The sequence below is a fragment of the Coregonus clupeaformis genome, chromosome 15, assembly GCF_020615455.1.
Source record: "Coregonus clupeaformis isolate EN_2021a chromosome 15, ASM2061545v1, whole genome shotgun sequence".
Taxonomy (NCBI): Eukaryota; Metazoa; Chordata; class Actinopteri; order Salmoniformes; family Salmonidae; genus Coregonus; species Coregonus clupeaformis.
In genome coordinates this window covers 47,465,991-47,538,079 of record NC_059206.1, presented here as the reverse complement: position 1 = coordinate 47,538,079, position 72,089 = coordinate 47,465,991, and the positions used below count along the sequence as shown (strand labels likewise).

Here is a 72,089-nt window from a genome sequence, read left to right as displayed (position 1 = left end):
TGTGTTAGAATACCTCATGATAAGCTGGAGACCATACTATTTACCAAGAGTTTTTTTTTTTTTTTTTCATAGCTGTCTATTTACCACCACAAACCAAGGCTGGCACTAAGACCGCACTCAACGAGCTGCATAGGGCCATAAGCAACCAAGAAAATGCACATACAGAGGCGGTGCTCCTAGTGGCCAGTGATTTTAATGCAGGAAAACTGAAATCCGTTTTACCTCAGTTTTACTCCACACACAGAAACGCATACAAAGCTCTCCCTCGCCCTTCATTTGACAAATCTGACCATAACTCTATCCTCCTGATTCCTGCTTATAAGCAAAACTCAAACAGGAAGTACCAGTGACGCACTCAATACAGAAGTGGTCCGATGAAGCGAATGCTAAGTTACAGGACTGTTTTGCTAGCACAGACTGGAATATGTTCTGTGATTCATCCGATTACATTGAGGAGTTTACCACATCAGTCACCGGCTTCATTAACAAGTGCATCGACGACGTCATCCCCACAGTGACAGTATGTACATATCCCAACCAGAAGCCATGGATTACAGGCAACATCCTCACTGTGCTAAAAGCCAGAGCTGCCGCTTTTTAGGAACAGGACACTAATCCAGACGCTTATAGGAAATCCCGCTACGACCTCAGACGAGCCATCATACAGTCAAAACGTCAATACAGGACTAATATCGAATCCTACTACGCCGGCTCTGACGCTCGTCAGTTGTTGCATGGCTTGCAAACTATCACAGATTACAAAAGTCGCGAGCTGCCCAGTGACAAAAGCCTACCAGGTGAGCTAAATGCTTTCTATGCTCGCTTCGAGGCAAGCAACACTGAACCATGCATGAGAAAACCAGATGTTCCGGACGACTGTGATATCGCTCTCCGTAGCCAATATGAGTAAGACCTTTAAACAGGTTAACATTCACAAGGCCGCGGGGGCATACTCAGAGCATGCGCTGACCAGCTGGCAAGTGTCTTCATTGATATTTTCAACCTCTCCCTGACCCAGTCTGTAACACCTACATGTTTCCAGCAGACCACCATAGTCCCTGTGCCCAAGAAAACCTGTCTAAATGACTATCGCCCCGTAACACTCACATCTGTAGCCAAAATGCTTTGAAAGGCTGGTCATGGCTCACATCAACACCATCATCCCAGAAACCCTGGACCCACTCCAATTCGTATATCGCCCCAACAGATCTACAGATGACACAATCTCTATTGCACCCCACACTGCCCTCTACCACCTGGACAAAAGGAACACCTATGTGAGAATGCTGTTCATTGACAATAGATTAGCTTTCAACACAATAGTGCCCTCCAAGCTCATCACTAAGCTCAGGACCCTGGGACTGAACACCTCCTTCTGCAACTGGACCCTGGACTTCCTGACGGGCCGCCCCCAGGTGGTGAGGGTAGGCAACAACACATCCCTCACGCTGACCCGCAACACAGGGGCCCCTCAGGGGTGTGTGCTTAGTCCCCTCCTGTAGTCCCTGCTCACCCACGACTGCGTGGCCGTGCATGACTCCAACACCATAATTATGTTCACTGACAACACAACGGTGGTTGGCCTGATCACCGACAACGATGAGACAGCCTATTGGGAGGCAGTCTCATTTCCAAAATTCCCCCCAAGAAATATATACAAAAAATATATCTATTATAATATCGTCTTTGTATCTCAAAATCATTGTAATGTGGTTAACCTTAAAAATCTAAATAATAATTATTAAAATCTATTAGATAAACTTCAACGAGAGAGCGACCATAGATCATGGAAAAGGGCCACACTTGACCGTTGCATTTTAATCATTTCCATGGTGAATGGCTAGGCCTGCTACACTATGAAACCATACACTATTACAAAGACTTTGATATTACCGGCCGCAATTGATATGGTGAAACAATGTGTGGGGAGGCAGAGGTACAGCACCTCACATCAATACCTTTGACAGATAACACTGTTAAACAAAGAATTTATGCTCTGACTGACCGACTCAGCTTATGCTCTTCAAATGGACTTTAGCTGTGAAAGCCAAGATGCCCATACATTGACTTTTGTTCGCTATACATGTCGGGGGATGCTATTCACGAGGACATATTTTTCTGTCTCACGATTCCTGAGCATGAAACGGCATAGGGGATGTTAAGTGTGCTGCGTGGCTATATTGACCAAAAACGGATTCCATGGGATTGAATGGTGCACAGATGGGGCTCCATCTATGGTGGGACGGTGGGCAGGCCTCTGCACTCTAGTTATGAATGTGTCTCCCTCTGCCATATGGACGCATTGTATGATACACCGAGAGCAACTGGCGGCAAAAGAGCTGAGCACAGAACTCTGAGATATAGGCTACTGCAGCAGGTGACTTCGATTGTAAACTACATCAAACCATATCCACTGTGCACACGCCTTTTCGCAAACTATGTGGAGATATGGGATCAGAGCATGACAATGTTTTATTTCAAACTGAGGCTTGGTGGTTATCGAGGGGGAGTGTTGGAAAGATTTTTCGCATTGAGAGAGGAACTGGTGTCATTCAAAATGGATGTAAAAATAACTTGGTTGACTTTCTGTGTAATGATAACAGAAAACAGCATCAGTAAGTGTCCCACACGAGTGATGACTGCTCACATCCAACGCTTGGAAGAGCACTTTGGGACCTACTTCCCAATCCGTTTGACTGTGATCCTGGCTCAGTTGACATGCTGGTAAGTGAAATCGAACAGCTGATCGAGCTGTCATGTGACCGAATGCTGCAGACAACGCGTTCACAGGTCACTATGGAGGAGTTTTGGTTTCTGACTCAAAGGGAATACCCTGCTGTCTCCCTCTGAGTATTAATGTCGGGTTCAAAACAACTGGGAACCTGGAACTGGGAACTCGTAAATCTCTGACTTCCAACTTCAGTGAGTTCAAGACAAATGGGAACTCGGAAATAAATTAGCTCCGACTGGGAAAAATACATTTGAACAATCATCCAACTCGGAATTCCAACTTGAGAACTGGGGCCTCTTTCTAGAGCTCCGACTTTCTGACCTAAAGATCACTGACGTCATGATTTGACCTCGTATTTTTCAGAGTTCCTAGTTGTCTTGAAAGCACCATAAAACTCATGGTAGGCTACCCTTCGCCAGCTCATATCTGTGTAAATCTGGATTCAGTACTCTCATCTGCATTAAAACCAAATATCGATCCAGGTTGGATGTGAGCAGAGATTAGGTGCGCACTATCGACCACACCCCCTGACTTTGAGAAGCTCTGACTCGACATGCATCAAGCCACACCCATCTCATTAGTGGTGGTGAGATAAGAGACGTTATGTCAGACTAATTTGCCATTGACTGTCATAGCCCCACATTAAAAGTATGTAATGGTGAGTTGAGAAGACAATCAGAAATAATGTTGTAATGTTTTTCAATTGACTGCCATAGTCCCAAATAAAAAAGTTAACATTGGCTGTTAATTACATACTTTTTTTCACATGGTTGGGGTTGTAGGAATTTTCAGATATCAAAATGGGGTATTGGGCCAAAAAAGTTTGGAAACCCCTGTTTTGCACTATGATTTGACGATTAGATGTTCAATATTTATTTAGAATAATTAAAAAGGAATATTTTCACTATATTAAAATGAGAGTTCAGTTCACATAACAGGGTTGACCTTAAAATGTTGTTTTTTACCTTAAAATGAATCACTAATCACATAAAATAAATAATAATCTTCAGAAAATACTTTGTCAAAGCAACAAAATAACTAGCGCTTTACAATGATGGTGAAAACTTTGAGAAATGTTGGGTTTAAGTGGGTCTTCCTGGTTGTCACAGAGCGTGCATAAAGGGACATGTCAAAATACTAAATGTTGGCTCTTTAGCAAGTCTTTATTCATATAAAATAAATCTGATTTATTGAATTATCCATGTGGTCTATATAAAAGGGCACTTTATTGAACATCTCTCTCTCTCTCTCTCTCTCTCTCTCTCTCTTGTGTGTGTTTCAGTGTTTAGGTGTGATAGTGTGCGTGTGTGTGAGTGTATGTGTGCTCAGACACAAATTCCATCTATACAACTCCGGAAACTGCTGTATTCTCATTCAAACTCCCTGTTTTGAATAGTCAAATTTGTCAAGCAGATGGGAGCAGATGGGTTCAGGTCAGGCCACTGACAAGAAGTTACTCAATGATATTACTGGATAAAGCTCTTGGATAAAACACAAACCTATTCATTCTTCAGTGATCTGACACCATGGGAAATTGAAATGTTCACAGAGTGGACTGCAGAACCTCGTACTTTAACCAACAAACCGATACAGGGGACATTTTAATGATACATTATAATAGACGTACTGTGTGAATGTCCTTTGGTTGACTACAATCCCTTAACATAAACAGTGCTGTGTAATTCAGTCTTAAGTGGATTCCAAGCATCTTTTCAAGACAGCCAAAGCCTGTGTCCAACTTGTGTCTGTCTGTCTTTCTCCCCACAGCCAAAGCCTATGTCCAGCCTCTGTCCATAGATTTCTCCCCACAGCCAAAGCTCCTGTCTAGGGTGAGGCTCTCTCCCCTCCATCCTTCCATCCCCAGGATGTCCAGATCCAGGATGTCTGCTCTGCTGTGCTATGGAGGGGATGAACAGGGATTATCCCCGGCCAGCCCACCAGGCCAGCCAAAGTGGGAGGCATGGGGAGAAGCCGTGCTAAAGAGTGTCTGTGGTAAGTGGCATGCGAGCGGTGCGGACACTCAGGGATAAGGGAGCAGAAAAATACTAATATTAAACAATGTGAGAGCTAAACGCCCAGGATCCAGGAAGCTGTGGAGAGGTCCAGCACACGTGGACTCCTCTGCCCCACACTGCTGCTGCTCAGGTTTCTCTATACGCCTCTTGACTCACTCCTAAATAGAGTAGGGCTAGGCTATACAGTGCCTTTAGAAAGTATTTACACCCCTTGACTTTTTCCACATTTTATATCTTGACTAGATAAGTATTCAACCCCCTGAGTCAATACATGTTAGAGTCACCTTTGGCAGCGATAACAGCTGTGAGTCTTTCTGGACAAGTCTCTAAGAGCTTTGGACACCTGGATTGTACAATATTTGCCCATTATTCTTAAAAAAGACTTCAAGCTCTGTCAAGTTGGTTGTTCATCATTGTTAGACAGATATTTTCAAGTCTTGCCATAGATTTTCAAGCCGATTTAAGTTAAAGCTGTAACTAGGCCACTCGGAAACATTCAATGTCATCTTGGTAAGCAACTCCAGTGTATATTTGGCCTTGTGTTTTAGGTTATTGTCCTGCTGAAAGGTGAATTTGTCTCCCAGTGTCTGTTGGAAAGCAGACTGAACCAAGTTTTCCTCCATGATTTTGCCTGTGCTTAGCTCTATTCAGTTTATTTTTATCCCAAAAAACTCCCTTGTCCTTGCCGATGACGAGTATATCCATAACATGATGCAGCCACCACCATGCTTGAAAATATGAAGAGTGGTACTAAGTGATGTGTTGTGTTGTGTTTGCCCCAAACATAACGCTTTGTATTCAGGACAAAAAGTTCATTTCTTTGCCACAATTTTTGCCGTATTACTTCAGTGCCTTGTTGCAAACAGGATGCATGTTTTGGAATACTTGTATTCTGTACAGGCTTCCTTCTTTTCACTCATTGATATTAGTATTGTGGGGTAACTACAGTGTTGTTGATCCATCCCCAGTTATCTCCTATCACAGCCATTAAAATCTCTGTAACTGTTTTAAAATCACTATTGGCCTCATGGTGAAATCCCTGAGTTAGGAAGGGCGCCTGTATCTTTGTAGTGACTGGGTGTATTGATACACCATCCAAAGCATAATTAATAACTGCACCATGCTCAAAGGGATATTCAATGTCAGCTTTTTTTTTTTACCCTTCTTTGCGAACCATTAGAAAACCTGCCTGGTCTTTGTGGTTGAATCTGTACTTGAAATTCACTGTTCGACTGAGGGACCATACAGATAATTGGATATGTGGGGTACAACACTATTATTGCACACAGAGTGAGTCCATGCAACTTATTATGTGACTTGTTAAGCACATTTCTATTCCTGAACTTATTTAGGCTTGCCATAACAAAAGGGTTGAATACTTATTGACTCAAGACATTTCAGCTTTTCATTTGTAATTAATTTGTAAACATTTCAAAAAAAAAAAAAAATCCACTTTGATATTATGTGTAGATCAGTGACACAAAATCTCAATGTAATCCATTTTAAATTCAGGCTGTAACACAACTAAATGTGGAAAAAGTCAAGGGGTGTGAATACTTTCTGAAGGCACTGTATCTCTCTCTCTCTTCACTCTTATCGTATACCCCACCCCCTGGGCATAAAGAATGGCTGGATCAACATGGTAATTTGAACTTGTTACAACTATAATCATGCCCGGTTGGTTGCATTTGCAAAAAGTCGTCAGTGTACAGGTTTTGTCTTATGGCTCTCTCAACAACAACAACAAAATGTAATGGTTACCCTGCAATTGCGTTTACATGCATAGGCTACTAATGTATTGCAGATTTTAAGATACCTCTTTGATATTCAATTAGACAAAATTATGCAGATGTACTTTGAAGCAGGGATAATGTGAGTGTGTGACTATGTGTGCTTGCGTGCATGTATTTCTCTCTCCATATTTTCAGACTCATGTAGGCTATTTTACATCACCAAACAGTAATTTACGTTGATTTGTTTTGATGAGAAAGACTTGTGGGTTGATCTTTATACTGTGAGAGATGGGATACTTCTAACAAGTATACACACAGTAAGCATAATAGTATTTTCAAACCTTCCTACTTCCTCCTGGAAGTATAGTACACATAGTATTTCCTGGAAGCTCTCAAGGGTGCTTAACAACAATATTTTATTCATACCGATATTTCTTTTCATGGCCAAGGTATCTTGACTAGCAGGAAAGCAGGAAACTGACATTAATCGCAAATGACACCAGCAGGAAGTGGCTCAGTACTCTGAGCTTGTTACCCCCCTCCCCCCTCTCTCTGTGGATAAGGTTACAGCACTCCTTTCAGCCACCCTACAACCATTTTTTCCATAATAAGCAGGATATTGGAAATGATGAAGTTTGATTTGTTGCTAAGCAACTGGAGATCTATGCACCAGGCTCGCCTATCTCTTATGGTAAGTCTCTTCAGAAAGAAGAGAGAGTGGTGAGTAGGGAGTGTCGAAGTTGCAAAATGGCTTCAGCATCTCTTTGTCAATAATGAATCATATACACTGATGAATACTGATTCTGCTACAATACAATCTTTGTACGTGTCAAAAGATGTCCTTCCAAATACAGGAATATGTGTGTGTTTAGGACCCAAAGCCTTGTAAACTTAGGTGGTTATAGGTGGCATTATAAAATTATGAATTGAGATAAAAATGAAATCTACACCCTTTAATGCTCTGGCTTGGATGTGTACTACCCACACACAGAACCAGCACCCAGAGAGATGTGTCATGAATCATATACATTTTACATTTACATTTTACATTTTAGTCATTTAGCAGACGCTCTTATCCAGAGCGACTTACAGTTAGTGAGTGCATACATTTCCCATACTTATACTTATACATTATACTGCCCAGCCATTTACTAACATTAACGTCCTTGCCTTCACTGTGATCATGGACAGGATGCTATACTGCTTCTGGGAGGGGTTATGACGTCACAGCACCTGTCATGTTTTCTCTCTTTGAGTTTGAGACAGACTAAGAAATAGCTAGGAACACAGTAACCAAGGCGACGCAGCCTGTCTGATGATGACACATCCACTCCTACTGAAAATATGGGCCTCGTTTTCACTGGTTTTCTCTGCATTTGTTAGTAAACAACTGCCAGATATGATAGTGTTTGCCATGCTGACATTTATTTCAGTGCTAGGATAAATTTCTTCAACACTCAGATCATGAGAATATGATAATCTTTTAATAGACATTTGAATCAGAACTTTGTTAAATGTAATTTACTTTGAGCTAAATTAACCTTCTTTAATCAAATGTAAACTGACAGGTTAAATGGTACACAAATCCACCAAGCCAGTGTGTGTTATGTAATGCTAATTGCTGTGTGTTCTAATGGAAAAACTCAAGCGCTCAAGATCTTGGCATCTTAAGCACTACAGCCTTCAACTTTTTGAATTATGTTAAAGACAGATTATGCTCAGTATCCACTTGCACTGACATGCGCTAAGCTGTTCTCTCTTTTCTGCTTTGCTAGACTAAAACGTGACAAAAGCCAGACACAGGAAGCATCCCTCTCATGTCAGTGAAAGTTAGAAGGGAGGAGGTAGACTTCAACGTGTAGACTTTTGGCCGGGGGTGAGAGAGTGGACAGGAGGGGTGATAGGGAGGAAGCAGACAGGAGAGTTGACAGAGAGGGAGGAAGCAAAGTCCTCTCGCTAATGTGACAGTGGTACTTCCAAGTGACTGAATTTCCTTTCCTGACTTTTAATTGATGTGTGGTTTCTTCTCATACAGATCAAGACAGCTAAAGTGTTTGGAATGAATAATCAAGCATCTGTGTGTGTACTATTGGCCAATAATCAAATTACTCTTGTGCAGTCAGCTGACAGATATCAAAATATGTTGTAATGGATTCCAAGGGAATTAATCATCCTTCGACACCAGTGTGGCTTGGTGTGTGTGTGAGGGGACTAGCTGTAACTGTCACGATCGTCGTAAGAACCGGACCAAGGCGCAGCGTGATAGGCGTACATCTTTTAATGAGTACTTAATACAATTACAAAACCAACAAAACGATACGTGAAGTCTAAAGGTTCACAAACACAAACCTATAAAGAACAAGATCCCACAAATAACTGTGCAAAACAGGCTGCCTAAGTATGGTTCCCAATCAGAGACAACGAGCAACAGCTGCCTCTGATCGGGAACCACCCTGGCCAACATAGATCTAAACGATCTAGAATAAACACATAGAAACTACAACATAGAAACTAACACCCTGGCTCAACATAAAAGAGTCCCCAGAGCCAGGGCGTGACAGTAACCCCCTCAAAGGCGCGGACTGCGACCGCGCCAACCAAACACCACAGGGGAGGGGCCGGGTGGACATTCCGCCTCGGAGGCGGATCCGGCTCCGGGCGTGACCACCCCTCTCTCTCTCGCCCTCATGGTCTGGCCCTGCTGACCGGAGCTGGACTGAACACCGGTGGAGCAGATTGCTCTGGCTCCGGTGTGGAGCAGCTGACCGGTGCCGGACCAGGCACAGGTGGAACAGGCACGGACCGTGCCGGACTGACGACGCGCACTACTGGCTTGGTGCGGGGAGCGGGAACGGGCCGGACCGGGCTGACGACGCGCACCACTGGCTTGGTGCGGGAAGCAGGAACAGGCCGAACCGGGCTGGCGACGCGCACCACTGGCTTGGTGCGGGGAGCAGGAACAGGCCGAACCGGGCTGGCGACGCGCACCACAGGCTTGGTGCGAGCAGCAGGACAGGCCGGACCGGGCAGGCAATGCGCACCACAGGCTTGGTGCGGGGAGCAGGAACAGGCCGGACCGGGCTGGCGACGCGCACCACAGGCTGTGTGCGAGGGGCAGGAACAGGCCGGGCCGGGCCGGCGACGCGCACCACAGGCTTGGTGCGAGGGACAGGAACAGGCCGGACCGTACTGGGAACACACACCACTGGCCTTGTGCGGGGATCAGGAACGGGCCGGACCGGACTGGTAACACACCCCAGTACCTCTCGCCGTGCCTCTACACTCTCCTTCCCCCTCATGACCAATGGCCCCCGTAACCTGGTGGCCTCCTCTCCTAGTCCACAAACTCGCCCTGTAGCTGCCTCCAGCAGCCCCGTCGTCCATGCCGTGTGCCCCCCACATTTTTTTTATTGGGGTTGCCTCTCGCCTGTCCGACGACGGCACGGTTGGCGCCGTACCTCCTCTCTCGCCAGGGCTTTAACTTTTGCCCATGGCCCTTTGCCCGCGAACATGTCCTCCCAAAACCACCATTCGCCCACCTGGGACATCGCCAACTTCTCCAGTTCCTTTCCCGGTGTTTGCTCCTGAACACGCTGCTTGGTCCTTCTTTGGTAGGATCTTCTGTCACGATCGTCGTAAGAACCGGACCAAGGCGCAGCGTGATAGGCGTACATCTTTTAAAGAGTACTTAATACAATCACAAAAACAACAAAACGATACGTGAAGTCTAAAGGTTCACAAACACAAACCTATAAAGAACAAGATCCCACAAATAACTGTGCAAAACAGGCTGCCTAAGTATGGTACCCAATCAGAGACAACGAGCAACAGCTGCCTCTGATCGGGAACCACCCTGGCCAACATAGATCTAAATGATCTAGAATAAACACATAGAAACTACAACATAGAAACTAACACCCTGGCTCAACATAAAAGAGTCCCCAGAGCCAGGGCGTGACAGTAACCTTGAATGGCACCTTGAATGGCACTCAATTCAATTCAATTCAATTCAAAGGGCTTTATTGACATGGGAAACACATGTTTACATCGCCAAAGCAAGTGAAATAGATAATAAACAAAAGTGAAATAAACAATAAAAATGAACTCACAAAAGTTTTAAAGGAATAGAGACATTTAAAATGTCACATTATGGCTATGTATAGTGTTGTAACAATGTGCAAATAGTTAGCGCTCTCTCTCACATGGGAAATGATAAGCTGCTAAAGCAAACACATCTGGCTCTGTTGGTCTAACTGACACAGTGGGCTGAACCCACTGTAAAAACCTGACAACTATCTGACAACCATCTGAGAACCTGTGAGTTGTTGGAGCAGGGAGGGAGGGCGGGCTACTGACAGTATATAATGAGGCAGTGAAGATACGATGCGTAATGCAACCCACTCACACAGGGGCAAGGTGATAATATAGACACCTCCTCTACTGATGTGTCTATTGTGAAATGAAACTAAATGAAAACCAAAAGTAACAGTAACCAAACATTGGTGGTGGTGCCAAGGTTCCTGTTCAAGCCCTAATTAGTCAGTGCCATTCACTGCCCTCTCCTCTTACTCATATCCTTTAGGCTGTACGCCCATGGTTGAATCCATTGACAGTTTGAAACTGAAATCTATACAAAACAAGTAGGCCCATAGGACAGGGATGTGGGTTGGAGTGATTTCAGTGAGAAGAGAGAGGTGAGGCATCAAGGACGTCCGTTCCTGATAGGAAGACGAGTTGCCGTGGTAACACCTCAGTGGAAATGTGAATGCCTTGGTAATATGCTTGTAGGATAGACAAAAACTAAAGACTAAAAGGTTAGGTGAAGACAATACATTCAGGGTACACTATTACCTTCAGAAGAGAGGTTCTCTTCATAATGTACTGTAGAAATACTTCTTGTTATATACCTCTAATCACAACGCAGTGAGAAACTGCCCTTGAAGTAATGAGGACCTCTGTACAGAATCACCTTAAATCAACCCTTTCATTTTCAGAAACTATTCCTGTCCAGCTTGTCTGAAGGATTATAATAGTTTGCAATATAATGTTCTTAAACAAATCTGGTTTGAATGAGGTGTAATCTGGTAGAAAATATGCAGAACAAGTGCTGCGATCATTTCAAGTGAAGAATAGTGATGTTGTTTGAGTGGGCTGTTCATGACCTCATGACCATCTCTGTGTGGATCAAGGCTTTAATGACAGTTACTCACCGTTTTCTAGGTAATCTGCTGCCTATTTACACTGTTGAGGAAGGAGGAAGAGGAAATTGCCTAACAACGACCCCAATATATCTTCTACTCAGATATCACAGCAGATTATACTGCAATAAACATCATATTGCAACAAACCACCCTACTTTCCAAGGAAAATGTGAATGTCGTACCACACCATGTGGTTCCAAGGAACCATGGGAATATCCAAGGAACAATTTGATTTTGTACCACACACAGTGTGGGTAGTATAGTCATGTTTGTAACAAGGCAACTAATAACATTGATAATTAAAAGAGTCAAAAGTATTTGATCACAAATCAAGGTTTATAAGGACAAATACTAGCTTGGCAGCTGACCTCCTTGATGTGAAACGAACATCAGAAGCATGTCCGATCCTTTTAACTGTGCCCTGTTCTGGTCTGCTGCAACGATAAAAGCAAGGCCACCGAAACAAGTGGTCTTTTGTTGGGTCTGTCTCAGTAAAACCCTGTTTCCCAACCAAGATAAATATGCTTATTTCCTGGGCCCTCTGACCCAGTGCAAAGGTCAGAATGAAGCTCTGGTCTGAATGAAACAGTAGAACACACAGTAGTCTTTACTCTGATTATATGAATGACGCCAGCCATATGAGGCCAGCCATCTCTACTCATGATTGGATAAGGCTGACGACCGTATAGTCAGCTCCAATTCAGATGAAGATGACCATGGTTATAGTCTAGGTTTTAAGTACTACTAGGCTGGAGAGTCTGATGTGTATGTTTGTCACACAGCTCCTCTATATATGGTATGCCTGCTGATTCTGAGAAACCATATGTTTCCCCAGAACCAGACAGAATCAGACTACCATTGGTTATTTAAATGTCTAATATTGACTTAAAACCAACTGAACCAAACATTACCCTACCCTTCAAAGAAGATGATGGATAAGAGAGTTATTGCTGAAAATAAAGCTATTAGTGAACATAATGGACTACAGTAATACCATAGTAACTGAGTAGTAATAACATCGTGATGCTGATTTTCCAAATAGTGAAATAAAGGACATTTTGTCCTTGTTAGATAGAACCAATTCAAACTGCATTTATCATAGGAGGAAGGAGATGAATCTCTCTGGTAACATCACATAGTCAGAGGTCAGTCATCCAGGTGTGTCTTGTCTATAGAGAAGAATATAACAGGGATGAATCATTCTGTTTGATATGCTGCTGGGCTGTGGCCTGTCAGCTCACCTTGTAGTGAGCCACCAGAGACAGAGGCCGTCCTCATTGCCCCGCCGGTTGCCTGCCACTGGAGATACAGATGTAGGATCTTAATTTGATCACTCTTTTGTTGCTGCGAATTTCCCTGCATTGCAGGTAATTTCCAGAAATTCACTGAAAGCCCACACTAACACACGGTTATATTAACAGCATTGCACTTTTCATGTAGCCTACTTTTGGCAGCTAATAGCCTAACCACTGATGAAGCAACATGATGGACTAAACGTTTAAATCCTGTTGCTGCAGGATAATTTTTTCTGTGACACTATAGGTCAAATTAAGATCCTACATCTGTAGAGCTGATCACATCCCTGGAGGAGAGGAGAGGCCTGTGTCATGTAGATGTAGATGCACAGCTCCTTACTGTATACCAAGAGACTGAAAGGTTTTCCAGGATTTTAGATGTTCTTTTTAATAATGGCCTCTAGCTATATGTTTTTTCTCTCAAATATTGTCAGGTTTTGTAGATTGAGTATGAAAAGCAATCCATTTTTTGTCTCTTCAGGAAATGTTTGTAACCTTGGTTCACCTTGTCTTGTCTCTAACCTACTTCTCTTCCCCTTTCCACAGTGCCATTGTGATTCTGGGGTAAAAATAGCTCAAGAGTTATTCCATAGTGTTGCAATTAACTACTTGTGTTGATTGAGGAGACAAGAGAGAGCTATGGCTCTTGGGATGAAAAATGACATAATTAAAGAGACGTTCATGGCACCCCAGTGAGTAATGGCCCCTCTTCCAGCCAGCTCTGGAGGTCCAGCCAGCCAGGCAGACAAACACTCACACAGCAGAGAGAGAGGAGGTGCGTGTGTGTGTGTGTTTGTGTCTGTGTGTGTGTTGCGTGCGTCTGTGCATGTGTGCGTGAGTGTGTACTTGAGCTGAGCTTGCATGTGCAGAGAGAGACAGAGGATGTCAATGAGCAGCAATCAGTGGAAGGGGCATTGAGAGCAGGTATGTATGTATACGTGTGTGTATTTACTGGGCTTGAATTTGCATGGAAGGAAGACACTAAAGAAGAGAGGTGTTGGGTATGAAAGTAGTAAAGTAACCACTACAGAGTATCTCACCTTCTCCTCCTTACTTGCCTCTGTAATATAACACAGTTCATGTTTGCTTGAAGGATTGAATAGATTATTGGTAGTTGGGATCTGTGGGTGTCACATTTGGCCCTGAGTCTCTGTGAAATCTAATGGTCTACTTTATCACCTTCTAACTTACTGCCTAATGGAATGTGACAATAAAGCCAGAAAGATCTAACCAAATTATCTCCTGTGCTTGCCGAGGTGACAGTGAAAAATGTGTTGTTTCAGGACGGTAATTGATTTATTGCAGATTTTGCCATGACATTAGTAGGCATGTAGCACGCAAAACAATTCATGTCATACCTCTGCATGAGCCTCCAAGTGGCTGTAAATAGAGTGTATGACTCAACTGTGGTGGTGAATGGGCTTGCAGTATTCATTACTGTTAGCATGAACAGTCCTATGGAAGGGTAGAGATTTATCCCAGCTATGAGGAGAAAGGACGTGACCCATTCCCAATAATTCAGCAAATGCACACAGACCGGACCAGCACTTTAAAATGTGATTGCTGAAGTTATTGTAGCCATTTATCATATGTTCAGCTAGAGGAAGAAAGCCTATACTGCTTATTTGCTGGTCGCATGACTATAAGACAGGAGCATGCAATAATAAGGCCTAAGCATGCCCACTTAAATGATCACAATGGCCCTGTTGTTTATGCTGCTCTTACAATCTAAAGAGCCTTCCTTGTCTCAGACTCAGTCTCCACCCACCCTCCTGCCATTCCATTCCCTTACTCAAGGTTGTGGTCCAGCTTGGAGCTGTGTGTGTGACTGCTATTACGGTCCCTTAGCCTCACAGGAAGCTGGGTGCGATGGTTATGACGGTCCCAGAGCTGCACAGGAAGCCAATTCAATCTGTGATAATGGCATTGACCTGACCCTGGGGGCTGTGCTCCGACATGGTTCCTGCTGGGCCAAGCCTCTCTGAGGTAGAAAGGAAGAGATGGAGGGAGCAATGGACGGAAGGATGGACGGAATGATGGATGTCTTCTCCCAGCCCTGGGATGTTACTTCACTTACATTGACCGCTGTTGCTATGTCCTAATGTTTATTGAACCGTCTTAATGACCTATATCTTCATCAGGACAGGACATGCTCAACATGCTAAAGTCAAATAACGACAAAGCAGATCAATTACAGAGCAGTGTCCTTCCATATACTATACAGTTCCAGACCATGCAGGGGTGTTTCCTGTGGCCTCTTCCTCCTCTGATTACAATGTGAAAGGCAGTCCTGTGAGGCTGAATGGCACAGGGCTCCTTGTATCCGCCATGCTCTAATTAGGCATGGTCATTAAAAGAGGCCCTGTGCCTTTGTAGTGACATCTGGTTCCCTGTCTACCTCCTGTATCAGGGGTGGAGAAACAGGCCAAACAAAACCAGGAAGTGGGCTATGACTGCCTCACCACCATGACAGGGCACGGGGTGAGAGGTCAGGGACAGGAAGAGCTACTACCGGATCTCGAGGTGCTCAAATGTGTGTGTGTCTGTTTTTCTCCCCAGTGTACTACTGTACAGGAAGTCTGAAAATATGAAACACGAGGAGAGGGAAATTTGATCTTGTAGGTGGCCTCTGTATGTTTTCCGTTACAGCCGGACTTCACGCATGTATTTCTAGCCTGAGTGATATTATGTACGCGTTCAAAGTCATCTTAGAATTCCCATACATGTGCTCTTTCTTTCTGTTGACAGTGTTGAGCGCTAGTACATTACATGGGCCTTGGCCTCTGCAGACAGAATGTATAGAGCTATGTGCCCTTACTGGAGGAAGACTCCCTGCTATTGTGTTTCCTTTGTGTAGGAGGTGGAGTAGGAGGTAGGAGCCTACAGTGTGCTTAGAAATACAGAACTGTGCGCAAAATGCTACATTAATGCAACATAATGAATACAGCAGTGTGTGAGAACGTAGATGGAATGGGTTTAATTATTCTGCACAAAACAGGGAGGAATACAAAACACACATAGACCAGTAGTTTGGAATGTCGATACTATTCCACATGAAAAAAAAAGGGACATTTTCACAAACAAGCTATTATTTACCAGACCTTCTGTGCTCTGTATGTGAGAGAGAAAGCAGAATGTCTAAAGTGTGTTTTTGTGTGCTAACGAGGTTTGTGCAGTGTAGCAGTGCTGGACAATAGTGTCCTGTAGAATCTATAGGAACATTATCCAGGATAGGCAGCATAGCTTACATTTCATAGATTTTTTTCACTAACTAGGACTGAGCTACTGTTATGCAAATGCTTTTCATTAGGCAGTGAGTGTTTCTTCATTCAAAAAGCTTTATCAGGGATTCACTATTTGTGATTGACAGAAAAACAGAGTGGAAACATTGTAAAATAAATCCGTACATGGTAAATGCAATATAAATATTTGACATAACTTTTAAAGTGAACTTATAACACTACATTTAAAACACAAGGATATATGACCTCTGATGGAATTGTTTTTCGAGGTAATACAGAGTACATTACATGATCTGGAGAAATAAGTAATGATTTATATAATCACAATCTGTCTAATAAAAAGGGGCACAATTACTATCCTAATGATCAGATACAGCATATTATTTTCAGTCTATCGTAATCTTAAATAAATATGGATTAAAATATATTATACAGAACTTAGAATTAACCTTTAAAAGTGCTCTAGCATTGCTTACATTTTAGAGTAAATATTGAAGGTTAAAAAAACAAGAGCTGCATGATAACAAGCAGTCAGACACTAACATGGGCTGGGTACTTCTGAGTCGCTAGGGCAAACTGTTGCTAAGCACTTCTGGTTGCTAAGTGAGTGTGAGAGTGAGAACATTTGGGGAGCCCTTGGAGCAATGCTGAAATCTGAGGGCATTCCTTGACAGCTGGTGCTGCTGCAGAACTGTTTCAAACCCAAACTCCACTCATATGACAGGCTAATGGTGCGGTGATAGAGACAGCCCTAAAGCATCCTCAGTGTGATAAAGTAGTTTTTCTTCTACAGGTTAAATAAACACACATATAAACAAGAACAACAACAACAATCTTAAAATAGGCCAACATGATCTAATGTAGACTGCAGTATGTACTGTACCTGTGTTCCAGTCATTGACATCCATTTGACAATCAAAAAGCAGCAGTTAACATCAACAACAGAGATATGACACTGTCACTGTTGTCAGTCCTGTTCTGGACAATCTACAGTATCAACATGTGAACAGTGATCCATATCAACATCGATATCGTCTTTAAAGATCAGTAACTGAGAATTGAGTAACTGGTACTGACTAAGGCCCGTACATACTGGGGTCCTTGAGGGACCTTGAGGGCCACTGCTACAGAGAGGCCTCTCCTGATCTAATCCGCCTGCCTCTCAGTGTCCATGCTCTGGTCTTTAGGGTGTAACAGGCAGGTCTGAGGCACTGCTCTCGAGCTCCAGCCCAGTGAAGCTCACCAGTGAGCCAGGACACAGGCAGCCATTTATACTGGAGGGCCTATGAGGAGAGGCTCTGGTCCCAGTCATAGTGCTGGAGCAGGTACCCACACGCTGCCTGAAATGGAAATACAGAGACAGATGTCCCTCTAGAGACAATAGAGAAGTCCTTTTAAGACACAACACATTAGGCTACATAAACTATCACTCTTGCCAATCTGGCTACTGAGGTCCAAATATGTGACCCGTTTCAAGAAGCTAGGCGTACTACTTCACAGGAGAGGCATTTGAAACATAAACATTGTTGTTGTTTTTTTATGCATTTTTTGGCAAAATGCCTTCTGGAACATGTGAACTTTCATGTGCCTTAAATTGTATGCCATCTGAAAATACAAATAACATTGTTAAATTACGAGCCTAGTTGGTTTAGCCACGGAAAAAGACTGGAACCTTCCCGCTAGCCATGATTGGCTGAGCTAATGGATGGGCTGGACATACGAGAGATGAGTTTGGATTGGTCTGCCATGTAGCATGCTTCTGTCTATAACATGAGCTGTTCAGTATGTGTACATAATCCTTGCTACTGCGGCTTGTTTGAAAGATATCATGGAGAACTGTAAAAGAGTTTCTACTGCTAGGCGCTATTGACAAAGATCAGTGCCAAAAAGTTGTGATGGACTACTTTCTGGAGGACGATCGTGCCATGCTGACTCTCTCTGACTCTGAAAATGAATCAGACGATGAGTAAATCCCTGATTTAGGTAAAAACATTTTCATTGAACCAGACATTCTAGAGTCTTCTGATGACAGTGATGGGGAAGAAATGGTGATCAACAGTGTTGTTTTCACAGAAGAAGTTGAACGAGTTTTGAAATCAGTGGAATGCCCGGTGAAAGCAGAGTATGATTGCAAATGCGGAGGGAGTCGAAAAGAGAACACAGAAAGCTGTTGTATAAAACACCTGTCTCTGGATTACATCTTCAAACTAAGGGCAACCATGGCATCAATGACAGAAAGGGAGAAGTGTTCATCCATGTATACATGTAAGAGTCTAGCTACATTTTCAGATATTATACGTTTCTAATTTTGTCAAAAAGTGGTTTTCATTGCAAGTTAAAGTGTACTGTTAGCTAGGTAACAGTAGCTGGCTGGCTTGCAAGCTAACATTATGTGTATGATCTGTGTAGTAGTATTATTTATATCTCCATTTGCATTGTTAGTTATAGCCTAATGTTAGCTAGCTAGCTAACATTGAACCTAGTTGGTTAGCTTTAGCTATGTGCAGATTCATGTATGGTGGCTAGCAATGACAATCAGTTTGTATTGCTAGTAGTATTGGTTGGGATTATGGTTCATTGTTTATCTCACTCTGTTTAGCAGATGGCCTCACATGTGATTCCCTAAAGAGATGGGTGGGGCTAAGGCTTAAGAGGGTGTGAGCGATGCTGAATTGTGTAGACAAAGAAGAGCTCTCCAATAGGTGTACCAAAATATTCAAGGGGCCATTTTCTCAAAAGTTTATCACCTTTCAAAGCAGAATTACTTTCCCATTGTTCCTCAACTGCAATGTATGATATACCATTTTCTAGCTTTGAGTCTCTACTTTTATCCAATGTAAAAAACACCATTTAAGATTTTGCTACATAAGACCGAATCGAGGTGGTGGGTCACATATGGTGTCTAGTGTCCTTTTCGTCCACTGCAGGATCTATGACAAGACCAGTTAGATGCTAACAGTACATGAATGACAGGTCGTCCTTGCCCCTCCTCTCTTTCCTTCTGAGTGAGTGCCTTAGCCAGGGGCGGTAAGGGGAGGGAAGGGGGAAGATGACTCATAGCTTCTGACCTACATCCTACTGCTCACCAGAGTCTCCCCTCTGGTCACACAAATCCCAATCACTAGCCTGGCCAAGACAGAAACAGCCAGCTACCTCTCTAGTGATGGTGCCTCAGTAATGACCACTGAGAACACTGCTGCAGTTGGGATGGGCCAGGTAATAAATCACAAAGATACATAGCGCATGTTTTGGAGGGATTCCAAGGAGCTATTCCAATGCATGTGATTTAAAAAGCTAAAAAGGGGTTCCATGCAATACACTAATTGACAGCTTTTGAAGGACACCCCATTTCTCTTCTCTTAATATATTCCTTTGTGCTTAAAGGGAAATATATAATTTGCTTTACTTAGATATAAATCAACACTCAGAGTAGATCCATGACTCTGAAACTCACATCTTGTCACCTCTCATACAACTCATGGTCCTATAGAATAGTGCTGAGCAAATTGTGCTTTTAGAGGTTTTCGATTATGAAAACATTAAATGCACTACACATTATGTGGGTTGAATGCTGTAACAACACAGAATAAAACAATTAATAAAAGTCCCATGATGGTAGTGATTGCCCATTACTGCTTATTATTTTTTTCACATTACTTTTACTTTAATAAAATATTTCAATTGTGCATATTACATTTGCTTTATTTAATGACTTCATTATTTCATTCCAAGTCATCATCTCATCTACAGAGCTGCTGCCTATGCTGTCGGACAAAATCACTATTTTAGTAGTTCTTCAAAGTAAATAAGGTATACTTTTATGACTTCTGAATACCAACTATAAATCACTTAGATCATGTATTTTCAGGTAGAGATACCTCACGAAGCAACTGCTCTCTATTCCTCTCGATCATCCGTCTTCTGTCTCTTCTCTCCTTCTCCTTGTCTGCCGCACACAGACCGGACAAGTAGGCGCGCAATGGATTATTGTAATTGTAGTTAATTACCACGTTTTCTGCGCTAAACTATGTAGAATATTGGCCTGTTTGTTGGAAACTACAACTCCCTACTACATCACAACGTTTCGGGCTTGATCTGACTTATCTCTGTAGAAACTGTGCATTGAGCTCACAGAAGAAAAAAAAGCGGAATGGAATTCAAATAATCATCAATTATTTTTTGGTTTTTAAACAACTAACCGAAATGTTGGTTAATCACTACAGTAGTAGTGTTCTTAGTTCTGCTGTAGAGAGAAAGCCCTGCTGATATATGTGTGTGTGGAGGCTGCCACGTGTAAAGGAGGATGACAAATGGACTGTCCCCTCAGGGGTGACCTGGGTTTGGGGGTCTGGGCACGGTAGATTTCACTAAGCCAAACATCATCTGTTCCATGACTGAGCCCGCCTCCGCTCCTCAGAATGGGTATGTCTGGGTTAAATGTTAACGTCACTGCCCACTGCAGCTAGCTAGCAGCCCTGGCATGATGAGATAGGATACACTTCTTTACAATTCACAATCACCTAGGATCTAAATGTAAGAGTTGTGAATCTTGCCTCAAGTACCGCAATGGACACTTAGGAGCCTATATACAGTGCATTCGGAAAGTATTCAGACCCCTTGACTTTCTCCACATTTTGTTATGTTATAGCCTTATTCTAAAATGGATTAAATTGCTTTTTTCCCTCATCAATCTACACAAAATACCCCATAATGACAAAGCGAAAACAGGTTTGTAGACATGTTTATAAATTCATAAAAAATTTAAAACAGAAATACCTTATTTACATAAGTATTCAGGCCCTTTGCTATGAAACTCGAAATTGAGCTCAGGTGCATTCTGTTTCCATTGATCATCATTGAGATGTTTCTACAACATGACTGGAGTCCACCTGTGGTAAATTCAATTGATTGGACATGATTTGGAAAGGCACACACCTGTCTATATAAACCAAGCCATGAAGACGAAGGAATTGTCTGTAGAGCTCCGAGACAGGATTGTGTCGAGGCACAGATCTGGAGAAGGGTACAAAAAATGTCTGCAGCATTGAAGATCCCTAAGAACACAGTGGCCTCCATCATTCTTAAATGGAAGAAGTTGGGAACCACTCTTCCTAGAGCTGGCCGCTCAGCCAGAGCCCGGACCTGAACCCGATCGAACATCTCTGGAGAGACCTGAAAATAGTTGTGCAGCGACGCTCCCCATCCAACCTGACAGAGCTTGAGAGGATCTGCAGAGAAGAATGGGAGAAACTCCCCAAATACAGGTGTGCCAAGCTTGTTGAATCAACTGGTTGAATCAATGTTGTTTCAATGCAGTTTGTCAAAGTATTGTGACGTGGAATCTACGTGGAAAATATATTGGATTAGAAAAAAGTTATCAACCGTAAACTGTTATTTTGAGGGTGAAAGTTCAACCACAGGATCATGTCATCATGGTAACCAAATTTCAACATAGACAAATTCTGTTTAAAATATGTTGAATTTATACCTTTAAAACAACATCAGATCTTCAAAATATATAGCATTTGCAAAGTCATCCACCGCCGTTGTTTCAATTCAACCCAGGGTTCAACTAAAAATAGACAGTATATAGGCCTAGGGTTTCAAGCTTGGTTGATTTCAAAAGTAATGATATTTAGTGATATTGAATTGTGTTTGGTTGTCAACACAACCAAATATCAACCATAGTCCCTGTGTCCAAGAATGCGAAGGTAACCTGCCTAAATGTCTACCGCCCCGTAGCGCTCACGTCGGTAGCCATGAAGTGCTTTGAAAGGCTGGTCATGGCTCACATCAACACCATCTTCCCGGAAACCCTAGACCCACTCAAATTTGCATACCGCCCCAACAGATCCACAGATGACGCAATCTCAATCGCACTCCACACTGCTCTTTCCCACCGGGACAAAAGGAACACCTATGTGAGAATGTTGTTCATTGACTACAGCTCAGCGTTCAACACCATAGTGCCCACAAAGCTCATCACTAAGCTAAGGACCCTGGGACTAAACACGTCCCTCTGCAACTGGATCCTGGACTTCCTGACGGGCCGCCCCCCAGGTGGTAAGGGTAGGCAACAACATCTGCCACGCTGATCCTCAACACCGTGGCCCCTCAGGGGTGCGTGCTTAGTCCCCTCCTGTACTCCCTGTTCACCCACGACTGCGTGGCCAAGCACGACTCCAACACCATCATTAAGTTTGCTGACGACACAACAGTGGTAGGCCTGATCACCGACAACGATGAAACAGCCTAAAGGGAGGAGGTCAGAGACCTGGCAGTGTGGTGCCAGGACAACAAAATTTTTACATTTTACATTTTACAACCTCTCCCTCAATGTGAGCAAGACAAAGGAGATGATCGTGGACTACAGGAAAAGGAGGGCCGAACAGGTCCCCATTAACATCGACAGGGCTGTAGTGGAGCGGGTCGAGAGTTTCAAGTTCCTTGGTGTCCACATCACCAACAAACTATCATGGTCCAAACACACCAAGACAGTCGTGAAGAGGGCACAACAACACATTTCCCCCCCTCAGGAGACTGAAAAGACTTGGCATGGGTCCCCAGATCCTCAAAAAGTTATACAGCTGCACCATCGAGAGCATCCTGACCAGTTGCATCACCGCCTGGTATGGCAACTGCTCGGCATCCGACCGTAAGGCGCTACAGAAGGTAGCATCACTGGGGCCAAGCTTCTTGCCATCCAGGTGTCAGAGGAAGGCCCAAAAAATTGTCAAAGACTCCAGTCACCCAAGTCATAGACTGTTCTCTCTGCTACCGCACGGCAAGCGGTACCAGAGCGCCAAGTCTAGGTCCAAAAGGCTCCTTAACAGCTTCTACCCCCAAGCCATAAGACTGCTGAACAATTAATCAAATGGCCACCCGGACTATTTACATTGACACCCCCCCCCCCCTTTGTTTTTACACTGCTGCTACTCGCTGTTTATTTTCTATGCATAGTCACTTTACCCCTATCTACATGTACAAATAACCTAGACTAAACTGTACCCCTGCACATTGACTCGGTACCAGTACCCCTTGTATATAGCCTCGTATTGTTATGTAATCATATTGTGTTACTTTTTATTTTATTTTTTGCTTTAGTTTATTTAGCAAATATTTTCTTAACTCTGTTTCTTGAACTGCACTGTTGATTAAAGGCTTGTAAGTAAGCATTTCACGGTAAGGTGAATGAACCTGTTGTATTCGGCACATGAGACAAATACAATTTGATTTGATTTGATTTGAAGAAGATGCATTTTCTACGTGGATAGTTCCATCTGTCCCACTGACTTAGTCTGGCTTTAATTCCAGTTTGTCTACAAATTAATCATTGATATGTTGGATTCACGTCTCCATCTCAACTAAAAATCAAAGTTAAGGAATAGGACTAAATTAAAGTGCATTTAAAGTTTGATTTGATTTAGTCATATTCTTTAACTTTGATTTTTAGTTAAGATGGATATCAATTATTAATGTGTAGACAAACTGGAATTGAAGCCAGACTAAGTCAGTGACACAGATGGAACTATCCAACCAAACAAAATTCAATATAACTTTTGTAATACATTAAACAGCCTTAACTTTAGGCTCTTACAAACTAATGTAACATTCACCTTAAAATGAGTAACACATCCATGGCCAAATTTTGAGGTTACTGTAACTATAAATGTCTTCTTATGTAGTCATATAAAGCGTGCATGTTCAAGGTAGCATGTATAGGTCGTCGCAGGTCTGTGGAGATCTTCACAATTTTAATAATCTGCACAGAATCTCAAACGGCAACGATCACTTTTATTGTAGTCTTAACTGCAATCCAGGGGCTTCATTTATCCCAAAAAATATTCTAAACCTTGCGTGCGTGCGCCAGTTTTCCCACAAAGGTTGGTATTTATCCATTTTGAAATTGAATGAATAGTGTGCGTATCTCCACACAAATCTCAAACCCTGCCTGAACACAACTTCTAGAATGTTGATCAACTGTATTGCAAGCAAATAGGCTTATTGTTCATTTGGGGGAAATGGGGGTGTTTGACGCACAGGAATTATAATAATGGTAGGCTAATAAAAAACATTAAAACAGATGCATTTGCCATTGGTAAGGAGATCGCATAGCAGCATGTCGTCTAATACGTTTATTTTACTTTCATTATACAGGCCTAACTCATAATCATATTGCAGGACATGTCTGCCATTTTCTGACATAACTGGTTTAAATGATTCCCGCTACACAACAAATAGTAGGCTACCATTTATCAATCGCTCATTCAATAGCCAAGCATGCGCGAAAGTAAATAATTTAGATTGGTAGCCTGGGATAGGATACCCCCCCCCCCAAAAAAAATAAATAAATAAATAAATAAAATAAATAATAATAATACATATTGTAAAGTGGTTATCCCACTGGCTATAAGGTGAATGGACCAATTTGTAAGTTGCTCTGGATAAGAGCGTCTGCTAAATGACGTAAATGTAAATGTAAATCTGAGAGATGTAAGAAAGATCAGGAAACTATTTGTATTTTTCTTGACACGTTTAACCCCCTTTTTTAGGCACTAAACCACTTCATTATATACTTCCATCATTTTTTTAAACTGGTACTGGGCTACGTTCAAGCGAGTCTTGTGAGCAAAACAACCGACATGTAGGTGTTCGTGAGAGCCTCACCTTTCCATAGAGGGGTCAAATTAGTTAGAGGGGCCAAACCGTTCGGACTCTACAGCCGTTTCGTGAGAAGAGCGATTTTCGGGATCTCATGGTCTGACAAACACCGTTGTAGCTGGGCCACCTTCCACTGCAGATGCGGAAGGCCGGCATTGGCGGATGAGGTGGATTGAGATGCAGCCCATGCCAAAAAATGGATATCTCTAGTTTAGGAGCGCGACATCATAGCCTAGCCTATTTAATTTCAGAGCCTATACCAAGGCAGGAGATAGAAACACAATCATGTATTGATAAACAAAATATTGAACAACAATTTGTATTTTGTATAGAAGTGTGCACTGTAGCGTTTACTTTTAAATTATTTGAAAGGACAATAAATTTTCCAGAATGCGTGGCCAGTGTTTGGCACTCGATAGGCGGCATGCATTTTTAGTTTGGAAAAGTCACTGCAACATTCTGCCCACACCTCAACAGAAATGTGATCAAATTTGCCATTGCGCTTTCTTTTAGGAACTACCGTGGCCCAGTTCCAACATCATCAAATCATACAGCAGAGGGTGTTTTTGTTACCATAAAAGGTGAATGGAGGGTGTTTTCCAGGCTGGGCTGCACAAATATAATATGGCTCTGATTTATCAATGAAAACATGCATATATTTTGCGTGCTACAGTTTGATAAATCCCAATAATTTGTGGCCAACGCAAATCCTAGAATCTCCATGTACGCCAGAATTTTGTAAGAAATGTATGCACGGTTGATAAATGAGGCCCCAGGTCATTTGGTTTTGCTATTAGATAAAGCACAGTGATAACACATTAATCTATTGTATAATTAAACAAAATATCTGACATTGTTTTTCAATTGGAATTTGGTTCTGCTTCTAGATGGTTGAAAGCATAATGATAACACATTCGAAATTCAACAAACTTTTGGATGTCTTTTTGAGTGGGTGAATATAGTTTGCAATCTCATTGATCAACCTCTAAAACAAATATGACCCAATTATCCATGTTGAAATGACGTGGTGTGCCCAGCGGAGTGTCTTACTCTTAAAAAACATCAACATTGCTTTGAGGTTTTGACCTGAGCTAGGTAAAATGGCTGTTTTGATAAAACAGACAGTACTCAGTACAGCTCATCCTCTCAAACCACTGTCTGTCTGTTGCCATGGTACCCGTCTCAAAGATATGCTTTATGCTCTCACTCTTTCATCAATGATCAGTTACCCAGACAGACACAATATCTCATATATAATGAGCTTGATACCTATATTTTCACTATAGGCCTACCTACACCACAATTGAGCAATGAGTGCATTCCATTCCTACAAACAAAACAGCTAAGCGAGCTAAACAGTTCTTATAGCAGCCGTAAGGCAGCCTTTGTCAGCCAGCACATCTGTATGCAGGAGGCAGTGTTAGTATACTTCAGCATCAGCTCTTCCATTATCAGGATCAGGATTGAGTCATCCCTCACAACAGCCCTGTCCGTCCACATGCACTAAATCATAAAATCACTAAACTGGAAATGGATGATTATTTATGGAAGTTGATGACGTCCGTAAGCATACACCAGCTCCTCCTGTCATGATTCTAGGCCTTGGGGGTCTCGTATTACCGCATAGTTCTGAAAATCTGCAATTCCCAGGGTGAATGATGGGCTGAATGAAGTACTGCGGTACCTACCGTCTATATGACTGACAGTAACTGGTTCTCTTGGATGAAAAGCAATAGAGAGTGAGTCATACTCCCTGCTGAGTGGATGGCAATCTCCCAGAGCCATGTCTATCAGTGGGCATCAGAGAGCTCAGTATAGACACTCCTAAATGGCATCTTATTCCCTATAGTGCACTACTTTTGACCAGAGCCTTATGAGCCCTGGTCAAAAGTAGAAAGCTATAAAGCAAATAGGCGCCATTTGGGACACAGCCAAGGCATGGCAGAAACCCAGCCTCCCTCACTGCCTCACAGAGGATCTGATCTGATCTGCGGGGGCTTAAGCAGCTGCTGTTGTTAAAACAATCGTTGCCGTGTTGGTGATATTTTTAGAGTGTAATGACTGGACATCCTGTGTCACTACCACCGGCCGACCCTGACTGTGAACAGCAAACATTAGACATCAATATCCCTGTCAACAGGGCCCGTCTCACATCTCTGTGCCATAGACTGATAAGCAGCGAGCGCTCTGGTGACCAGACGCTATGACTCCTGGCTCCTGCCCATCAAAACCACCGGATATAGACTACTGGTACACCCGTTGTCATAGCCACCGGCAACAGGAAGCGGATCCCCGCCCACCTTACTGTCGTCATGGCAGCAGCACACCTGTCCTGTTCCTCACCTGGACAGACAGAAGTGTATGCAGCCCAAATGGCACCCTATTCTCTTTGTAGGGCACATTGTAGTAATGTTGGACATTTACAGAGACCAAATACTATTTACATTTAAGGGAGATCGGTAGCATCATGTTAAATCCATACTTGATGCAGCAAAAAGATAAATGATAAGTGTATCTCGCTGATACTGAAAGGAATAAGAGCGATAAGAGGAGAGTAAATGAGAGGGGTAACCTTGAGAAAGACTTTGTTGAGCTGGACTTCGATGCAGTTCCTGGGGCCGTTGCCTAGGCTGCAGAGGAGATACTCCTGTCCTGCGTTTCTAAGACAGACAACAAAGCACAGCATAACCAATCATTACTTCACAGTCTTCTCTTACCACTCTGTTTAATTTCTCTCTCCTTATATGACTAAAGCCGAGACCTTGGGCGCTGTGGCTTGTAGCTATCACATCCTGCCATGGTGCAGAGATGTGGGGTGACGACCCTGGTGATTGAGTCAGCAGCATCAGGGAGCCAACAGAAGACTGCTATCACTGCCTTTAGGACTATGCATCTAGAGACTGTCTACTATGGATTTCTATGTAAACAGTGATATACACTCTCCGGACAGTATATTAGGTACACCACCCCGTTCACGAAAATTGTTCACTCCTACAGAAAGTGAGTCACGTGGCTGTGGCTTGCTATATAAAGCAGGCAGACAGGCATTCAGTTACTGTTCGATTGAACGTTAGAATGGGCAAAACGAGTGTGGTATGATCGTCGGTTGCAGGTGCGCCAGATCCAGTACCTCAGAAACGGCCGCCCTCCTGGGCTTTTCACGCACGACAGTGTCTAGGGTTTACCGAGAACGGTGCGACAAACAAAAAACATCCAGTCAGCGGGAGTCCTATGGGCGAAAACAGCTCGTTGATGGGAGAGGTCAAAGGAGATTGGCAAGAATCGTGCAAATAACATGTGGGCCACAAATAGACAAAGAACGGTGCAGTACAACAGTGGTGTGCAGAACGGCATTTCGGAACACACAACTCATCAATCCAAAAACAAGAAGATCGTGTGCTCCAGTGGACTAGACAATTGAGTGGAAAAACATTGCCTGGAACATGACAGCGAGTTCAGTTTACTTGAGTGGCCTGCGCAGTCCCCATACCTCAATGCAATAGAGCACCTTTGGGATGATTTGGAACGGGCTGTTCACAGCATGAATATACCATCGTCCAATCTGCAGCAACTGCGTGATGCCATCGCGTCAGCATGGACCAACATCCCTGTTGGAACGTTTCCGACACCTTGTAGAATGCCTTGAAGAATTCAGGCTGTTCTGGAGGCAAAGGGGGATCCGACCCGGTACTAGGTGTGTGTACCTAATAAACTATCCAGTGAGTTAATTTAATACACAACAGTGGTTTGTAGATATTCACAAATCCATTTTATTGACATCATGTTATGTTGTCAAAGTATATGTACATATAGTCTTTATTCAGAGTATATTTTTCTATATCTAGCTACCTACCTTAATTCTTTCTAACCTGTCTATGGGCGGTAGTGATAGAGTAGCAGTGGAGCTGACAGCAGGAACCTACTCGTCTCTGCACCACACATATTAACTAACAAGTTTTTGATATACTTCAGCTCTCTTTCTCCACTAGTATTACAGGAAGGAAGCAGAGTGAGAGGAAACATATTGGCTTACTCTGAGACAGGAGTGTAGACTAATGCACTAAGTGGACAGAGATGAAGCGCAGGTTCTGAGTGGCTGGCTTCCAAAATCCAGCAGAGCTGTGTTTTCCGACCGGATAATCAGATCCTGTGGTGAGTTTCAACACTGTTATTCTAATGCATCCCCTTTGTTGTGCTTCCTGGGAGTTGTGCAACTGTGATAATGTAAACCACGTTGAACAAACAGACAGTATTTTAGATGCCACAGAGTGTAGGGAAATATATACAGTATATTGATGTAAGTCTTTTTTACACTCAACCTGACACACAGGCATACAAGACATAAGTGTTGCCTCCCCATCTCTATCAGTGTGTACCAGTGAGTATGCAGTCAGTCACTATGGCGCAGGGCGGGGTTCAGTACTCTGCTATGAGTCACACCTGCAGATGAATGACATATCATACACCTCAGGGGTCAAGCATATCACAGTCTCCAGGGAGCATTAGAGGTTGAAAACAGCCTACACAAACAATAACTGAATGTATAAAACCGTCATTGTTCAGTCAGAATGTCTGCCAGAATGACTACTGTTTAGAATGTTTGAGCCTTTAGAATGTCTGGTTGTTCAGTTAGAATATCAGTATGTTTATGCTTCCGGAGGACGACCTGTAGTGTATATGTCCATTCACATAGCTACATAGACAGGCACATTATGTGGTTCCTGCACCTGGTGACACAATCCCCGTTACACAACGGTGGCCAAGGTTCAAAGCCATGGTCAAATCAGACATGTAATTTTCCAAAAGGAAACAATGCCATGATGAATATCTGTAGCAGTGACCCGCTCTCTGACTCACTGTGTGCTCAAAGAGGGAGGGCAGCTTCTGAATCCTCTGAGCTCTGAATTGGAATGTTCAAATTGGTTTATTCATACACAAGACAGAGGTGTTGCCATCTAAATTATGTGCTGATTACGGTGATAAGATGAGTAAAAGTGAGATGCATGCAGAATACTTTACTGTCAAATTATATATCGCCATATCAACGTCATATCGAATGTTAGATATATTATATTGAGAATGGTGTTCTTGGGTCCGCTCTTCTCTCTTCCTGCACAGCACACATTGTCAGTTACTACTAGCCAGGTGTGAATGAGCTGCAGCAGGACATCTCACTGTCATCCTTCTTCAGGCCAGTTTATTTTCACACTAGGGCAAGCATCTCCACCTCTCCAGTTCCTCTGTACGATATAATAGATAACGTTTCCACAGCTGCAAGTTATATATCTTTCTCTGTCCCAACAGGCAAGTTACAGGATTTTGTGGAAATGACCTTCTAAAGCACATTTGAGGGATTCCACATTCTTACTCCAGTCTGAGTGGTGTACTATTGTCAGTGGGCTCTAGTAGTGAAATTACCCTGCCTGCCTGACTGCTGAGATCAGGGTTGTGGTCCATGCATGACATCTCATAACAGGACTGGACAGTCATTAGTGCTGGTTAGAGGGCTGATCCAGCCTCAGAGCTGACAAACCCAGCGCTTTGTTCACTCCATCTGATGTCCACTGAGGAGGCAAGGACAGAGAGAAGAGACGAGAAAGCAGAGGAGAGAAAGAGGAGAGGAACCCAATGACGGGAAGAGAGCAAAGGATACCATTAAAAAGAGGTGGGGCATTACTCTTCCTCCTATATTAATTGAACCCGACGATGCCAGAAGAGGAGTGCAACAGCAATCAGGACAAGAGGGAGAGAACCCCAGCCTGGATTATAGGTGTTAAGGGTTACTGTACTCTGTATGCTGATGAAAAACATTGTAGTCTCAAAGGGTTTATGCAGATGAAGAGTCTCTAAGAAGGATGTTGGTCCTCAAAGAGTGAGCGGATTGATGTGAAGAGGCAGGTGATAAGGAGAGCAGGAGAGGCTCTGTCTGCGTCCCAAATGGCACCCTGTTCCCAAGACAGTGCCCTACATAGGTAACAGGGTGCCATTTGGGACGCAGTTTCTGAAATATTCATCATGCAAAGAGAAGCTTGGCTTATGGCCAGAGTATTGACTGACTTGATCCTGTGCCTCTTCACCAAATGTTATGGGTCTTACTTTCTTGGAAAGAAAGTCAGCTCAGGGGTCATCAGCCTGTGTGATGATGAGAAGTCCCTGTGTCTCTGTGCCCTTCACCGCACTGCAGACAGAGCAGCTGTAAAGGAGCCTCCCCCATCCCCCCTTCATCAGCTGAGGCAGGGGGGCAGGGGGCTGCTCTGCTCTGACTCACTTCTGAATCATCCCCCTCCCCAGGGTTTCATGGGAGAGAGCCGCATCCCTCTCACTCAACTCACAAACACACACTCAGACGCTAACACAAACAGAGACATTCCACACAAACACACACAAGTGCACAAACACAGACATACACCAATGGACATTGCATGGATGCAAAGAGACATCGATAAACAGACATTCAAGGAATATGTAGACTACAGTACTTCATTCATAGGGCTAATCCAACATAAGAATGGAAGCACAGCCATATGCACAGGCAGTGTTTCCCCTAGATTTACTTAAAATCGTTCATTTTATATGAATCTAAATCGTTGCTTAATATTTATCGTTTTATATTTTTATTTTTAGATGTGCTTTTAAAGCGATAGTGCGTGATTTTGGCAATTTAAGCCCTTTTTCTACTTACCCAGAGTTAAATGAACTTAATGGATACCATTTTTATATCTGCATGCAGTTCGAAGGAAGTTGCTAACTAGCATTAGCGCAATTTCTAACTGCACGCAGAGACATAACAATAGTATCCATGAGTTCATCTGACTCTGGGTAAGTAGAAAAAGTGCTTAATTGCCTAATCTTGCACTCTCTCTTTAAGATCAGAGTGACACGTTAGAAGGTGTTTTTGTAGCAAACAGAGCGAGCAGTGGTGTGAATGAGAGCTCCTCATCCTCTTCCTACAGTGCAGTGGCGCGCACTAGAATGTTCATGCATTCTAGAGCAGAATGTATTTTTTATAACAAAAACATCTCCCGGGGAGGGCATGCCCCCTGGGCCCCCCCAGCAAAGAGCACCTCCAACCCCCCACTGCCTTTGCCACTGCTGCTGTAAAATAAAATCCTAGAGGAACCTTTGATAGGGGAATCCCCATCGGTAAAGACACAGTCAGGTGGCCAGTTGCCATGGCAACAGTTATCTGCTAGAGAGAGAGAGAGCGAGAGAGAGAAAGAGAAAATAAGATAGAGAGAGCGTGTGAGAGAGAGAGATGCCCCCTGGTTCATTCATAGATCTGCAGCTTCACAGTCAATAACGGAGAGCTCAATGGCAAACCATTTCAAACAGCCTAATTCATACGCTTTATAGGGGGAATGGACTTTACAGTGTCCTGCTATTAAAATTATATATATATATATATATATATATTTTAGGCTGTATGTATGTTTAGATATAGGCATATTGTAAATGTGTATTGTTGTACTGTCACCATCTTCATTGCAAAAAGAAATACAAATATAACTTTAAGCTACATATTCATTTGACAGAGGTAATGAACTGTCTATTGATCAGCACAGCAATTGATAAAACAGGACCATGTTTGCTAAACAAGTGGTTCTGAGCTCATGGCAATATTACACAGCTAGCTAACGGTTACATAAATCAGGAATGCAGACAGGCTAGCTCATTATATCTATGAGTGACTGTGTCCAACACACCACCACCTGTTATTATGTTGGGCACCTACTGATGTTATGAAATAAAAATGTGAGGCTCAGTTGGTAGAGCATGGCGCTTGCAATGCCAGGGTTGTGGGTTCGACCACTATGGAGAAAATAAAAGTATGAAAATGTATGCACTCAATGTAAGTCACTCTGGATAAGAGCGTCTGCTAAATGAATAAAATGTGTTGTGTGAAGAATCCAATAGTCTACCTTGTATGCAGTACAAATCACATTATTGTGGGAGCACCTCCTCTAAGAGTATGAATTAGGCTGTTTGAGTAGGTTTGAATCCTGAGCAACCTGCCTACACATGTTTGTTTGAAGTACAATAGACCAACATAGCTACTGTAGTAGGTCAAAGCTGTGTGCTGTAAAACCTTGGTAGAGCATGGGTGGAGTAGGCATTGTGGTGCTCATGTGAATTTCCTTTCTTTTTCTGCTTCAGACCAATACAACTTCTCACGTAAAACATCGTTTTTTGTTTTTAATATGGATAAGGTACAAATCTCATATGATAAGGAAAATAAGTAGAAAAATAAGATAATTTCTAGTAACATATAGGCACTACAGTACATTAATATTGATGGAAGGCAGCTATCCCCTTTGGATAGTAACCACGTTTCCATCCACAGTTTTTATGCGAGTAAAGTCATACTGTATAAAAACAAATCACGCCAGCTGTGATGGAAACAGGAAGTTTCAGTACAATTTGATAAATGCCGACAGATAATTTGTTTGTTCGACATTGTGGGATCTTTTTGTGTCAGTAAAATGTATTTACGCAAAAAGGTGTTGGAAATGCCTTTATGCGCAGATATTGATATAATAACCACCATATCGAAGTAAACTTGGAGATATGGTGTGTGGTCCTCCCACTACGACTCGGGAAACCATGCAGTTTATTAGGCTACAGATGAAATAAGTTATGATGAACTTCACAGGGTGGTGAAAGTGCATGGTGAGGAGCTTGATGCTGCTTTCCAATAAATATCTAGGGTCTTATTCTGGTGACATGATGGTCGATGCTTGACTGTCGTTTGACAAATAAAAATATTCTAGCTTTTATTTATAAGGGTTGCCCTATAAAATCTGATTTGTTTTCCAAAATTCTCTTTTATATTTTCCCAAATTATGTTCTCAGTTATATATTTTTCACTCTTAAAAGTACAATTGTTCATAGAGAAACAACGAAATTGGATGTTCTGAGTCCATGTCAATGCTTAAATCACATCAGAAGACCATTTTTTTTAGGTCTGAAGAAAATGAACACATTTCGATGCTTGAGTGTAATTCCCCTTTAATTGCTGCATGAACCCCTCTATCATTACCATAACTCCAGTGCACCTTGAGAAATGACAATCACTATTATTGAGGGCTTGAGAATGGAGCCTGAACGTAATGTGCTACAATAACTATCAACCGGAGCATTAAAGCATTTAACCTACACATCTAGCACAGTATGAATTTGAGTGGATTTTCCTTATTATGTGGAGTGAGCCGTTGTCACAGGAGGACTCATAAATCTAATTCAGGACTGCATGATTCACACAGAGAACAATAAAGCAGCGGGCTGAACCAGCAGGACCTTTCATCAGCCTCTCTCTTTACCTGGTTCTGAGCAGTAGCCTCTGACAACTGAGAACCGCCCATGCTAATAAGAGCAACACAGATACACTACATGACCAAAAGTATGTGGACACCTGCTTGTCAAACATCTCATTCCAAAATCATGGCCATTAATATGGAGTTGGTCCCCCTTTTGCTGCTATAACAGCCTCTACTATTCTGGGAAGGCTTTCCACTATATGTTGGAACATTGCTGCAGGGACTTGCTTCCACTCAGCCACAAGTGCATTAGTGAGGTCGGGAACTGATGTTGGGCGATTAGGCCTGGCTCGCAGTCGCCGTTCCCATTAATCCCAAAGGTTTTTAGATGGGGTTGAGGTCAGGGCCAGTCAAGTTCTTCCACATCGATCTCGACAAATCATTTATGTATAGACCTCGCTTTGTGCACGGGTTCATTGTCATGCTGAAACAGGAAAGGGCCTTCCCAAAACTGTTGCCATAAAGTTGGAAGCACAGAATCGTCCAGAATGTCATTGTATGCTGTAGCATTGCGCATGTTGATCTTAGGCTTGTGTGTGGCTGCTTGGCCATAGAAACCTCTTTAATGAAGCTCCCTACAAACAGTTATTGTGCTGACATTGCTTCCAGAGGCAGTTTGAAACTCGGTAGGGAGTGTTGCAACCGAGGACAGACGATTGTTTCGCGTTACACGCAACAGCACTCGCCGGTCCCGTTCTGTGAGCTTTTGTGGCCTACCACTTCATGGCTGAGCCATTGTTGCGCCTAGACGTTTCCACTTCACAATAACAGCACTTACAGTTGACCGGGGCAGCTCTAGCAGGTCAGAAATTTGACAAACTGACTTGTTGGAATGGTGGCATCCTATGACCAGCGGCGATTTTAGCATGTAAATCTTGGTGGGGCAAAAAAATATATATGTGGGATGCATGCCAGCAAAGCCACTGCACAACAACACAATACTAAACAATTCATTAATTGCACTATAACGGTGACAAACGGTGCCCACAAACTGTTAGGGCCTACATAAAGCTGTCCCAACACCTTACCACTGCTACACCTGGCTATCAGCGGAGCCTTGTCTGGCAGCGAAACAGTTCATTCAGTCTCATTTACTGCCTTTTAAAAAAACATAGCTGATATGGCTGACTTGCTTAAACAAATGTGGTTTCTACTGACAATTGAGATGTACAAACTATGGCATAAGGGGACGACAAGCAAATAAGAGGCAATCTGTAATTTCGATTAAGACATTCATGAGCGAGCTAGGACGGACGTAATCAATATAACTATTTGTTCAGCACTTTTGAAATGTACAGCGACAGAATTCAGAACATGGGTCGTTCTTACAGTATTCTCCCTGTACACCAAGTCAGAACCGTAGGATAAATAAAGGGGGCATATAAGCAGACAATGAAAGCTCTTACAATATTCGATGATTACATTTCTCTAAAACAGGTTATAGGCTACATGTGCACCACCAAATCAGAACAGTAGGCAAAATTAAGAGAGGAAAATACACCAACTTATTAGGGTGAGGCACATGGGCTACTAACAGCTTAATACACAACATACACTTAGTATTACTTTCTTAGCTACAGTATACATATCTCCCTGGCATATTACATCATTTATGCAGCAGCATACAAGACATTTTTGGACTCACCTTGTTGTGCTGGACCCACTTGAACAGGAAGGTGGTGCGGCTGTCCTTCGTGGGCAAATGTTGTCATCAAAGTCTGGCATTCTCTGGATTTATGGTGCTTTCAAGATAACTGGGAACTCTGAAAAAAACAAGGTTGAATCATGATAACATCAGTGCTCTTCAGGTCGTAGCTCTAGAAAGAGGCCCGAGTTCCGGATTTACAATTCCGAGTTGGATGACCATTCAAAACGTATTTTCCCTGTCGGAGCTCGTTTTTCCTGAGTTCCCAGTTGTCTTGCACTCACTGAAGTCAGATTTTGCAGTTCCGAGTTAAGTTGTTTTGAACTCGGCACAAATCATACTTCATTGACAGCATGGCCCATGTTGAATGTTTATCATTTTAAGCTTGGAAAAGAGACCCTTAATCCCAGACCTGGGACCACACATCCACTCCACTGAATAGCAGGCTATTGATTGCTTTGCAATGCTTGCAGTTTGCCACTGATTCCTTCCAAACCACTTATTGTTGAATTTGCGATTTCCAACTTGTTGTGTAATGTTTATGTCCAATGGCCGATGAGCACCGATACGTTTTATCTATAATTTCTCTTCATTACTTCTCTTCATTTGACAAGGTTTGAAAAGGATTTGCCAGTAGATTGTCTACTTGATTCATGATGATGACTGCTAGCTAAGATTTTGAAAGTATGATGTTGACATGATCAGTGCAATCAACGCTACAGTAGATATAATGTGATTTGAGGTCATTTTATCTGTGTCCAATGACCTTGAGCCTTCTTGGATGGGCACTTCTAATGTAACTCTATGGCAGCACCCAAGGGGCTTGAATTTTCTAGCCTTAGACTTGGCGGTGACGTAGTGTCTCCATAAGTGACAGAACACTGAGCCAATCACGGCGCAACTAGAGAACATTACCTACACCTACGCTCCGTATTTTCCGCTGGCTGCCCCACCACCACAGAAAGCACTGAGCTAGGCTGAAACACCTGCATTTTGGAGCTGCCTTACTCAATAAAGCAAAAAAGAGACTATGTTTGTATGCGGCTTTATTAACTCAATGTTTTTTTTTGCTAAAAATGTAGGGCTCAAAACAGGCTATGCCCCACCTGCCCTGAATGACGGGTCGCCACTGCCTATGACACTACCACCTTGAAAGTCACTGAGCTCTTCAGTAAGGCCATTCTACTGCCAATGTTTGTCTATGGAGATTGCATGGCTGTGTGCTTGATTTTATACACCTGTCAGAACAGCTGTGGCTTAAATAGCCAAATCCACTAATGTGAAGGGTTGTCCATACTTTTGTATAGATAGTGTATTTAATATTTCCATGGGAGGCGGGAGATGTTATAGACTATAGCTTAAATAACCTTGGGAATGGTGACAAGCTGATCCTCTTGTGTTACTCCTTACAATGCCCTCACAGTAAAGATGTATGTACTGGGCTATCAGTGAATCAGAAGCTGGCCTTGAGTATCTTAGTGAAATAAAAACCCAGACATATGCCTGAGACTTGACTTAAACCACTTGATGTCTTGATGTGGCCTCCAACAACGGCTATGTGTCCAAATGTCTTCAGGCTGCTATCTGTTTATTGTCCAGGGTTTCAGTTACACCAAGGCTGTCTGCTGGAGACAAACAGAGCTCACTGCCCTGCCCCACACAGCTGCATACAATATCTGTTGCACAGCTGCATGGAAACCACGGCAACAGCAGCCAAAAGGACCGTCCGGCTCGTCTGGGAGGAAATGGCAGAGTAGCAGATACAGCAGGTACACTCAGTTACCCCAAATCAACTTCCTGCCTAGGTTGAGAGATGGAATCTATGGGGCTCTGATAATGGTGGATGTCTGGCAAACCAACAAGTAGTCAAAAAGTAGTGAAATGAACACATAAATAGGTTGTTTATTAGCTTGCCTCTATTCTGGGAGTGATGATAGAGAGATCAGTACTAAGCAGTTTCTTTATTGTTGATAGCCCCCTCTCTCCCGCACTGTCCTCCCTAAACGTCACATCCCAGTCTGCCAGTCCTGATAATGGTGCAGTGCTACAGTGAGAAGTGGAAATTAATGGCTGAATCACTTTCTATTTCTGCAGACAGCACAACAGACTGTACATATCCTCCCTTTACCATTACCTGGTTTATTTCCTATACAGCATATGGACTCTCTCCCATTAAACTCAACCTGAATGAAAACCAGCCAGTCTGTCTGTGTAGTTCTGAACTCATCCACATTACTCCCCGACAGTCACTGTTCGTCACGCATAAACATAGCCCCTCCCTCTCTGTTTATGCAATGCTTTTAAAAATTGTAATAGACAATGGACACAAGTCAATTTATGAAAAATGTATAATCATTTCCCCCCTATTGTTTATGAAAAAGGGTTCTTATGCATCCCCCCTGAATGTCTCTCTATTCTTTGTTTATTTTTGATCACTTTGGTGCTATTTTCACAAGCACAAAAACAGATGGTTCATGTTTCAAAACTCTAAGCACATTTTCAATTGACTGAGTACAACAAACAAATTCACAAAGTTACTTGTTCACGACACCAATCACTCTTTCAATTTGGATACATATTCAATCTACAGCGCCTTCTGAAAGTATTCAGACCACTTGACTTTTTCCACATTTTGTTACTTTACAGCCTTATTCTAAAATGGATTAAATAAATAAAAATACTCAGCAATCTACACACAATCACCCATAATGACAAAGCGAAAACAGGTTTTAATTTTTTTTGTGCAAATTTGTAAAGAATAAAAAACAGAAATACCTTATTTACTCGCTATGAGACTCGAAATTGAGCTCAGGTACATCATTTTTTCCATTGATCATCCTTGAGATGTTTCTACAACTTGATTGGAGTCCACCTGTGGTAAATTCAATTGATTGGACATGATTTGGAAAGGCACACACCTGTCTATATAAGGTCCCACAGTTGACAGTGCATGTCAGAGCAAAAACCAAGCCATGAGGTCGAAGGAATTGTCCGTAGAGCTCCGAGACAGGATTGTGTCGAGGCATAGATCTGGGGAAGGGTACCAAAAAATGTCTGCAGCATTGAAGGTCCCCAAGAACACAGTGGCCTCCATCACTCATAAATGGAAGAAGTTTGGAACCACTAAGACTCTTCCTAGAGCTGGTTGCCCGGCCAAACTGAGCAATCGTGGGAGAAGGGCCTTGGTCAGGGAGGTGACCAAGAACCCGATGCTCACGCTGACAGAGCTCTAGAGTTCCTCTGAGGAGATGGGAGAACCTTCCAGAAGGACAACCATCTCTGCAGCACTCCACCAATCAGGCCTTTATGGTAGAGTGGCCAGACGGAAGCCACTCCTCAGTAAAAGGCAGCCCGCTTGGAGTTTGCCAAAAGGCACCTAAAGACTCTCAGACCATGAGAAACAAGATTCTCTGGTCTGATGAAACCAAGATTGAACTCTTTGGCCTGAATGCCAAGCGTCACGTCTGGAGGAAACCTGGCACCATCCCTACGGTGAAGCATGGTGGTGGCAGCATCATGCTGTGGGGATGTTTTTCAGCGGCAGGGAGACTAGTCAGGATTGAGGCAAAGATGAACGGAGCAAAGTACAGAGAGATCCTTGATGAAAACCTGCTCCAGAGCGTTCACCTTCCAACAGCACAACGACCCTAAGCACACAGCCAAGACAACACAGGAGTGTCTCTGACTCTAAATGTCCTTTAGTGGCCCAGCCAGAGCCCGGACTTGAACCCGGTCAAACATCTCTGGAGAGACCTGAAAATAGCTGTGCAGCAACGCTCCCCATCCAACCTGACAGAGCTTGAGAGGATCTGCAGAGAGGAATGGGAGAAACTCCCCGAATACAGGTGTGCCAAGCTTGTAGCGTCATACCCAAGAAGACTTGAGGCTGTAATCGCTGCCAAAGGTGCTTCAACAAAGGTCTGAATACTTATGTGAATGTTAAGTTTCCATTTTTTATACATTTGCAAAAATGTCTACAGACCTGTTTTTGCTTTGTCATTATGGGGTATTGTGTGTCGATTTATGAGGGAAAGAAAACTAATTTAATCCATTTTAGAATAAGGCTGTAACTTAGCAAAATGTAGAAAAAGTCAAGGGGTCTGAATACTTTCCGAATGCACTGTATATACACACACACACACACACACACACACACACACACACACACACACACACACACACACACACACACACACACACACACACACACACAGTATTTATACTCCGAACTCCGACATTGCTCGTCCTAATATGATATACAGTGGGGGAAAAAAGTATTTAGTCAGCCACCAATTGTGCAAGTTCTCCCACTTAAAAAGATGAGAGAGGCCTGTAATTTTCATCATAGGTACACGTCAACTATGACAGACAAATTGAGAAAAAAAAAATCCAGAAAATCACATTGTAGGATTTTTAATGAATTTATTTGCAAATTATGGTGGAAAATAAGTATTTGGTCACCTACAAACAAGCAAGATTTCTGGCTCTCACAGACCTGTAACTTCTTCTTTAAGAGGCTCCTCTGTCCTCCACTCATTACCTGTATTAATGGCACCTGTTTGAACTTGTTATAAGTATAAAAGACACCTGTCCACAACCTCAAACAGTCACACTCCAAACTCCACTATGGCCAAGACCAAAGAGCTGTCAAAGGACACCAGAAACAAAATTGTAGACCTGCACCAGGCTGGGAAGACTGAATCTGCAATAGGTAAGCAGCTTGGTTTGAAGAAATCAACTGTGGGAGCAATTATTAGGAAATGGAAGACATACAAGACCACTGATAATCTCCCTCGATCTGGGGCTCCACGCAAGATCTCACCCCGTGGGGTCAAAATGATCACAAGAACGGCAAAAATCCCAGAACCACACGGGGGGACCTAGTGAATGACCTGCAGAGAGCTGGGACCAAAGTAACAAAGCCTACCATCAGTAACACACTACGCCGCCAGGGACTCAAATCCTGCAGTGCCAGACGTGTCCCCCTGCTTAAGCCAGTACATGTCCAGGCCCGTCTGAAGTTTGCTAGAGTGCATTTGGATGATCCAGAAGAGGATTGGGAGAATGTCATATAGTCAGATGAAACCAAAATATAACTTTTTGGTAAAAACTCAACTCGTCGTGTTTGGAGGACAAAGAATGCTGAGTTGCATCCAAAGAACACCATACCTACTGTGAAGCATGGGGGTGGAAACATCATGCTTTGGGGCTGTTTTTCTGCAAAGGGACCAGGACGACTGATCCGTGTAAAGGAAAGAATGAATGGGGCCATGTATCATGAGATTTTGAGTGAAAACCTCCTTCCATCAGCAAGGGCATTGAAGATGAAATGTGGCTGGGTCTTTCAGCATGACAATGATCCCAAACACACCGCCCGGGCAACGAAGGAGTGGCTTCGTAAGAAGCATTTCAAGGTCCTGGAGTGGCCTAGTCAGTCTCCAGATCTCAACCCCATAGAAAATCTTTGGAGGGAGTTGAAAGTCCGTGTTGCCCAGCGACAGCCCCAAAACATCACTGCTCTAGAGGAGATCTGCATGGAGGAATGGGCCAAAATACCAGCAACAGTGTGTGAAAACCTTGTGAAGACTTACAGAAAACGTTTGACCTGTGTAATTTCCAACAAAGGGTATATAACAAAGTATTGAGAAACTTTTGTTATTGACCAAATACTTATTTTCCACCATAATTTGCAAATAAATTCATTAAAAATCCTACAATGTGATTTTCTGGAGAAAAAAAATCTCATTTTGTCTGTCATAGTTGACGTGTACCTATCATGAAAATTACAGGCCTCTCTCATCTTTTTAAGTGGGAGAACTTGCACAATTGGTGGCTGACTAAATACTTTTTTCCCCCACTGTATTTCTTAATTATATTCTTGTACTTTTAGATTTGTGTGTATTGTTGTGAATTGTTAGATTTTACTGCACTGTTGGCACTAGCATTTCACTACACCCGCAATAACATCTGCTAAATATATGTATGCGACCAATAACATTTGATTTGATACACCTAGCATGCAATGACTACATCAAGCATGTGACTCCACAAACTTGGATACATTTGCAGTTCGTTTTGGTTGTATTTCAGATAATTTTGTGCCAATTTTGGAGAATAGAATATGTTTCTAAACATTTCTACATTAATGTGAATGCTACCATGATTATAGATCATCCTGAATTAATCATTAATAATGATCAGAGAGAAAGTTAGAGGGTCAAAGATCATACCCCCAAGACATACTAACTTAGTATGTCTTGGGGTTAGAATCTTTGACCCTCTGTAATTTTCTCACTTATAATTATTCACTTTTCATTCAGGATTATCCGTAATCAAGGTAGCATACACATTAATGCAGAAGTGTTATTAATTTTATATTGCTCATCTTTATCAAGAGTGTGAATAATGTCGGACCCCACTGTATATACTGTATGTCCTTAACAATTCCACAAGTCTCATACATAGAAAATATGAGTTCTGTCAAGAGGAAAATCATACCATACAATATTCCCTCCAATATTTTTCCTCCACATATTTATCAAATTGTCTCATGTTGACTCAAATAATAGCAGAACACCGTCCTTCATTTTCTTTAGATTAATCAGAAGCACTACAGGGGAGGGGAATATCTGGTATTAGCCATGAGTCAACTGTAGCTTCAACTGTCTGGGTGCAGTGAGTGAGTCTTTCTAGTCCTTTCCACACTGCTGCAGTATAGCATAGAGCATGATGCCCATGGCTAATCAACAGAGCAATGTGTAAAAACTCTTCCTGTTCACTTTCCCCACCGGCAGATGGAGGCTTCATTTTCCCTGGGGGTCCACCACTGCCCACCCCCCATCCCAACCCCCACTCCCTGCCATCCCCAGGCCTCTCTCCTCTCACTGAGCTCTGCTACCCGTCATCCCCTCTCAGTGGTCCGATTCCCTGCCCCCAGCAGAGGCCGTCACAGCTGGAGAGTCGGAAACAGGAAGTGAACTGCCACTCACTGTGACCTCATACAGGGCGGCCAGGCCAGGTCTCATCATGCATCATACCCTGTAGCAATGGGCAGCATCTGTGGGCCTCCGACTGACAATGAGGCCAGTTTGATTCACCCTCTCCACCTTTCTAACCTATTATTCTCTCCCTCACCGACCCCCTCATCATCATCATCATCATCAGAGCACCTACCGTGCTATTGATTTATAATTTCATGGTATGAATTTCACAGATTGTTATCAGGCGCTTATCAGACATTATCACAGTCTTACCACAGAATTTCACTGTAACTATGACTGTATGACTCATGTTGTCTCTTACCAGATCCTTGGGCTCTAAGCATTGACAGGCTTATCAACATTATCTCTGATACTCAGTTGTTCTCATGATCAGCCTCTCCCATAGAATAGAGATTAAGATCAATTCCCTAGATATACAGACGCTGGTGAAAGTCTACACACCCATTGCACAGTCTTCACATTTTGCTGCCTTAAAATTACATCTAAATAGGATTACATTAAATTCTACACAACCTACTCCACAATTTCAAAGGTAAAGAAAGATTATAGAACATTTTCCAAATTAATCATAATACAAAAACGAAGATGTGTTGATTGTGTATGTCTTCACACCGCAGAGTTAATACTTGGTGGAAGCACCTTTGGCAGCCATTACAGCTGTGAATCATTTTGAATAAGATTCTACCAATTTTGCACAAATCTTAGGGCTACATATATCCAAATTGCTCAGTCAATTCACTTGGCAATCATTGACGGACAGCAATATTCAAACCTCTCAGATTTTCAAGCAGCTTTAAGTCAGGACTCAGGAACACTCAACACCTCTTGGAAAGCCATTCTGGTGTGTCTTTGGCATTACAATTCGTGTAATGGTCCCGCTGAAAAATAAAACTCTATCCCAGGGTTTGTTTCTCAGAATACTGAGACAGGTTTTCCTCTTTGTACCTGGGCTTTGCTCCTTTCATATTTATTTTGATTCTGACAAACTCCCCAGTCCCTGCCAGTGGCAAGCATACCCAGAACTTGATGCCACCACAAAATTTGAAAAGGCTTCACTCTGTGTTGTGTTGCATTGCATTTGACGCAAACCTGTAGTTTTTCATTTAGGCCAAAAAGTAAATGTATTTGATGTGTTGTCTTGCATGTAATGCCTTACAATTTATTCCAGAGATGTACAGTGCCTTCAGAGAGTATTCACATCCCTTGACTTTTTCCATATTTGGTCCCCTGTAGCTCAGTTGGTAGAGCATGGCGCTTGCAACGCCAGGGTTGTGGGTTCGTTTCCCACGGGGGGCCAGTATGAAAATGTATGCACTCACTAATTGTAAGTCGCTCTGGATAATAGCGTCTGCTAAATGACTAAAATGTAAATGTTACAGCCTGAATAAATAAATTAAAATTAAATATGTATTTTTAAATCACTGGCCTACATACAATACCCCATAATGTCTAAGTGGAATTATGTTTTTCAAAATGTTTACAAATTAATAAAAAATGAAAAGCTGAAATGTCTTTAGTCAATAAGTATTCAACCCCTTTGTTATGGCAAGCCTAAATAAGTTCAGGAGTAAAAATCTCATCTCTGTACCCCACACAATTATCTGTAGTCCCTCAGACAAGCAGTTAATTTCAAACACAGATTCAACCACAAAGACCAGTGAGGTTTTCCAATGCCTCGCAAAGAAGGGCACCTATTGGTATATGGGTAAAAAATATTGAATATCCATTTGAGCATGGTGAAGTTATTAATAACACTTTGGATTCCGTCTCTCACAGTTGAAGTGTACCTATGATAAAAATTACAGACCTCTACATTCTTTGTAAGTAGGAAAACCTGCAAAATCGGCAGTGTATCAAATACTTGTTCTCCCCACTGTATATATTTTGTACGTTTTCCCACTGACAAAGAAATGATCAGTCTATAATTTTAATGGTAGGTTTATTTGAACAGTGAGAGACAGAAAAACAAAACAAAAATCCAGAAAAACGCATGTCAAAAATGTTATAAATTGATTTGCATTTTAATGAGGGAAATAAGTATTTGACCCCCTCTCAATCAGAAAGATTTCTGGCTCCCAGGTGTCTTTTATACAGGTAACGAGCTGAGATTAGGAGCACACTCTTAAAGGGAGTGCTCCTAATCTCAGCTTGTTACCTGTATAAAAGACACCTGTCCACAGAAGCAATCAATCAATCACATTCCAAACTCTCCACCATGGCCAAGACCAACTAGCTCTCCAAGGATGTCAGGGACAAGATTGTAGACCTACACAAGGCTGGAATGGGCTACAAGACAATCACCAAGCAGCTTGGTGAGAAGGTGACAACAGTTGGTGCGATTATTCGCAAATGGAAGAAACACAAAATAACTGTCATTTTCCCTCAGCCTGGGGATCCATGTAAGATCTCACCTTGTGGAGTTGCAATGATCATGAGAACGGTGAGGAATCAGCCCAGAACTATACAGGAGGATCTTGTCAATGATCTCAAGGCAGCTGGGACCATAGTAACCAAGAAAACAATTGGTAACACATTACGCCGTGAAGGACTGAAATCCTGCAGCGCCCGCAAGGTCCCCCTGCTCAAGAAAGCACATATACAGGGCCGTCTGAAGTTTGCTAATGAACATCTGAATGATTCAGAGGAGAACAGGGTGAAAGTGTTGTGGTCAGATGAGACCAAAATCGAGCTCTTTGGCATCAACTCAACTCGCCTTGTTTGGAGGTGGAGGAATGCTGCCTATGACACCAAGAACACCATCCCCACCGTCAAACATGGAGGTGGAAACATTATGCTTTGGGGGTGTGTTTCTGCTAAGGGGACAGGACAACTTTACCGCATCAAAGGGACGATGGTTGGGGCCATGTACCGTCAAATCTTGGGTGAGAACCTCCTTCCCTCAGCCAGGGCATTGAAAATGGGTCGTGGATGGGTATTCCAGCATGACAATGACCCAAAACACACGGCCAAGGCAACAAAGGAGTGGCTCAAGAAGAGGCACATTAAGGTCCTGGAGTGGCCTAGCCAGTCTCCAGACCTTAATCCCATAGAAATTCTGTGGAGGGAGCTGAAGGTTCGAGTTGCCAAACGTCAGCCTCAAAACCTTGATGACTTGGAGAAAATCTGCAAAGAGGAGTGGAACAAAATCCCTCCTGAGATGTGTGCAAACCTGGTGGCCAACTACAAGAAACGTCTGTTTTGTCATGTTATGCAGAGGCTTCAAATACTTATTTTCCTCATTAAAATGCAAATCAATTTATAACATTTTTGACATGCATTTTTCTGGATTTATATATATATATGGTAGGTTTATATATATATACAGTGGGGGAAAAAAGTATTTAGTCAGCCACCAATTGTGCAAGTTCTCCCACTCAAAAAGATGAGAGAGGCCTGTAATTTTCATCATAGGTACACGTCAACTATACAGACAAATTGAGAAAAGAAATTCCAGAAGAACACATTGTAGGATTTTTTATGAATTTATTTGCAAATTATGGTGGAAAAGAAGTATTTGGTCAATAAGAAAAGTTACTCAATACTTTGTTATATACCCTTTGTTGGCAATGACACAGGTCAAATGTTTTCTGTAAGTCTTCACAAGGTTTTCACACACTGTTGCTGGTATTTTGGCCCATTCCTCCATGCAGATCTCTCTAGAGCAGTGATGTTTTGGGGCTGTCGCTGGGCAACACGGACTTTCAACTCCCTCCAAAGATTTTCTATGGGGTTGAGATCTGGAGACTGGCTAGGCCACTCCAGGACCTTGAAATGCTTCTTACGAAGCCACTCCTTCGTTGCCCGGGCGGTGTGTTTGGGATCATTGTCATGCTGAAAGACCCAGCCACGTTTCATCTTCAATGCCCTTGCTGATGGAAGGAGGTTTTCACTCAAAATCTCACGATACATGGCCCCATTTATTCTTTCCTTTACACGGATCAGTCGTCCTGGTCCCTTTGCAGAAAAACAGCCCCAAAGCATGATGTTTCCACCCCCATGCTTCACAGTAGGTATGGTGTTCTTTGGATGCAACTCAGCATTCTTTGTCCTCCAAACACGACGAGTTGAGTTTTTACCAAAAAGTTCTATTTTGGTTTCATCTGACCATATGACATTCTCCCAATCCTCTTCTGGATCATCCAAATGCACTCTAGCAAACTTCAGACGGGCCTGGACACGTACTGGCTTAAGCAGGGGGACACGCCTGGCACTGCAGGATTTGAGTCCATGGCGGCGTAGTGTGTTACTGATGGTAGGCTTTGTTACATTGGTCCCAGCTCTCTGCAGGTCATTCACTAGGTCCCCCCGTGTGGTTCTGGGATTTTTGCTCACCGTTCTTGTGATCATTTTGACCCCACGGGGTGAGATCTTGCGTGGAGCCCCAGATCGAGGGAGATTATCAGTGGTCTTGTACAGTGGGGAAAAAATGTATTTAGTCAGCCACCAATTGTGCAAGTTCTCCCACTTAAAAAGATGAGAGAGGCCTGTAAATTTCATCATAGGTACACGTCAACAATGACAGACAAAATGAGGAAAAAAAATCCAGAAAATCACATTGTAGGATTTTTAATGAATTTATTTGCAAATTATGGTGGAAAATAAGTATTTGGTCAATAACAAAAGTTTCTCAATACATTGTTATATACCCTTTGTTGGCAATGACACAGGTCAAACGTTTTCTGTAAGTCTTCAAAAGGTTTTCACACACTGTTGCTGGTATTTTGGCCCATTCCTCCATGCAGATCTCCTCTAAAGCAGTGATGATTTGGGGCTGTCGCTGGGCAACATGGACTTTCAACTCCCTCCAAAGATTTTCTATGGGGTTGAGATCTGGAGACTGGCTAGGCCACTCCAGGACCTTGGAAATGCTTCTTACGAAGCCACTCCTTCGTTGCCCGGCGGTGTGTTTGGGATCGTTGTCATGCTGAAAGACCCAGCCACGTTTTCATCTTCAATGCCCTTGCTGATGGAAGGAGGTTTTCATTCAAAATCTCACGATACATGGCCCCATTCATTATTTCCTTTACACAGATCAGTCGTCCTGGTCCCTTTGCAGAAAAACAGCCCCAAAGCATGATGTTTCCACCCCCATGATTCACAGTAGGTATGGTGTTCTTTGGATGCAACTCAACATTCTTTGTCCTCCAAACACGACGAGTTGAGTTTTTACCAAAAAGTTATATTTTGGTTTCATCTGACCATATGACATTCTCCCAATCCTCTTCTGGATCATCCAAATGCACTCTAGCAAACTTCAGACGGGCCTGGACATGTACTGGCTTAAGCAGGGGAACACGTCTGGCACTGCAGGATTTGAGTCCTTGGCGTCGAGTGTGTTACTGATGGTAGGCTTTGTTACTTTGGTCCCAGCTCTCTGCAGGTCATTCACTAGGTCCCCCGTGTGGTTCTGGGATTTTTGCTCACCGTTCTTGTGATCATTTTGACCCCCACGGGGTGAGATCTTGCGTGGAGCCCCAGATCGAGGGAGATTATCAGTGGTCTTGTATGTCTTCCATTTCCTAATAATTGCTCCCACAGTTGATTTCTTCAAACCAAGCTGCTTACCTATTGCAGATTCAGTCTTCCCAGCCTGGTGCAGGTCTACAATTTTGTTTCTGGTGTCCTTTGACAGCTCTTTGGTCTTGGCCATAGTGGAGTTTGGAGTGTGACTGTTTGAGGTTGTGGACAGGTGTCTTTTATACTGATAACAAGTTCAAACAGGTGCCATTAATACAGGTAATGAGTGGAGGACAGAGGAGCCTCTTAAAGAAGAAGTTACAGGTCTGTGAGAGCCAGAAATCTTGCTTGTTTGTAGATGACCAAATAGTTATTTTCCACCATAATTTGCAAATTAATTAATTACAAATCCTACAATGTGATTTTCTGGATTTTTTTCCCCTCAATTTGTCTGTCTAGTTGATGTGTACCTATGATGAAAATTACAGGCCTCTCTCATCTTTTTAAGTGGGAGAACTTGCACAATTAGTGGCTGACTAAATACTTTTTTTCCCCACTGTATGTCTTCCATTTCCTAATAATTGCTCCCACAGTTGATTTCTTCAAACCAAGCTGCTTACCTATTGCAGATTCAGTCTTCCCAGCCTGGTGCAGGTCTACAATTTTATTTCTGGTGTCCTTTGACAGCTCTTTGGTCTTGGCCATAGTGGAGTTTGGAGTGTGACTGTTTGAGGTTGTGGACAGGTGTCTTTTATACTGATAACAAATTCAAACAGGTGCCATTAATACAGGTAACGAGTGGAGGACAGAGGAGCCTCTTAAAGAAGAAGTTACAGGTCTGTGAGAGCCAGAAATCTTGCTTGTTTGTAGGTGACCAAATACATATTTTCCACCATAATTTGCAAATAAATTCATTAAAAATCCTACAATGTGATTTTCTGGATTTTTTTCGCTCAATTTGTCTGTCATAGTTGACGTGTACCTATCATGAAAATTACAGGCCTCTCTCATCTTTTTAAGTGGGAGAACATGCACAATTGGTGGCTGACTAAATACTTTTTTTCCCCACTGTACATATACAGTGAGGGAAAAAGATATTTGATCCCCTGCTGATTTTGTACGTTTTCCCACTGAAAAAGACATGATCAGTCTATAATTTTAATGGTAGGTTTATTTGAACAGTGAGAGACAGAATAACAACAAAGAAATTCAGAAAAACGCATGGCAAAAATGTTATAAATTGATTTGTATTTTAATGAGGGAAATAAGTATTTGACCCCTCTGCAAAACATGACTTAGTACTTGGTGGTAAAACCCTTGTTGGCAATCACAGAGGTCAGACGTTTCTTGTAGTTGGTCACCAGGTTTGCACACATCTCAGGAGGGATTTTGTCCCACTCCTCTTTGCAGATCTTCTCCAAGTTATTAAGGTTTCGAGGCTGACGTTTGGCAACTCGAACATTCAGCTCCCTCCACAGATTTTCTATGGGATTAAGGTCTGGAGACTGGCTAGGCCACTCCAGGACCTTAATGTCCTTCTTCTTGAGCCACTCCTTTGTTGCCTTGGCCGTGTGTTTTGGGTCATTGTCATGCTGGAATACCCATCCACGACCCATTTTCAATGCCCTGGCTGAGGGAAGAAGGTTCTCACCCAAGAGTTGACGGTACATGGCCCCATCCATCGTCCCTTTGATGCGGTGAAGTTGTCCTGTCCCCTTAGCAGAAAAACACCCCCAAAGCATAATGTTTCCACCTGGTGGAGATGGTGTTCTTGGGGTCATAGGCAGCATTCCAGGCCGAGGGAGATTGACAGTTCTTTCGTGTTTCTTCCATTTGCGAATAATCACACCAACTGTTGTCACCTTCTCACCAAGCTGCTTGGCGATGGTCTTGTAGCCCATTCCAGCCTTGTGTAGGTCTACAATCTTGTCCCTGACATCCTTGGAGAGCTCTTTGGTCTTGGCCATGGTGGAGAGTTTGGAATCTGATTGATTGATTGCTTCTGTGGACAGGTGTCTTTTATACAGGTAACAAACTGAGATTAGGAGCACTCCCTTTAAGAGTGTGCTCCTAATCTCAGCTCGTTACCTGTATAAAAGACACCTGGGAGCCAGAAATCTTTCTGATTGAGAGGGGGTCAAATACTTATTTCCCTCATTAAAATGCAAATCAATTTATAACATTTTTGACATGGGTTTTTCTGGATTTTGTTGTTGTTATTCTGTCTCTCACTGTTCAAATAAACCTACCATTAAAATTATAGACTGATCGTTTCTTTGTCAGTGGGCAAACGTACAAAATCAGCAGGGGATCAAATACTTTTTTCCCCTCACTGTATATATACACACTATATATATATATACATATACATATATATACACACACATATATATATATATATATATATATATATATATATATCACATACACACACAGTACCAGTCAAAAGTTTGGACACACCTACTCATTCCGACCGTAAAGCATGGAGGAGGAGGTGTTATGGTGTGGGGGTGCTTTGCTGGTGACACTGTCTGTGATTTATTTAGAATTCAAGGCACACTTAACCACCATGGCTACCACAGCATTCTGCAGCGATATGCCATCCCATCTGGTTTGGGCTTAGTGGGACTATCATTTGTTTTTCAACAGGACAATGACCCAACACACCTCCAGGCTGTGTAACGGCTATTTTACAAAGAAGGAGTGATGGAGTGCTGCATCAGATGACCTGGCCTCCACAATCCCCAGACCTCAACCCAATTGAGATGGTTTGGGAGGATTCGGACGGCAGAGTGAAGTAAAAGCAGCCAACAAGTGCTCAGCATATGTAGAAACTCCTTCAAGACTGTTGGAAAAGCATTCCAGGTGAAGCTGGTTGAGAGAATGCAGAGAGTGTGCAAAGCTGTCATCAAGGCAAATGGTGGATATTTGAAGAATCTCAAATATAAAATATATTTTGTTTTGTTTAACACTTTTTTGTTTACTACATGATTCCATATGTGTTATTTCATAGTTTTGATGTCTTCACTATTATTCTACAATATATATATATTTTTTTTAATAAAGAAAAACCCTTGAATGAGTAGGTGTGTCCAAACTTTTGTCTGGTAGTGTATATTTCCTGAGCTTTCTTATATCTCCTAGATATAGGACATACACTTCAAAACCTTATTCCTTATGATACATTTTCTGACTGTCTTTTTTTGCCATTTATTAATGTGTTATTAAAGGGGTCCTACAATTCAAAATCAGATAGCTGATCCATGGTATGACCTCAAAACAATTCCATATGTCAGCTTAGAACCAACAGAGCTAAAGAGGACCACATGTCTATGGTAAATCCTTCAGAACAGGACAAGATAAGCTCACAATATAGAAATTCCTCCTATAGAACTATAATGCCAGATGGCAGCTCGATTGACCTAGGAAAAGTGTGTTATCATCTGCATAATGAAAACTTTCATTTCGATCTCAACATCCAATCATGGCAAAAGGATCAAATCCTTACATTACAAGGGCTATATTCTAAAGGTATTAGAGAAAGAGAGAGAGAGAAAATACTGCTTAACTCCAGCTGCAGTCTGGCATGGACAGACATTTACATTACATTTTAGTCATTTAGCAGACGCTCTTATCCAGAGCGACTTACAGTTTGTGCATACATAATTTTTATACCCCCAGTGGGAATCGAACCCACAACCCTGGTGTTGCAAACGCCATGCTCTACCAACTGAGCTCCATCCCCGCTGGCCATTCCCTCCCCTACCCTGGACGACGCTGGGCCAATTGTGCGCCGCCCCATGGGTCTCCCGGTCGCGGCCAGCTACGACAGAGCCTGGATTCGAACCAGGATCTCTAGTGGCACAGCTAGCACTGCGATGCAGTGCCTTAAACCACTGCGCCACTCGGGAGGCTAGGGACAAGACACTCAGGCCCAGAGTGTGCCTGCACTGAGAGTGCATTTCCTTTTGTTTTGATACACTGTTTTGATACACTGTTTAAGAGGAAAAGTGAATAATACAACAGTAAAAGCAATAAGAGAAGGGTTTCTGTGTAAAGTCCTCACCTTCCACCCCACCTCTCTGGCAGGAAGTCCTCTGGAACACTTCCAGGTTGCGTCGATGACGTGGCTGATATACACGTAGTAGTGTCGTTTGGAGAGAATCAAAGAGTAGGAGACTGGCATTGAGTTGTGAGGGCAATCATTTGACAATAACTCAACGTCAGTGGATGCTTTTCCTAGAAATCCTAGTGACTTACAGTACTGCTATGAACATGGCAGGAACAATCTGAGGTATATAATTATAGCAACATACATTTGGTATATAATCAGTAATCACTCTTAATGACTAGTGTTCGACTGGCACAATACAGAGAGAGAATCCCGAGGAAGAATTCCTTCTTCCTCTCCTCTGTCCCTCTTGCATTAACTCAATTAGAGGCAGTGGGGTGTTTGTTAAGGCATTAAGTCCATCACAGAGAGGCACTGAGGTGTCATTATAGATAATCTGCTTCCTGTTTACCAGGGGGAGATAGAGAGCCTCCTCTCAGAGCAGAGCAAAGCAGAGTAGGGAGCATGCCTACAGATCACTCACACACACACGCACACTACACGCACTCACGCACACACACACTCAGGCACTCAAGCATGGACACACACACAAACACAGGCTCTGAAAAACATTCCTTAATGTGTCACCACACTCTGCAGAGTGCTAGACAAAACACTTCTCTGAATACTGATCATTGTTCTTTGAAAGGAATACTGATCATGGTACGGTAGCAGAGAGTCTGGGGAAATACGATTCTATTACAACTATTTGAAGACTGGGAAAATAGATTTTATTCCAATGAACTATCAAAAACAGAGTTGAAAAAAATCTCCTCAATGTGTACACTAGTTCTATGGTTTAGTGGATGTCTAAAAGGGTAGCTAGCTAATGACATCACATATTGAGGATGTCTGTATTCGTGATCCCTGGTTTTTAAAGATGGCTGATTGAAGCCGAGGAGCTACAGTACTATATCACAGGTCCCCAGTAGACTACAGCTCCTCATTAGGCCTAGTACTTATTCCCAGTGACATCACATCCTGCTACCAGGCAGTGAGGCAGGCAGCAGGCCAGATGTGGATGTTTTATGTATAACCACATTAGCAGGCAGCATATGGGCCCACCTGGCCGGGGCTGGGGCTGGGGCTGGGGCTGGCTGGGGCTCTGGGCACAAAGTTCTGAGGGAAATAAACATAACATGGGGCAGAGATGGGTCTGGATCTCAACAGTTGCTGTCTCGACTCCATCTCTGATCATAGGCTGGCACAAAGGTGATGCAGCGACTGTCATGGAAAATAAAGTATTATATGGGTTCCAGAATGAAGTGTGTGAGTCCAAGAGTCCAGGGCTAAGTGAATGAGTGTAGTGGCGTAGCTAGAGTAGGAAAGAAAGAGTCTAGCAATAGTCTGTCAGTGTTACCTTATCATTTCTGATTGGCCAGAGTGGAAACTAGCTCAGCCACATCATCCCCAGTCAGTTCATTGTAGAGAACAGTAAGACTCACTGACCTCAGAGTTAATATTCCACCAGCAAGCGACAACAGGACAGGCTTAAAATGCCGCTGCACACTCCCCCGTTCCATTTGAGAGGATTACTCACGTCTTTCCGACAGCTCAGGAATCTTAATCCGCCACCTTAATGATGCCAGGTGAGGCCTGGCGGCTCTGATGCCTGGCTGGCTGCCTCGGTCTTGGCTAAAATACTCTCCCTTTCTCTCGCTCTCTCTCTCTAACCCACTTCTGTCTTCTCTCTGTCTCTCCCTCCCTCTCTCTCTCTCTCTCTCCCGCTCTCACACTCCTTCTCTCTCACACTCCTTCTCTCTCACACTCCTTCTCTCTCACACTCCTGGTGTTGTTATTGTTGTGGCGTGACGAACCTCCCTCCACCCATGACGAACCCCCCCACCCACCCCTCTCCTCCACCCAACTCCAGCCCTGCATCAGTGTTTACGCCTCAATCAATTACCCATCATAACCTGGGCGTGTGGGTATGCATTATTCATCCACCTGCCGAGAGGGAGGGAGAGAGAGAGGTCTACTGGGAACTGGATTCCTTTCCACCCCCACCTCTCCCTTCCTCCTTCTCCATCCTCCCCTCCCCTTCTCCCTCTCTCTCCAACCTCTCCCTCTATTTCCCTCTCCATCCTCCCTCTCTCCATCCTCCCCACCCTGACAGTTCACTCTGTATGACAGATTCATATTCATGAGCTATTTGGATTAAATATGCATCTATTATCACCTGTTTGGGTCTGATTAATCTCAACACTTGTAAATATTTATAATTTTTTAAAAAATCTTAGTTGTGTTGGCGCCTCACCGGCTGGTTGAAATCCCAAGCAACTCCTTATTAACATCATCTCCAGGTCAGGACTAACACAGGGAGAGATCTTTATATCAGTCCAATTGACTGAGGGTTTTTCCTAATAAAAAATACAACTTTGACAAAGATTATACTAACTACACTCACTCAGTGTTAAAAAAGATGAAAAATAAATTACACAACATACTAGTACACAATTTAAGCCATTGCAAATGCAAGCTATTACTTTTTCCACTCATACAGCAAACACAGCCCTTGGGTAAGAGGGTCAATCAATTTAAGCACAATCAATTCCCCTCATGGGCTGTTGTTGATGCATAAAGAGGCATGAGGTCACACTATTCCAAGATGGACGTCATCAACCGGACCATTTCCATTATAAACAATGAAGAAATGGCGATCGGAGTCAGACAATAATCTATCGGCTGACAGCTCTATTACTAAAAACATCCATAATACAATATTCAATAACTTATTTTTAGTCACACAATCCATACATTTCAGCATCTGCATCATAAACACTGACTGGGATGTAGGAGGCCTGCTTTGATTAATATCCTTCCTATTATCAGAGATAAAATACATTGGGATGGGATGGAAAATACAAATAGAGTCGATATCTGTATACTCATGCTTGGGCTGCTCATACAATATTTCAGAAAGATAATAATTCATAGTGGATTTCAACTGGGGAATATGTGAACATACTGACGTATCATTGTAAACAACTTAGAAATAAATTCATTGTCACTGCGTGCCGCAGGGAGATCACAGTTGGCTATTATAAGTCTCGGAAAAGACACGATGTTCCCTTTATATTCAGACTTCTTTAAAGATGTGGGCATGCTACTCCCCCTAGAGCTCAGATCATGAATGGACAGAGAGAGCTGAGATAACAAGCAATGTAGTGGACTCACCTGACTGGCTATTCTCCTTCCACCAATGAACGGAGGCCAAAGTCTGTACTTCCAGAAGGACGTAGTAAAGGTAATCAGGGTCTGTCCTTGCACGATTCCTCATTTCCTCCTGACAAAAGAATGAAACAGTGTTAGTACAGGGTTCCTGCAGCACTACTGCAGTGTTACTACAGTAATCCAAAGTAAGGCATTTCTATAGGCTGTGTAGTTGTCACTCCAACGTAAGGTCAACATGATTTAAAGTGTGTTCCCCTGCGCTGAAGGTTCAGTAAGAGAGAAAGAGAGAGAGAAAGTGATAGAGCATCGAGAGACAGTGACAATGAAAGTGAGGAGAGAAGACCCACTACATGTGATCACAAGGTGTATGTCTATGACAACATGTTTATGGACTCACCCGTCTCTCACACTCCAGTTTGTCTTTAATGGTGTCCATGAGCTTGTCTTTAGCCTCCAGCATTGTGCAGAAGCCAGAGGACCACAGAGGAACATTCACACTGACTGGAGCTGAGATGATCCCTGTAGGGGAAGGACAGGGGGTTGAAAGGTCAATGGTCACATTCTGATAAAATAATATACTGTATGTGCAAAGGGGGCAGGAAGTTCTTTGAAAGAAAGTGAGACAAAGATATTTGTTTAATTGTTGATATGCAGAAATTGTAGTTGTGGTTGTTCACTGAGGCCCAGTGTGGGCAGCATGTCTCCCATTGTAAGAGGGGTAAACCTACGGGTGGCAGAGGCTGATCTCACGGTGCCATTGTAGGGTACAGGTAGCCTAGTGGTTGGGCCAGTAACCGAATACCTGAGCCAACAAGGTGAAAAATCTGTCGATGTTCCCTTGAGCAAGGCACTTAACCCTTATTTGCTCCAGGGGCGCCATACTACTATGGCTGACCCTGTAAAACACATTTCACTGCACCTTTCTGGTGTATGTGACAATACAATATAAATAATCTCACTGTGCCAGTGTAGGGTAACAAGCCTGTAATCGCACTGTGCCAGTGTAGGGTACCGAGCCAGTAATCTCACTGTGCCAGTGTAGGGTACAGAGTGCTGTAATCTCACTGTGCCAGTGTAGGGTACAGAGTGCTGTAATCTCCTGAAAAAGCTCTGGAGACTCCTCTGGGTTCACATTCAGGAACAGCCTCTATATGTCTATTTTTATTGACTTACCCAAGTCTTTACCTGTTGATGAGGTCAGACCCTGAGTCCAGACACTTTCCTGTGAAGAGGGTGGTGAGAGCAAGCAGGAATCCTCGCATGAATTAACAACACAGAATACAACCGACAACATTATGGAGATGCTTATCGTATAGGAGAAATAAAGAAACACTGTGCAATGACTCCATCTATTAGTCAAAAGAATGAATATTTTGATTATTTGCTTTTCAACTTCTGATAAATTAATTAAACAAGCAAATAGTGTGAAGGCCTAAAGCAGCTTTACCCTGTTGATCAAATCATGTGAGCGTGTACAATCAAATATGCTTTTGTAAATGCCAAATGAGGTGTAGGCTCTCGAATACAACCCCTATACCATGATAAACAAATTGCTGCACCACCTATGCAGTAGCTGTGCGTGGGTGAAATCATAAAATCACTGGGGAAGCCACGCCCCCCCATTAACCTGTTAATTCATATGCCTTGCAACCGTGATATATACAGTGCATTCGGAAAATATTCAGACCCCTTGACTTTTTCCATATTTTGTTACATTACAGCCATATTCTAAAATTTATACAATTATTTGTTTTCCTCAATCTACACACAATATCCCAGAATGACAAAGCGAAAACAGGTTTTTTGAAATTTGTGCAAATATATTAAAAATAAAAAACTGAAATACCTTATTTACATAAGTATACATCCACAGGTACACCTCCAATTGACTCAAATTATGTCAATTAGCCTATCAGAAGCTTCTAAAGCCATGACATCATTTTCTGGAATTTTCCAAGCCGTTTAAAGGCACAGTCAACTTAGTGTATGTAAACTTCTGACCCACTGGAATTGTGATACAGTGAATTATAAGTGGAATAATATGTCTGTAAACAATTGTTTGAAAAATTACTTGTGTCATGCACAAAGTAGATGTCCTAACCGACTTGCCAAAACTATAGTTTGTTAACAAGAAATTTGTGGAGTGGTTGAAAAGCGAGTTTTAATGACTCCAACCTAAGTGTATGTAAACTTCTGACTTCAACTGCCCAAATGAGCCTTGTAAAGACAAAATAGAAACATGACTTGCAAATTACAACAAGCCCTATAAACAGGGCCACTGAAAACATTGTAACAGAAACTAGTCTAAGACAGCAACGTTGACGGTGCAAAAAAACACTTGTCCGGTTTAATGACGCAGCTTTAATTGAAAGTTGGGGAACAAAGAATATCTGGTTTATTTAGATGTTTCTTTCTATGCGTTCTAGTATTAATGAAGGACTTTGGCACCAGTAGAACATTAACTATCTCTTTGAGCTACAGTTGGCAGAAGGGCACCTTTCCATTGATTCCCCTCCAGTTCAAATCATGGTAGATTATGTGTGCCATGATCCTCCACACACTCTTTCACATCACAGCCACTTTTCAATCCCAAATAGTCAATCTGTAACCACAGACAACAGAAAAGTGACCATAACATATGGATATTGGATGTCAATATTAAGTAATTCACCTAATTTTAATAGCCTATTGGCTGCTGAAAAACTAGTAACAGTTTTTTTTCCAATATCAAAAACACTATCTTAGTTTTGGATAACTAAGGCTCCATACAGATCTGGATATTGGTTATGTCTCTGCTAATAATATCACAAACTTTTAAAGCATAATTATAATGGCTGACTAGGTCAGGAGATGGAAATGCAAAAAGAGATCATCTTTTGCCGAAACTCTCTGCTGGCCTTCAGCTCCCCATCAAGATGTTCCATAGCATTGACGTTTCTGTGGGCTGTATGTTGGGTAATGGAGGGGAGCAGGTCCAACTGTCAGAAGGAGGGTCAACAGGGAAATGGCATACAACATTATTATGACATGCCCTACTAAAACAGTTATGTTTGTGATACTAAGATTTTTAACAACAAAAAAGTAAAGAGGGAGACTTTACCTTAAAAATGGCAAGTGGCAGAAACTCTTCCCACCTTCTCATCTATATGTAACGTCAGCTTCATGCTAATGTTTGCCAAGCTAACACACATTATTTAGCTAGGTAACTAGCTAGCTAACTATAATAAAACACTAGCCAAGCACACATATCTCTACATAGCACTGTTACTAGACAGCTACAAACATAAAACGTTTATCAAATAGTGTTAGCTATAGTTAGCTAGCTACAGTACTCGCCATTTAATAACTAGCGTCCTCAGTAGTGGCCCCTTGACAGCTAACTCACACAACCTAAAAGAAAAATGAGAACTAGCTAGTGAGTGAGTGAGTTGCTATCTACTAGCTAATACACCTGCTCATTTTACTTGGGCAGCTAATGACATTTTAACTTAGCTAGTTATCACAAAGAACAAGTTCCTCGATTTAGCTCACAAATATTAGTCAAATAACCGGACAGCAAATCATTTCAGTTGACAGCCTTCTTGCTATAAGTCTGATATAAATCTAGCTAGCTGACGTTTTTGGCTAGCTAGGTAGTTGGCAGAAATTGCTAGCTAGCTAAGCTTTGCCAGGTTACCTTGCCTACACTACATTTTTCACGGTCCAATTGCAGTTTCATAAGGAAAATATATTATTGATAGCTAGCTAGCTAGCTAAGCTATATAAAGGTCAGGTAGGGAAAAATTGCTAATTTACCGATTTCATGAAGTTAGCTAGCTATTGGATTCACCCGATCCAACAAACTAGCTAGCTAGCAATGCTGCTGCAAATTGGTAACTGATCCCTGGGGTCTACTCTCGAAATAGCAGGGGTCTTGTAGTTTAATTGGTTGTTCATATCATATGACTAGGGGTTGGCGCCAAGAGTTGGATGTATTCACTTTGGAATAATCTAACAGAGTAAAATATTTGGTACACCCAAAAAAATCTAAATGGTTCTAAATAGTGGAAGTTCTTTGCTTTAAAGATAGTTAAACCCTATTTGATGTTTTTAAAACGTATATTAAAACCATGCTTAAGGTTATGAATGGAACCGTATGGCTATATAAAGAACCCTTTCTTTAGGTTCTAAATAACCATTAAATAGGTTAAACTTTATATAGCACTAAAAAAGGAGGTTAATTGCAATCCATTGTCAAGTCAAGTACGTTTATTGTCATATGCAAGAACTAGAGTATTACCTTACAATGAAATGCTTACTTGCATGTAGGTCAACAACAGCAAGTACAAAATATACTAATACACAATCTAAAAGATGAATAACAATGGACCAAAGGGTACCGAGAATGTGCAGGCAGTTAAAATAAATGAAATAAAACAGTGAAATTGATATGTACAGTAGAAGTCGGAAGTTTACATACACTTAGGTTGGATTCATTAAAACTCGTTTTTCAACTACTCCACACATTTCTTGTTAACAAACTATAGTTTTGGCAAGTCAGTTAGGACATCTACTTTGAGCATGACACAAGAAATGTTTCCAACAATTGTTTACAGACAGATTATTTCACTTATAATTCACTGTATCACAATTCCAGTGGGTCAGAAGTTTACATACACTAAGTTGACTGTGCCTTTAAACAGCATGGAAAATTCCAGAAAATGATGTCATGGCTTTAGAAGCTTCTGATAGGCTAATTGACATCAGCTGAGTCAATTGGAGGTGTACCTGTGGATGTATTTCAAGGCCTACCTTCAAACTCAGTGCCTCTTTGCTTGACTTCATGGGAAAATCAAAAGAAATCAGCCAAGACCTCAGAAAAAAATTTGTAGACCTCCACAAGTCTGGTTTATCCTTGGGAGCAATTTCCAAATGCCGGAAGGTACCACGTTCATCTGTACAAACAATAGTACACAAGTATAAACACCATGGGACCACGCAGCTGTCATACCGCTCAGGAAGGAGACGCGTTCTGTCCCCTAGAGATGAGTGCAAATAAATCCCAGAACAACAGCAAAGGACCTTGTGAAGATGCTGGAGGAAACAGGTACAAAAGTATCTATATCCACAGTAAAACGAGTCCTATATCGACATTACCTGAAAGGCCGCTCAGCAAGGAAGAAGCCACTGCTCCAAAACCACCATAAAAAAGCCAGACTACGGTTTGCAACTGCACATGGGGACAAAGATCGTACTTTTTGGTGAAATGTCCTCTGGTCTGATTAATCAAAAATAGAACTGTTTGGCCATAATGATCATTGTTATGTTTGGAGGAAAAAGGGGGTTGCTTGCAAGCCGAAGAACACCATCCCAACGTGAAGCACGGGGGTGGCAGCATCATGCTGTGGGGGTGCTTTGCTGCAGGAGGGACTCGTGCAGTTCACAAAATAGATGGCATCATGAGGAAGGAAAATTATGTGGATATATTGAAGGAACATCTCAAGACATCAGTCAGGAAGTTAAAGCTTGGTCGCAAATGAGTCTTCCAAATGGACAATGACCCCAAGCATACTTCCAAAGTGTGGCAAAATGGCTTAAGGACAACAAAGTCAACGTATTGGAGTGGCCATCACAAATCCCTGACCTCAATCCTATAGAAAATGTGTGGCCAGAATTGAAAAAGCGTGTGCGAGCAAGGAGGTCTACAAACCTGACTCAGTTACACCAGCTCTGTCAGGAGGAATGGGCCAAAATTCACAACTTATGGTGGGAAGCTTGTGGAAGGCTACCCGAAACGTTTGACCCAAGTTAAACAATTTAAAGGCAATGCTACCAAATACTAATTGAGTGTATGTAAACTTCTGACCCACTGGGAATGTGATAAAATAAATAACATCTGAAATAAATCATTCTCCCTACTATTATTCTGACATTTCACATTCTTAAAATAAAGTGGAGACCCAAACTGACCTAAGACAGGGAATCTTTACTAGGATTAAATGTCAGGAATTGTGAAAAACTGAATTTAAATGTATTTGGCTAAGGTGTATGTAAACTTCGGACTTCAACTGTACATATGAGAGGGGTAAAATGAAGAGTGCAAGAAGATGTACAGTGCATATGAAATATATTTTGGCATTATATATCGCAAGCCACAATCAGCCCAAATTTGGCCTGCCATAATGAATACAGAATAGTTTGCCGTATTTGGCCCACTATTGGCCCACATAGAACTGGCCGCTGCGGAGGCAAAGCCAGCAGTGTCAAACAGTTGCTGCAAGTGGCCCGGAATCGTCTGCTATCTGGGCCTTGTTTTACCGGAGGCAGCTGTTCAGTCTTGCCGATGCACGGAAAATCCAGCCAACTGTATATTATTCATGTCATCGTTCAGCCACGACTCGGTGAAACATAAGATATTACAGTTTTTAATGTCCCGTTGATAGGATAATCTTGAACGGAGCTCATCCAGTTTATTCTCCAATGATTGCACGTTGGCCAATAGGACGGATGGTAGAGGTGAGTTACCCACTCGCCGATGAATTCTCACAAGGCACCCGGACCTGCGTCACCTGTGTTGGCGTCTTCTCTTCATGTGAATGACGGGGATTTGGGCCTGTTCAGGTATCTGGAGTAAATCCTTCGCATCCGACTTGTTAAAGAAAAAATCTGTCATAAGAGACGGTGGCAGAAACATTATGTACAAAATAAGTTACAAACATCGCGAAAAAACTCACCAAACAGCACAAATGGTTAGGAGCCCGTAAAATGGCAGCCATCTCCTCCGGCGCCATTCTTTACTCATGATGAGTAAAGAATCATGATGATCTGGATGAGACTGCCGAATCAAGGCAAAGGTAAGAATCTCTGGATTAACTATCTAATGTTAGCTAAATGTTGTAATTAATAAATTGGCTACATTTCTTTAAATTGACAATTCTGTGAACTGCCTTGGTCATGTTTTAAATTGACACAATACCTCTTAGCAAAGATGTCAGCTAGCAATGAGGTGCAAGAGCTTGCAGAGATTTGTAGTCTTGCATGATATCTACTTTGATGCTAATTAGCATTTTCCAATCTGAGAGTAAATAGAGACGAATATATTGATAAAAGTCACCTTGTCCGAAAGAAATTTACATGGTTATCAAAATGTTACGCCAGGGTTAGCCTACACGAAACAGCCCTTATTTTAAGTGTTTCTAAAATCCCCTTTGGGAAAAATTAATGGTGGAAAAACGATTGGAACCATCTCCCTTTCTGACCGCTAGGTTTTATGGGTGTTATGACACCTCCACTGTGGGGCTCTATTGTCCTCTATTTGAAAGAATACATCTCATTATGTTGTGATTGGAATTTATAAAATGGTAGCTGATCATATTAACCAAGTAAACCTCATGGCCTGGCAGTTGAATCATTATTTATTTGCAAATTATCATTACCAACACTGTCATTACTGCCACAAAATGTGTCAGTAATGATGATTTCAAGGTTATTACTATCAGAAAGTAGCGACTTTTTGTCTAACGTTGTGAAATGAAGGAGTCAGGCGCAGGAGGTAAAATACCGAAGTCCAGAGTTTAATGCGTTCACATATATCAAACGCCCCAAGCGTCAAAAGGAACAAGCTCAAGGGAAAACATCCACCTTGGTATAAATACAATGTTGCGTAGCTCAACCGAGCTAACATGCTCTCACAATAAACAATCACTCACAAAGACAAGGGGAACACTTACACACATACTAATTAGGGGAATGAGCACCAGGTGTGTGTGATTGACAAGACATGACAAGTGGAGTGATGAGAATGAGATCGGCAGTAGCTAGTACTCCGGTGACGACGAACGCCGAAGCCTGCCCGAACAAGGAGGAGGGGCAGCCTCGGTGGACATCGAGACAAACGTCTGTATAAAATGGGTATACCCCTGCTCAACACTGCTTTTCAAATGATATTTTGTATGTCACCTCATTAATTCTCCTCAGGACTTTAAACGGCCCCACAAACCGCGGGCTCAGCTTCCGGCAGGGCAGGCGGAGGGGCAGATTCCGGGTCGAGAGCCAGACCCGATCCCCCGGTACGAACACCGGGGCCTCCCTGCGGTGGCGGTCAGCGTTGGCCTTCTGACGACGCACGGCGCGCTGGAGGCGAACGTGGGCAGCGTCCCAAGTCTCCTCCGTGCGTGAAACCAGTCATCCACCGCAGGAGCCTCAGTCTGGCTCTGGTGCCACAGTGCCAGAACCGGTTGGTAACCTAAAACACATTGGAAGGGTGTTAGGTTAGTGGAGGAGTTGCGGAGAGTGTTCTGAGCATATTCTGCCCATGGCAGGAACACCGACCACTCCCCCGGCCAGTCCGGACAGTAGGTCCGCCGGAACCTACCCACATCCTGATTCACCCTTTCCACCTGCCCATTACTCTCGGGGTGAAATCCAGAGGTCAGGCTGACCGAGACCCCCAGACGTTCCATGAACGCCTTCCAGACTCTAGATGTGAACTGGTGACCCCGGTCAGACACTATATCCTCTGGTACCCTGTAGTGCCGGAAGACGTGAGTAAACAGAGCCTCCAGGGCCGTGGGGAGACCGGACAGAGGAAGGAGGCGGCAGGACTTTGAAAAGCGGTCCACAACGACCAGGATAGTGGTGTTACCTTGTGAGGGGGGAAGATCAGTGAGGAAATCAATACTTAATTGAGACCAGAGTCGTTGTGGAACTGGTAAAGTTTGTAGCTTACCCGCTGGGAGATGCCTAGGTGCCTTACTCTGGGCGCACACTGAGCAGGAGGACACATACACCCTCACGTCCTTAGCCAAGGTAGGCCACCAGTACTTCTCGGTCAGGCAGCGCATTGTACGACCGATACCTGGATGACCAGAGGAGGGTGACGTGTGTGCCTAGTAGATCAAACGATCACGGATAAGCGCAGGCACATACTGCAGCCCAGCTGGACACTGCAGTTGAGATGGATCTGTGCGTAATGCCTGCGCTATATCCACGTCCATCGCCCATACTACAGGCGCCACAATGCATGAGGCTGGGAGTATGGGGGTGTTGTCTCTGGGCCTCTCCTCTGTATCATACAGCCGAGACAGTACGTCTGCCTTCACGTTCTTTGTACCTGGAATGTATGAGAGTGTGAAATCAAACCGGGTGAAGAAGAGGGCCCACCTGGTCTGGCGAGGATTCAGCCTCCTCGCTGCCCGAATGTACTCCAGGTTACGGTGGTCTGTCCAGACGAGGAAAGGGTGTTTCGAGCCAATGTCTCCACACCGTCAAAGCTCGGACAACAGCCAGCAGCTCCCGATCACCAACGCCGTAGTTCTGCTCCGCCGAGCTGAGCTTCTTAGAAAAGAAGGCACAGGGGCGGAGCTTGGGTGGCGTGCCCGAACGTTGGGATAGTACAGCGCCTATCCCTACGTCGGACGCATCCACCTCCACTACGAACGGTAGTGATGGATCGGGGTGAGCCAGTACCGGGGCTGAGGTGAACAGATCCCGCAATCTATTGAAGGCCAAATCTGCCTCAGCAGACCAGCGGAGCCGGGACGGCCTACCCTTCAACAAGGAGGTAATGGGAACTGCGACCTTGCCAAAGCCTCGAATAAACCTTCGATAGTAGTTGGCAAAGCCAAGGAAGCGCTGCACCTCCTTTACCGTGGTTGGAGTTGGCCAATTACGCACGGCTGAAATGCGGTCTCCCTCCATCTCCACACCTGTGGTAGTAATGCGGTATCCGAGGAAGGAGATTGACTGCTGGAAAAACTCACACTTTTCTGCCTTGGCATAAAGATAATTCTCCAGCAGTCGGACCAGTACCTTGCGAACCAGGGACACATGCTCGGCGCGCGTAGCGGAATACACCAAGATGTCAGATGTAGACCACCACACTGCGACCAAGCATGTCCCGAAACACCTCGTTCACAAAGGACTGGAAAACGGATGGAGCATTCATCAAACCGTAGGGCATCACCAGGTATTCATAATGCCCTGAGGTTGTGCTGAATGCTGTTTTCCACTCATCCCCTTCCCGAATACGCACCAGGTTGTAGGCACTCCTGAGGTCTAATTTTGTGAAAAAACGGGCCCCATGCATTCACTCAATCACTGAAGGAATGAGGGGAAGAGGATAACTGAATCGTACCGTCACATTAATCAATGCACGGGCGATAATCGATAATCAATGCACGGGCGTAAACCGCCATCTTTCTTTTTCACAAAGAAGAAGCTTGAGGAGGCAGGTGAAGTGGAGGGACGTATATATCCCTGGCGCAGGGACTCGGTGACGTATGTTTCCATAGCCTCCGTTTCAGCCTGCGACAGGGGATACACATGTCTCCTGGGAGGTACAGCGTCTACCCAAAGGTTTATCGTGCAATCCCCCTCCCGATGAGGTGGTAATTTAGTCGCTTGCATCTTGGAAAACGCAAGAGCCAGATCATGGTATTCGGGGGGAATGCGCACGGTGAGGATACCATCTGGACTTTCCACCGTAGTTGCACCAACGGAAACACCTAGACACCTACCCTGGCACTCACGCGACCACCCCGTAAGAAACCTCTGCGGCCATGAGAACTTGGGGTTGTGAAGGGCTAACCACGGGATACCCAAGACTACAGGGTAAGCAGGAGACTCAATAATCATAAAGTTGATCTGCTCAACATGCATGTCCTGCGTAATCATGGTGACTGAACCCGTAACCTCCTTAACCAACCAGGACCCTAATGGTCGACTATCAAGTGCTCTGATGGGGAGTGGAATGGATAGGGGAACCAATGAAATGCTGTGACGGCGTGTAAATGCCCTGTCCATGAAGTTCCCAGCTGCGCCTGAATCGACTAGCGCCTTACACTGGGAAAATACCAAGTGATCGGGGAAGGAGATAGGTAAAGTACAATGCGCCGCAAAGGGCTCTGAACACGTTTGGGTGTTCGTTACCTGGGGTGATGCGTGAGTACCCTGCCTACCACCTCCAGACCCAAAAGAACGTTGACGTGAAGTGGATTGTCCCTTCGTGCCACCAGAGTGGCCCTGTCGCTGTCCTCCTCGACCGGTGGCTCCTCCCAGCTCCATCTGCTCTGGGTCAGAATCGTCTGGAGTGAGAACGGGCAGACCCCTACAAGGACGTCCTCTGGCTGCCAGCAGATTGTCCAGCCAGATGGCCATGTCTACCAGTTGGGAGAATGATAGCATGGCATCCCGGCAGGCTAGCTCCCGTCGGACGTCCTCTCTTAAGTGGCACCGGAAATGGTCGATTAGGGCCCGCTTGTTCCACCCAGACCCCGCTGCCCATATCCGGAACTCCAGTGCGTAGTCCTGTGCGGTCGTCGTCCCCTGCCTTAAATGGCCCAGTCGTTCGCCCGCCTCTCGACCCTCAGGCGGGTGATCAAAAACTGCCCGAAAGAGGCGAGCAAACTCCCCGTAGTCCTCCAGTGCGGAACCTCCCTTGTTCCACACTGCGTTGGCCCACTCCAGGGCTTTCCCACAAAGCCTGGTCTGATGCTGGAGAAGTATAACTCCAGCTGGAGTAAAAATCCCTTACATAGCGCCGTCGTCCCATCATACGCCGGTGGCCGGGATATCTGGATCCGTTCAGGGGCTGGGGTGTAGGTAGCTGGATCCGGTTGACCAGCTGGTCTCGAGAGATCGGGTCCTCCTCGATCCATCGCTTCTCCCAAGCTGGCTAGCATCGATGAATGCTCCTGAACCCTTGCTACAACTCCAGGCATGCGGTCTTCTCCTACTGGCTCCATATCGGGTGAGTGATTCTGTGAAATAAAGGAGTCAGGCGCAGGAGGTAAAATTACGAAGTCCAGAGTTTAATGCGTTCACATATATCAAACACCCCAAGTGCCAAAAGGACCAAGCTCAAGGGAAAACATCCACCTTGGTATAAATACAACGTTGCGTAGCTCAACCGAGCTAACATGCTCTCACAATAAAACAATTACTCACAAAGACAAGGGGAACAGAGGGAACACTTATACACATACTAATTAGGGGGAATGAGCACCAGGTGTGTGTGATTGACAAGACATGACAAGTGGAGTGATGAGAATGAGATCGGCAGTAGCTAGTACTCCGGTGACGACGAACGCCGAAGCCTGCCCGAACAAGGAGGAGGGGCAGCCTCGGTGGACATCATGACAAACGTCTGTATAAAATGGGTATACCCCTGCTCAACACTGCTTTTCAAATGATATTTTACTGTCTTTATAGAAATAAATGATATTGTATATATCTATTTCCACCCACTTATTTTTTAACAACTAATGCAATTTACCATAACTCTGTTATTTCTTAATGTGGTAGTACCAAACCCTATAGACAGATAAATCCAACAACCCCAAAACCCATTGTGTTTGTCATTCAGTTTTAAACTAAAATTGAATATTTTATGATGTGATGGTAATGATATCTGCAGAAGGTGTTTTGGGAAAAATCCATGTATTGTCGAATAAAATGGTCACAGCCAATACCAGTTTATGGTTCCTGACAAAATATCTCTGTTAATAAAAGTTTATTTCATGAAACACATATATTTTTTTTTTATAAGAAATGCCAAAAGTGTCCATAGTTGCAAAAATACTATAAATCGACTTTGTTTTATTTGAAGCTGTAGACCTATGCACATTCTGAGGCAAGTAATGTCAGTGCATAGAGGGAGAGAGGACAATGAAGTTGGCCATCAAAGTAACAGTTGTCCAAACAAAAATGAATCTAAGTATCCAGCATTTGAACAATAAAATGTGGCACAGAGGGAAAGATGTGGGTAGTGGAGGGAATGGCCGGCAGGGATGTTTGCAACGCCAGGGTTGTGGGTTCGATTCCCACGGGGGTCCAGTATGAAAAAAAAAAAAAATATGTATGCACTAACTGTAAATCGCTCTGGATGAGAGCGTCTGCTAAATGACTAAAATGTAAATGTAAATGTAAATGTGGTCTCCTAGTGTCTCCTTATTGGGACCACGTGGTGGCGGTCTAGTCAACCCTTTCTCTCATCCGGCAGAAGCGGGCATTAGAAATGTGTTCTCCATCTACTGCCCAACTCCTCAATTTAGTTCATTTTCAAACTGTGACCCACTCATCTATTCTCCTGCACATCGGCTCGCGGACGATGGCATCTCCTTTTCCCGCACCTATGGCACTCAATGGTCATTGCCTGGTGTGTTTAATTAATCCGTGACACCTATGGAATATGAGAGTCCATAGCAACCCAGGGCGCTGCTCGAACCCGAAAACCGAGCTGCCAACCCCTAAAGGTGAGGAAAACTTTGACATAAAATTCGGAACCTCTCAGCAGCATTGGGGGTTTATGTAGCTATTCAGACACTGAAAATGAATTGGTTACATCGAAAATAATATAACCTAATTGAAGAGTTTGTAGTAGTACAGTCTGAGGATATTCTGCATGGGCAATATAGTTGTGCATAACACAATTACGCACGAGACTTTCAGCAAATGTACTCTTACACCCGACTATGATTGAAGTAGGCATTATCAGAATTTGGTTATTAACGTACCCAAAACCCCCAAACAAAACCTGAATTGTATAGGCTGTTTATTTTAATTTGATTAACTAATGAATGCATGTTATAATTGAGATAGTTATCTAGCCTTTATTTGTCCGTGATTAGGAACAGCCTACTTTTAGTTTGTTATTTATGATAGGGTAGCTAATTTGATTGTGAACAGAGCAGTATCATATTTAAATTGCTATTTTTGTGCATAGCATTGTCCATTGAAGTGCACTCGTTTTCTTAACCCAGTTTTCATACAAACTGGCATAGAACAGTTTAGCCTATTGTCCATAACTTAACATTGCATTTAATTGCTTGATGATGATATGATGTCACTGGCAAATCCAAGTGTATTTTTTTTAGGGGGTAGATCAGCTTTAATATTGCAGATAGATTGTGGCTTCCATCAATGTAATTGTCTGCATCATTTCCAATCCCCCATATATTTTTTTGTAAATATATATATAAAATATATAGATGTTTAAATATATTTTCATGTATTATTTTCCCCTAACCCTACCACCTCTCCCCTAATTGGACTAAACTAATGGAAAACAACACTTAGACTTCTACTTTCAGCTTATACATAGTGTATACATTTTAAAGACACAGTATATTTTACAATAGTTCTCTTTTGTTTGTTTTTAGTCCCATCCTTCAGCTACCCTCAACCCCTCCCATCTATCTCTAAAGACCATCCAGTTTTGATTTCTATTTGCCATATATTTTTCAACTGTGCTGTTTCACAAAAGTTCTGAACCTATATACTTTTGTCGGACACAGTATATTTTACATTAATTATCTTGTTGTTTTTAGTCCTACCCTTCTGTTCCACTCAACCCCTTCCATCTATCTCTGAACACCATCCAGTTTTTATTTTTATTTGCCATATATTTTTCAGCTGTGATGTTTTACAAAAGTTTTTAACCTTTCTATTCTCATAGTTTCTACAGATTGTAAATTAAATATAAAATGTTTTGCTAAGTATTATTATATTATTGATTATTGACTATTACTTTTTAAATCACCCAGCAGTGCTATTTGCAGTTTGCTCCAGGTGTAGATCCAAGTGTTTGTTGTTTGGTAGGCTATACAAAAATAATTGTAGGCTTAGTAATAGTTATTTCAGAACCAACATGCACTTTTTAGTTTAAATAATGTGTGGAAATGAATATGCCATGATCATCAGATATTAAAATGAGGCTCAAGGTCTGCAGGCTACTGCAAGCTCATTTCATCAACACGCTAAATGTAAATTTTCCTTAGATCCTTGTTACTTTATTACCCTTTAGTAAACAGTAGCCTATCACTCACTGGGTTGGTTTATAGTATAACACCTTGTTGGGTTTTATAGTGTAACACCTTGTGGATTTCATTAGAGCAGAGATCAGGCTGGCTGGTCCGCAGCTAAACCAACACCCCAGTTCTAAATGGAGGTTAAAAGAGACTAGAAAGTACTGAACCATTAATGGCAAACATTCACATCCATTTAACAGCACAGAGTAAACACATTCTCTCTCTCTTTCTTTTGCTTTCTCTCTCTCGCTCTCTCTTGATCTCTCTCTCTCACACACACACACACACACACACACACAGAGAGGTCAGTTGCTACCAGGTCTGCAGTGTTTAGGAGAGCTCCAGTGATTATATAATGTTACCCCCCCGGGAGGAATGTTTATGCTGTGACCAATCCTGTTTAATTTCATTCATATCCAAAGCATCATGTATAGCCTTGATGAAATACTCTCAAGAGGATGTTTGCATGTATAGCTATAGCATGATTAGGAACTTGCCCTGTCTTTTAAGGCACCAGCAGACATGATTGGGAAGATAGTAACTAGGCTATAGATCTAGCGCTGTGCCTTCCAGGTGACTGCACACAATATTATGAGTCTCTGTCTCTACTAGTGCTCCAGTGTACCTCACCCGTAACATTCTGCTACTACTTTCCCTTAGTTTCTTTCTGTTTTAGGTTGTTTTCACTTCCAAGCTCCACTTCTGACAAAATTCAATTATCATATCTGTTCCATTTTAAAAGCATCCTTATCCTGATAAGTAGTATGCTGCAGGATGTTGTGTCCAATTATCTGCATGTAGAGGCTGTTAGCAGAAGTGTGATCCAACAATGTATCATACACTCAATAGCTTTAGTTACAGTCCCTAGCCCAAGCATCTAGGAATCATTGATCTTGACAGTGCTGCCATGTGGTGCCATGAGAGAATGGAGATTTAGTCAGTTTCCACCGAACAGAGGGAAAACTACATCCACAGCTGCCTGATGGTAGTGAATAGCTGTTTTATTCCATGGTACCTGGTGTGTCTGTATTCATTCTCCATTAACCCCCATCACAGGCATCACAACAACTCCTCTAAGTGTCCCTGCATAGTCACTAACTCCTTCACAAATCATTACAGTCATCTAAGTTGCTCAATTCATAAAATATATTTCTTTGCACGGAATGAGAGTTTGAGTTTTCATCCTGTCCCTGTCGTTGGTTTGCATAGCGTGTGAGATTGTCTCCCTAAGCACATGGAAACGTTTGTCTTCTTTATGCTGTTATTTATGGAGAAAATTAGAGCCTTTGAAATGCTTGTCATGTGAATTAGAATTAGTCAGCCATTAGAGGAAATGTCCCAGAACATACTGTACATAGAACATACGGTACGTAGAACACACTGTCCAAACTACTGGTACAGATGTAGGATCTTAATTTGATCACCCTGTTGCAGGAGAACTTTCCTGCAATACAGGAAATGTTTTACTTGTAGTGTTTTTGAGGTTTAAAAAGTTTGTAATTTCCACTTAAAAATGTCAGACCTGATTTTCCGTTACGAAAAAATGTATTAACCCCTACAAAAATGTCCATTAATTATAATACACATAATAATTCACATTTCTTGTTGCTGCAGGATTATTTTCCTGCTGTAGCAAACTGGCTCAAATGAAGATCCTACATATGTATAGTTACTGTCAACCCACTGTTGCAATTACTTACTCTTACTGTATTAAACTACTGTG

General features: G+C 42.8%; 2 long non-coding RNA genes across 2 annotated transcripts; both read right to left on the bottom strand.

The window, feature by feature from the left end:
- Positions 1-17,459: 17,459 nt before the first annotated feature.
- Positions 17,460-35,878, bottom strand: LOC121583233. The gene is made up of 3 exons (XR_006003468.1): positions 35,838-35,878; positions 27,451-27,538; positions 17,460-17,557 (listed from the first exon to the last, which is right to left on the bottom strand). It is a non-coding gene; the product is annotated as an uncharacterized LOC121583233 (long non-coding RNA).
- A 21,882-nt stretch (positions 35,879-57,760) lies between these two features.
- LOC121583232 lies at positions 57,761-59,460 on the bottom strand. The gene is made up of 3 exons (XR_006003467.1): positions 59,376-59,460; positions 58,681-58,970; positions 57,761-58,558 (listed from the first exon to the last, which is right to left on the bottom strand). It is a non-coding gene; the product is annotated as an uncharacterized LOC121583232 (long non-coding RNA).
- Positions 59,461-72,089: the final 12,629 nt, after the last annotated feature.